We start from the raw sequence: 71,343 nt of genomic DNA, 5'->3' as shown, positions 1-71,343 counted from the left end.
GTTCATATCATTGCAGTTTAGTGAGGGACAATTCATTCTTCCAACACATCCACTTGGTATTTACAGATTTTTACTATCCGCCTGTCATTAGTTATTATCCTCTTTTATTTAGTGTCCACTTTCTTAACTGTAATATTTTCTTCCTTAACTACTTCGTGTGCATACGATTGCTAATACTGAAACCCGGACACTCTATCCTTTGGGTAAAAATTCCAAGCTGTTCAAATGTGTAACTTTTCGGCAACGAAAAGTGTTAAAATATGCAGGCAATTTTAATTGTAATAATCTAACTCACTCTGCGTACTGTAATTTACGTAGAAATACGTATACAGGGTAGGATACCGTAATGAAGTTTGGTTGATATTTAATCAACAACGTACGTGAAAATAGGAAAAAACTCTTCTGGTCTTCCTATAATTCCGCAGTCTATTCAGTGATGTTTTAATTATATCCATACCGACACCTGCTCCTGCATGGGTAGACTCTGAATATGAAGTATGGTCGATATATATTCAGCCGTTTACCCGTGATGATGAGACAAACAGACAAACAGACACGTAATATAAAAACTAATGATACGATACTGAGTTGACCTAATACGGATAGATATGTGAAATATGTCGAATTAACTGTCATTATAGACAGTGGACCCCTACAACTGTATTTGTAAGATTATTTATGCCTGTACAAGTGGTGGGATAAGGCTCTTGGCCGTCTCTTACATGTAACAACATTATTTGTTAATTGCTAATTAGATCATGCTAAAGTAATGATTAAGTCAATGATGATGATGATAATTGGAGAGGAGCTTTTAACTTGTAAACTGCAATGAAATTGGGAAATATGATAACATATTGATTAAATTTTCTATGGAATTAGACGGCTGTAGGTAATGATAATGATTCTAACAAGCTTTCTAAAATAAATGAGTTCTTTTGAAAGAGGCTACTGTCGTCCAGTTTTTCACTCCCAATGGAAGAGAATCCCATAGCCTAGCACTAGACACAAGGAATGTACTGTTACGAACTGATGTACGATTTATGGGTAAAGTAGGAGTGGAGTTGGTTGGAGTGTAAAGTTGATGAGTGGCGGAGACGTAACTAAGATCTGAGGTAACATACTTCGGGGTTGCCTCATTCAAAGTAGGAAAATAAGTCTAGAAGTTGTAAATATCTCATTTGTTTAAGCTTTAAATATCTCATTATGCTGGGCGTTTCGTAATATGGGGTGACGTAAGTTGAGTACATTAGCGTAAAGATAAAACGAATGGAAGAGTTCATTGCCTTATGCAGTTTCCTTGTTTTCTCCTCTAGCATCATCTACTACAATCTCATAGTATACTTTCCTTCATTGCATCTTAAGGTTTATTTTATAATGATTCAATGACTTCTGAATTTGAACGTTAAAATTATATTTTGTATTGTGCCCTGACAGCAGTCCCTGTGACCATGCTGTAAATTTTAATTCGGTATCTCAGTGTTGGGTTAAGCCGCGGCGAAGCAATGCAGTCGGAGATCCATGAAGGCTCCACTCAAGGGACGTGCAAGTCCGACGAGTTGGGACACAGGTTAATTAAGTGGACTGTTATCATCGTGGCTTTTAACGTAGACTGTAACCATCATTTCTGCCTAAATTACGTGAATATTCCACCATAGAGTATTAAATGACCGAGGATATTGGCATATTCGACGAGATACATTGACCAACATTTAATCTTATCTTAAATTAATTAACTATCCTAATGTTCCTACGCTACTTTAAATGAAAACTCCGTAAAAATGTTTTATTTTATGGAAGGATCTCCCGTTTAATGACTTTAAAATAACTTTAACTGTATCAATTACATTAAGAACAAATTATTGGCAACACAAACGGATATGAAAGGAAAATATTATGTTAAATTGAAAACAAGTACCTAACTTCAAGCTCTTGTTACAAATAAATACAACATCATCAATCGAAACAAAAGAGACAAAGTGTCCCTCTGCTGAAGGCTTACATGGAAAGATCAGTTATCAGTCTCGCATTTTTCAAAATAAATCACTGGGAATTATGGAATCATCCACTTCAGAATGCTATTTCCTACCCAAATATCTCATAATATTCCGTCATTTCTTTTAAAAATCACCGCATATATGTCGGTATCTGTCTATCTAGCAACTTGAAAATTACCGTTATTCTAACTTCATAAAATCACCATAAATGCAACAGAAATGCTTGAAAGACACAGGATCATAACATAATGTAACATCCATCAAAATCATGCATTTAAAAGACAGACTCGATCTTCTCGTACATTCATCGGTGACCGCACCTAGATAAAAAAAAACATCAAGTGACATTGCAACGTCTACGATAATCTTGTCTAACTACGTTGATTCTGCGCCTCCGGATACCACTGCGTCGTTTGACCTGGAATACTACATTAGCACTAGGCGTCAACTCAAATGATCTACAAAATCCAACTAGCAAAGAAATGGTTTACTTACCATAGAAGATCATATTTCCTTTACGACATGACCTCAATATCTTTACGTTACCGATTATCTTGCGAAGATCCTAAACATCCCTTTAAAATCGTGCGCTCTGGTTAATCTTGTATTTAAATAGGACAAATGTGACGACCAACTACTAGTGTTCGTGAGTGCTACATCCTATAATATTATTCTAAAATACGGCCTCGTACCTAAATAAATTATTCATCACGACAACATCAAAATTCACGCATGACCAACATAGTTCCTACCGTCAATACCATCATCAGGACCTTCACATAACATCATCATAAAATTCGCAATCCCAATGACACGTCTATAATCATCACATCTCTCTATCCACGTAAATATTTTCAAAGATCCTACCGCAACTAACACCTTATTACATCGCACAACTCGTCATGCACAGCGAATTCACAATACTAAAGAACAATCTATTCAGGCAATTACGTAAAATTACTAAATACGTTGCCGCATTAATTCCATATCACCACAATAGTATCACACTTCTATTATCAAACACTGTATTTCCACACAAGCACATAACATTTTGAAGACCACAGAATCGCACATCGCAAAATACCGAGCTCCTCCGAGGTATTCTGAGCTACAAGTTAAATTAGCGTTCAATACCATAACATCATTACGGTACCAATAACCTCCATGTCGAAAATCATTCCGTAAGACCTTGCTAGCAAACATTAAGGAAATCTTACACAACCATCGCATATTATCACAACGTAGTCTGGCTCACCACACTAGACGTAACGATCATAAATATTACAACGCAATGTCCAACAAATAACGGTCGCTTTCAAGTTAAAATTGTTCATGTCAAAATTGACAACAAAATAAATACTACTCTACAACTACAATAAGCAATTACGTGGCGGAATATGTATAAGATATTCAAGTACTCATCCTGGGTTGTTGCTCCACGACGGTGTCACCTTCCGAGTTCAGCTCTCACTCAATAACATTATCAAGTATTGTCCATCACATTTCAGATCAGATCCTTTGAGGTCCCTCTATTTTAGTTGTTCATGTTGATACGTGCACACACAGCATCTGAATAATTATCTGATGACGTTTCCATATTACCTGAAACTTAGAGATATCAATTAGAACAAGGTCATACACCTTAATACAATTTTAACAGTTCAAGCGATACACTTGCCTTTTCATTCAATAACAAGATATCTTGTTTTACAATATTGTATGTTTATAATATGCCAATATCTCTTTAGTAACTCCTTTCAATACAATCTTTTCCCTATGAATTCTTGCTTCCGATCTTTTTGAGATGCAGATTGAGAGTATATCAACTTCTTCAGAGACAAAACAGATTCTACTACAACATAATAATTGGAGACGGTTTGCTTTTCAGAATTCTTCTCAGCTTCTAGCTCCCATATGTTTCTGACAATTGGAAACATTTGACACGTAATGTAAGACGATCTCGTACAAATCAGCTGTATTAGTAAAGGAACTTATTTAATAATTGCCGCCTCGTATTTAGGTTAGTAATCGACAGTTTCCTTTCTTCATCTCGATCGCCGGATCGTGCGAGACTAGATGTACAAGGTATGGCCCTCTCATATAAACTTATTATTACATATTTCATGGCCCTCAGTAACATTCTGTCATAGATATTCTGCCGTTCATGCATTTCGGAAACTTTACTAGAGGAATGCGTATTATTCATATAATCCTGCCCTATGTTTTACGATGTTTAACTTTCTGCTAATATTTCCGAGATACCACGGGGTTTAGAGCTGGTTATCAATCTGCTGATTTCTTCAATTCGGCGATGCCGTTCACGTAATTAGACAAATCAACTGCCCTCTAATTCATCTGGAGGTGTGATAACCGGATATAAGATTTCATTGACATCATTTCTCGACATAAGCTTCCAATGTGTCCACCAATCTCATCCTGACATACATTGGAAGGTTATATTCCTCCTCTACTCAAAAATGAAATTTCGTATGAAAGGAGAAATTTCATATTCATGCCAGATCTTATCATAATTATCTTCTTCAATGAAATCTTCTTTTATCACGTCTGAAATGAACGAAAATAACTCTGGTCTTGGGATACCTTATACCATATCCTGTCTTCCAATCCTGTCTGGACTTCATCATTCGTCATCTGATCCGTCGGTCAGCGAATAAACATCCCAAGCATCTCCGTTTCTTTCGTATTCCACGATGATATTGACTTCCTCCTCTTCAACGATCGGGAAATTGTACTGTTTAAGACTTGAAGCATTGAAAATAGCAATGTTGTTGGACTCTAAACTCTGTATTTTATATGCGTTATTGCCCAGTGCTTCAATAACCTTGAACGGCCCGATGTACAAATGTGCAAACTTGGAATAGAATTTTTCCGTAGGACAAGATACGGCTGGTTTTCTTACAAGCATTGCTATACCTTTTCAGCAGATTCTCAATTATCCCTTGCTGTTCAGGATTTCCTCCTATTCCACTGTCGATTGTCTGTCCACATACAGCGTCTTCTGTGTCGTATCTTTCCATTATCTTCTCGGCAACATGTGCAGCTTCATTTATTGAAATGTTCATGGTTTTCTGTAGTTCGCTCGTTTCCTTGTTTTCTATTCTAGCTGTAATGTCCTGTCCTCTTTCACCGTCACATCTGATCCTTATTTCTTCTTTCTTTAAATCAATTACTATGTTGTTTTCTCTGATAAAATCTGATCCAATAATTAAGTTATATTGGATTTTGTCCATGACTACAAATGGATGTTCCATTAAATTACCTCCGATTTCTATTGGCAAATAAGTTTGTATCTTGCATTTCGTGACCTTGTCTGGAATTATGCCCTTGATTTTCATGTTGGCAATCGGAATTACAGGCAAGTGTGCTTTGTCTTGTAGCTCTGAGAATAGTAGTTTGGAGATGATACTTATACTTGCTCCAGTATCCAATAATGACAATACTCGAATACCCAATATTGTGACGTAAATAACGGGTAGTCCTCTCTTTAATCTTGTTCTTTCAGGTAGACCATCTTCGTGCAACAATTCCGCGGGTTCAAATTCCCACGATTCGATTCCTGCTATGACCCATTCGTGTTGCCTATAATTTGGGTTTAATTTACTAATTCTATTATTTGTTACTGATTCCAAAACGAAGTTTTTTTTTTCACCCCGTCATTGCCTTGATTATTCTCGTCAAATGGTGTGGCTGCGGGATTTAACGTTTTATCAGCGCTTTCTTTCCTTTGTTCTTGCTGATACAACAGACTAGTCGCGCCCACGCAATCAGCGTTCATATCTTGATTCAATATCGCTCGTTCCCATTGCTTGCACTCCTGCTGCTTTCTTAATTCGCCAAGGTACCTTTCTCTTTCCTTGTTTATCTCCTCGTCCTGTCGAATATCTGATTGTCTTGAATTTTCCCGATACCTATTTCTGCGGTACGGCCATTTATCTCTGTTCCGACTCCACCTTGTATTTCTGTAATACCTAGGATATCTCCGCTCTTCGTTCCGAAACGGTGTCCACTTCTGGCGCGCCTTGTCACTCTTCTCATCCCTATGTTCCACTCTTCTGTAGCCTTCATTTGTCCTAGGTCTGTCTCTTTGACCATGACTGTTGTATCCCTGATTTCTTTCTACACCTTCATCTCCTGCTGGTGTTACAACATTTACCGTCGGATCGACGTGTCTTACTATGCGGCTATTAGTATGTGTTGTCGTGTTATCAATTTGCCGAAGTATCGACTCTGCTTGCACGGCTGATTGAATGTTTGCCGCCGTCAATAATCTCTGTATATCCGCAGGGAACTGTTTGATTATTGCTCGTACCATTTCCGTCTCTGTAGGTGGAGAATCAAGCTCCTTCAGTCGATGAAATTGCATCGTGAAGTATTCGGCAAACCTACTCGGTCCTGTTAAAGAATATTTCTTCGAGTATAGATCGAGTCTGATTCCTTGCTGTACGTCGATCCCCCAGAATTTATCCAAGAAAGCTTGTTTAAAGCCTGCATAATCCTCAAAAACGTAGCGAAAAGCTTTAAACCAAATGAGTGGTGCACCTTCTAAGTGTTTCCCCACTGTCTTTAACTGGCGCTCTGTAGATACCTTTGTCTCCCTAAAGTATTCCTCAATCTCTCTTAGAAAACCACGAGGAGTCATACTGGATCCTATATTTCCGTTAAATTTCTTAGGCCTATCTTCATAAGTGCGTATAATGTTAACAATCTGGGTTCCACTTCCTGTATGAATTGTTCCGTTGTCATTAATATCAACGCAAAGCTGAGGTATCTCAAATTGACTGTTTACTTCAGTCTTCCTTCCATCCTCAATTATCGTCTGCCGGTCGTTCAACGATGATACCAAATTCCTATTTGTTTCGTTTTCAATCCTCAGGTTCTGTACGTCCTTTTGAATAGCATTTAAATCGTCTTTTAAACCTTTTATTTGCTGATTCATCAAAGCTTTATTCTCTTCAGATTCTTCCGTTATCAAATTGAATCTGTCATTGATCTGTTCTCTTGCTTGGGTTATCTCTTTCCGTATATTCTCATTGGTGATAATGACTTCATCCGATACCTTCTTGAGTTTTTCATCCCAACCATTATCAGTCTCTTTTATCTTCTCCTGCATCACATCCACTTCTTCCTTGAGCTCTTTTAGGTCATGATCGACTTGAACTCGCAACTCTTGGATGCTTGACTTAAAATCATCCTTCAATTCTTCGAATTTTTCTTGAAAATTCCTCTTATTCTCGTTCATCGCCGCATTCACTTCTTCTTTTAAATTTAATACTTCTCCTTGTACTTCAGCGACTTTCGATCCTAACGATACAATCTCTTCTTGCATCACCTTCATATTTTCTTGCACCATATCGGTGATTCTGTCGAAAGTTCCTTGCATTTTTTCGTGTGATTCGTGAATTTCTGCTCTAGTAGTCCTCTGTGATTCCTGTATTTTCTTCTCGGTATTTTCTTGCGACTCTCGTACTTCCTGAATCCTCTTCTCGGTACTTTCTTGTGACTCACGTACTTCTTGAATCCTTTTCTCAGTACTTTCTTGTGCCTCCTGAATTTTCTTTTCTGTATTTTCTTGCGCTTCCTGAATTCTCTTTTCTGTACTTTCTTGCGATTCTCGTACCTCTTGAATCCTTTTCTCAGTATTTTCTTGTGCCTCCTGAATTTTCTTTTCTGTATTTTCTTGTGCTTCTTGAATTCTCTTTTCTGTACTTTCTTGCGATTCCTGCATTTTATTCATTTTTCCAGCGAGCTCCTCCAATAACAGTTTTACTTGAGCAAGAGACGCCATCGTAATTTCCTATATCGTACCTTAACAAGAATATATCGCTCTCAATCTCACTCTACAGTCTTTGTCCAGTGTTTCAACAACACCTATACCTGCCTAGCACCTCACAAATTAGATTCAATAAATGAACGTATGGGTCTCTCCGGATCTGACCCGAAATATGACGGACATCCAATAATAAGTGACACGGAACAACCTATCGCTCTATCCGAATTAAATGACTCATTATCCCGGTTAACAAGAGCTGAAACTTTACGGAAAATCCTTCCATAATGTCATAAAATGAAACTAAGTAAAAATCGTAGTACTGATTAACGGTCAAATCCTTCCAATATTACTCATAACATATATGATTAAATAAATATTTCAAACATTCTTCACCAACAATGTTGTAGATTCAATGTTCTCTGATTACCAATGTCTTTTCGAGTTTTCCTTTCTTTAAGTCCACTGCCACGCGATAAGTAATTGGAGTCTAGTCGTTCGGTAATAAAATAATTCAACTCTGGCCCCACAGTTGGGTGTCAAGTAAAATTATAATAACCTATATGTGCCCTGACAGCAGTCCCTGTGACCATGCTGTAAATTTTAATTCGGTATCTCAGTGTTGGGTTAAGCCGCGGCGAAGCAATGCAGTCGGAGATCCATGAAGGCTCCACTCAAGGGACGTGCAAGTCCGACGAGTTGGGACACAGGTTAATTAAGTGGACTGTTATCATCGTGGCTTTTAACGTAGACTGTAACCATCATTTCTGCCTAAATTACGTGAATATTCCACCATAGAGTATTAAATGACCGAGGATATTGGCATATTCGACGAGATACATTGACCAACATTTAATCTTATCTTAAATTAATTAACTATCCTAATGTTCCTACGCTACTTTAAATGAAAACTCCGTAAAAATGTTTTATTTTATGGAAGGATCTCCCGTTTAATGACTTTAAAATAACTTTAACTGTATCAATTACATTAAGAACAAATTATTGGCAACACAAACGGATATGAAAGGAAAATATTATGTTAAATTGAAAACAAGTACCTAACTTCAAGCTCTTGTTACAAATAAATACAACATCATCAATCGAAACAAAAGAGACAAAGTGTCCCTCTGCTGAAGGCTTACATGGAAAGATCAGTTATCAGTCTCGCATTTTTCAAAATAAATCACTGGGAATTATGGAATCATCCACTTCAGAATGCTATTTCCTACCCAAATATCTCATAATATTCCGTCATTTCTTTTAAAAATCACCGCATATATGTCGGTATCTGTCTATCTAGCAACTTGAAAATTACCGTTATTCTAACTTCATAAAATCACCATAAATGCAACAGAAATGCTTGAAAGACACAGGATCATAACATAATGTAACATCCATCAAAATCATGCATTTAAAAGACAGACTCGATCTTCTCGTACATTCATCGGTGACCGCACCTAGATAAAAAAAACATCAAGTGACATTGCAACGTCTACGATAATCTTGTCTAACTACGTTGATTCTGCGCCTCCGGATACCACTGCGTCGTTTGACCTGGAATACTACATTAGCACTAGGCGTCAACTCAAATGATCTACAAAATCCAACTAGCAAAGAAATGGTTTACTTACCATAGAAGATCATATTTCCTTTACGACATGACCTCAATATCTTTACGTTACCGATTATCTTGCGAAGATCCTAAACATCCCTTTAAAATCGTGCGCTCTGGTTAATCTTGTATTTAAATAGGACAAATGTGACGACCAACTACTAGTGTTCGTGAGTGCTACATCCTATAATATTATTCTAAAATACGGCCTCGTACCTAAATAAATTATTCATCACGACAACATCAAAATTCACGCATGACCAACATAGTTCCTACCGTCAATACCATCATCAGGACCTTCACATAACATCATCATAAAATTCGCAATCCCAATGACACGTCTATAATCATCACATCTCTCTATCCACGTAAATATTTTCAAAGATCCTACCGCAACTAACACCTTATTACATCGCACAACTCGTCATGCACAGCGAATTCACAATACTAAAGAACAATCTATTCAGGCAATTACGTAAAATTACTAAATACGTTGCCGCATTAATTCCATATCACCACAATAGTATCACACTTCTATTATCAAACACTGTATTTCCACACAAGCACATAACATTTTGAAGACCACAGAATCGCACATCGCAAAATACCGAGCTCCTCCGAGGTATTCTGAGCTACAAGTTAAATTAGCGTTCAATACCATAACATCATTACGGTACCAATAACCTCCATGTCGAAAATCATTCCGTAAGACCTTGCTAGCAAACATTAAGGAAATCTTACACAACCATCGCATATTATCACAACGTAGTCTGGCTCACCACACTAGACGTAACGATCATAAATATTACAACGCAATGTCCAACAAATAACGGTCGCTTTCAAGTTAAAATTGTTCATGTCAAAATTGACAACAAAATAAATACTACTCTACAACTACAATAAGCAATTACGTGGCGGAATATGTATAAGATATTCAAGTACTCATCCTGGGTTGTTGCTCCACGACGGTGTCACCTTCCGAGTTCAGCTCTCACTCAATAACATTATCAAGTATTGTCCATCACATTTCAGATCAGATCCTTTGAGGTCCCTCTATTTTAGTTGTTCATGTTGATACGTGCACACACAGCATCTGAATAATTATCTGATGACGTTTCCATATTACCTGAAACTTAGAGATATCAATTAGAACAAGGTCATACACCTTAATACAATTTTAACAGTTCAAGCGATACACTTGCCTTTTCATTCAATAACAAGATATCTTGTTTTACAATATTGTATGTTTATAATATGCCAATATCTCTTTAGTAACTCCTTTCAATACAATCTTTTCCCTATGAATTCTTGCTTCCGATCTTTTTGAGATGCAGATTGAGAGTATATCAACTTCTTCAGAGACAAAACAGATTCTACTACAACATAATAATTGGAGACGGTTTGCTTTTCAGAATTCTTCTCAGCTTCTAGCTCCCATATGTTTCTGACAATTGGAAACATTTGACACGTAATGTAAGACGATCTCGTACAAATCAGCTGTATTAGTAAAGGAACTTATTTAATAATTGCCGCCTCGTATTTAGGTTAGTAATCGACAGTTTCCTTTCTTCATCTCGATCGCCGGATCGTGCGAGACTAGATGTACAAGGTATGGCCCTCTCATATAAACTTATTATTACATATTTCATGGCCCTCAGTAACATTCTGTCATAGATATTCTGCCGTTCATGCATTTCGGAAACTTTACTAGAGGAATGCGTATTATTCATATAATCCTGCCCTATGTTTTACGATGTTTAACTTTCTGCTAATATTTCCGAGATACCACGGGGTTTAGAGCTGGTTATCAATCTGCTGATTTCTTCAATTCGGCGATGCCGTTCACGTAATTAGACAAATCAACTGCCCTCTAATTCATCTGGAGGTGTGATAACCGGATATAAGATTTCATTGACATCATTTCTCGACATAAGCTTCCAATGTGTCCACCAATCTCATCCTGACATACATTGGAAGGTTATAGTATACATATTACAATCCCCGTTCTGGGTGGCTCATACGGTTGAGGCGCTGACCTGACACCAACTTGGCCGGTTCGACCGTGGCTCAGTCCGGTAGTATTTGAACGTGTTCAAATACGTCAGCCTCAGATTTACTAACACGCGAAGGAACTCCTGCGGGACTAAATTTCGGCACCGCAATGTAACCGAATACCATAAATTGAAGTTAGTTGAACGTAAAGCTAATAACATTATTGTTATTACTTAGGTATTGCCTTTTATAATAATCGGTTTTAATGAGCAATGCATGGAAAGAGGACGTTCTGTTACAGAAAGCTGCTGATACGCCTATTAATGCAGTCCGTAGTGGCAATTTAATCGGCTCTCAAACACGTGAGAGCCTGTGTACATTATGTAACGTTAGCGATACGGAAGGCAGAGTAATTTTCAGATTGCAGTAGAAACAGACTGACAACAGTGTGCTGTTGATGGCATACATGATGAAAGGGAACACAGAAATGAATTTTGATTATTTTAATTTTAAATTTTATACTCGTTGAACGTCGCACTAACACATCAAAAGTTTTCGGCGGCGGAAAGATGGGAAACGGCTAGGACTGGAAAGGTAGCTGCCGTAGCAGCGCCATCATTTACTTGGTGTGAAAATGGGAAACCACAGAAAACCATCTTCAGGGCTGCCAACGGTGAGATACGAACCCAATATCTCCCGAGTGCAAGCTCACAACTGCACGACCCTAGCTCGGAATAACGTTTAGGAGGGAGCACCAAAATGTGAATTAACCAGTAAAAACTGCTTGCGTCCACCTCTGTGGTGTGGTGGTTAGTCTGATTAGCTGCCGCCCGCGGAAGCCAGGGTCCGATTCCCGGGTCTGCTAAGAAATTTCGAAAGTGGTACGAAGGCTGGAACGAGGTCCACTCAGCCACTGACTACATGTGGGTTCGATTCCCACATCAGCCATCCTCGAAGTGGTTTTCCGTGGTTTCCTACTTCTCCTCCTGGGATGGTACCTTACTTAAGGCCACGGCCGCTTTTTTCCCTCTTCCTCGTCCATCCCTTTCAATCTACCCAACCCCCACAAGGCCACTGTTCAGCTTAGCAGGAGAGGCCACACGGGTGAGGTACTGGTCCTTCTCCAGAGGTGCAACTCTCCGATCCAAAGTCTCACGCTCCAGGACATTGCCCGTGAGGTAGAAGAGTCCGAGGGAAAAACCAACCCTGGACGATAAACGGATTGAGATTGTCATTCTTGAGCTCTTGGACGTCTACTCTGTAACTCAGTAGTTGGATTTATTAAGATTTCGCTCAGTTAATTTGAGACAACAAAAACATCGGTGGTTGAGAATGATGCTACTAAAAGCTATGGGTCAATGGAGTTCATATTCGGTGAACGATTCTATTTGTAAGTTGTTTTTATGTCAGATAATAACTTTTTTAGCCTTATCAAACTTTCCGTTTGGGGCCGTGATTAATTCAGTGGCCTAGCTGCTGTCCTCCCACCCGCAACACTGAATTTCGAATCCCGGGCGATACTCGTTTGAAACTTTTAGGTAAAATGTCGAATTGCGTCAGAAAGAGCATCTACTCGTAAAATCAAGCCAAAACCAAAATGAGCCTGAATGGATCCAGCGACCGCAGGAACATCTGGGATAACCCGAAGAAAGAACGAAAAAAACTTATTTTCCTCTTGACTAGGTTAAGGCCGAGACTTAGCGCTAGGTGTAATAATAATATGGTTACACATTCTCTGTGCAGGCATTCTGATATGACACATTTTAGGCTGTCTACAAGGCAATGTCGAAGTTATGTTTTATTCCACTAGGTGGTAGAGGAAGTGAAATTCTATCTGGTGACATGCTACTGAGCTTAAAATATATATATATTTGAATATCGAATGTTTCAGCGGAGTTTTAATATATTCCAACTTCGTACGAAAATCGAGAGCCAGATGAACTGTCCACTTCCCTCTAAATTCTGGAGGCTTCTTCGGGGTTCGAGTCAGTGATCTTGGAAACGGAGGCCGACACTCTACCACTGATCCTGAGAATCGGCTACCAGCAAGTGTAATTGAAATCATCGGGTTAACGGATTATCCTAACATTCAATATTCTTTACAAGTTAGTTTACGGTTATGTTTGTTAGTTTGAATTTTGTGAAAACCCAAACAAACTACAAGTAACCGCTATTTACGAAGCTGTATATAACATTATCAAGACTCGTGCTTGTCAAAATGTGGGCTAGGCTAAACGGACTGAAAATGTACCCCATGAAATCCGAAGCTATAATGATAGGTACATACATGATCCATTATCACTTAACGAACGTAGATATACCCCTAATAACGTTGAATGGAATCATTATCCTTTTAGAAGCAAAGTTAAAGATTTAGGATTAACACTGAACAAAAAATTGACTGGACAGAACACTTAACAGCTGTAGGCCAACGAGTATGAGTCTCTCTTCTCTCTCTTAAAGGAATGAAAGATTTACTTCCTTTCAAGATCAGAAAGATGTTGCTTCTACAGCTAATATAGCCGCTATTTGACTACTGGGACGTCGTATACAGAAGTCTAAGTGGCGGCCTCAGAATGCTTGCGTCCGCTTTATATTGAATATTCCAAAATTTCATATTATGACTTCTGCATGTCATAATGTCTATTGGCTTAAATGAAATCTGCGTCGCAGCTATCATTCGTTGCTTCTACTCCACAAAATAATATACAAGCAAACACCCTCTTACCTAAGAGATTCTTTCCAGTTGCTCCCAACCATTTAAAACATCCCGAACGTAGCTGCAGGTAACGTAACCCACAAAATACTAAATCACAGATCCACCCTCTACAATAATTATTTTGTTATCAGTACAATTCGAACATCGAATTCGTTGACCTAAGAGACACCTATTCCGAACCGGTATTTAAAAAGGAATTTCGTAGCGGTAATCTGTTTTCCTGTTTAGTTACTTCATTCCGTCTGTCACTAAGTTTTACTAATTTGTTTCTATTGATGCACTGGCAAATGTACCCGTGATTCGCTACTGTATTCTCCATTGTATTTGGATTTCTACGTAAATTACTGTACACGCAGTGAGTAAGATTATATAAAATTGTATGTCTCTTATTGTTATCCGAGGAACACCATGGGGAGGACCCCATGAGTTGTTTCATAAGTAAGGTACGCGTTGGGAAGTTTTTATGATACATTCACAGTTGAATATGGGAGTTTCTACTACAACGGAAGGCTCACTCGCCTATTGCCATTCACAATGGATATGGGGAGTTTTCATTATAGATAAAGGCCCCTTTTCCCAATGCCAGTCACAATCGAATTGGGGAGATTTTATTATAATCGAGAAATGCAGCTCTATCTAACATATAAGGGATAGAGGTCCGTTGAAAGGTCAGAGGGCCAAAGTTATAGATCTCTCCAAATTGAGCGGCGATTATGCTATCTTTTTTGTGATACGACTTACAGTTCAGCCATCAGTTACCCAGAAATGAGGGTCTGCGCCGTCATTAAAATTGCCTCCATATTTGGATATTTTTCGGGGCCGAAAAGTTACACAATTGAACATATTGGTATTTTCCCTCAAACAAAAGAGAGTCCAGTTTTTGGGATTAGCACTCGCGTACATGCAGAGAAATATGGAACAGTCTTGTGGAAGGAGTACATAATAAAAAATGAATAAATAAATCCCAAATAACAGTAATGGAGTGCAGTCGATCGAAGTTAGGTGATGTAAGAAATTCTTGACGGAAGTAGATTATTGTTACCTGGGTAGTAGAAAAACTAACGATTGAAGTAGTAAAGAGTACATAAAATACAGAGTAGAATAAGCAAGGAAGGCTTTTTTAAAAAGATAAATAAAACATTTACCGGGCTGAGTGGTTCAGACGGTTGAGGCACTGGCCTTCTGACCCCAGCTTGGCAGGTTCGATCCTGGCTCAGTCCGGTGGTATTTGAAGGTGCTCAAATACGTCAGCCTCGTGTCGGTAGATTTACTGGCAGGTAAAAGTACTCCTGCGGGACTAAATTCCGGCATCGCGGCATCTCCAAAAACCGTAAAAGTAGTTAGTGGGACGTAAAGCAAGTAACATTATTATTATTATTATTATTATTATTATTATTATTATTATTATTATTAAAATTTACTCTATTCCGACATTGATATACGGAGTAGAAAGATGTTTTTGACTATTCTTTTCTGGAATGTGGCATTGAATGAATGTAATACATAGACGATAACCAGTTCAGAAAAGTAGAGAAGGTTTCGAAATGTGGTGTAACACAAGAATGACAATACAGTATTTAAACTTCTACATTTTGCTTTACGTCCCACCGACACATGCAGTTCTAATGTGACGATGGGATAAGAAAGGGCTAGTTGAGAACGAAGAAGCCTTGGCCTTAATCAAGGTACATCCCCGTATTTGCCTTGTTTGAAAATATGAAACCGCGGATGGTTACCTTCAGGGCTACCAACAGTGGAGTTCGAACTCACTTCCTGCCAAATTCTTCTATTATTTACTCTCTTCGTTGGCCAAATGTAACCATGGCCTTAAGATTGTTAATATTGTATTACAAGTAACGTCGCATAATAGTTACAAGGTAATCACATACAAATTCACTGACAAATTCAGTATTTCCAATGTGCCGCAACACAATGATTAAAAGCAGAGTAAGGGACAAACTTACATACTTGCAGCTTGTTGTTGTTGTTGTTGTTGTTGTTTGGTTTATCAATCCATAGACTAGTTTAATCCAACTCTCCATGCCACCCTACACTGTGCTAACGTTTGCATTTCTATGTAACTACTTCGTCCCACATCTAGCCTAATATGTTCTTCATATTGAAATCTTCGTCTAGCCCTACCGTTATTACCGCCTACAATTCCCTCAAAAAATAACTGAACATGTCCTCGGTGTCTTAAGATGTGTCCTGTTGTTATTCCTCTTCTTCTGGTCAAATTTTGCCACTGTTCTCCTGCTACCAACTCGATTAGTATGTCTTCATTCGTGATTATATCTACCCATCTCGCGTTCATCACTTTTCTTTGACCGTGAGCGTTGGCCGTGCGGTTAGGGATGCGCAGCTGTGAGTTTGCATAGGGAGATAGTGGGTTCGAACCCAACTGTCGGCAGCTCTGAAGAAGGATTTCCGAGGTTTCCCATTTTCTATCCAGGCAAATGATGGGGCAGTACCTTAATTAAGGCCATGACTGCTTCCTTCACACTCCTTGGCTCTTTCGTATCACATCATCGCCATAAGACTTGGCAGTTTTCCTTCTACTGAGAAATATAAAATTATGTTATGTTTAGGGTATAATTTTATTTTCTATAAACTTCGCATTAATTCGTACGTTACACTACTCACAAGTGATGTTTAGTGGTAACGATTTCTTGTTTTATTGCCTTGTATTATTTATTTGTTTATTTATTTATTTATTCCTCAACAGGCGTTTCTGCCCACTTGCAGAACTTTTCCATTTCTTATGTCTAATGTTATAAATAATATGCAATGAAAATTAAAATATTAAAGCTAATACTATTCTTATGAACTATGGATAGTGGTAAGTGTGTGTTTAAACTTAATATTTTAATTTATTCTGAAATATACATTGTTAATCTAAATTAATCTAAGGACTAAACTATTCATGGTACACAATATGGTATTCTATTCCATCTCTGTGTGATTTCCTTCTGGCTGATCTTAAGTAGACATTCTCTCCGTGAAATATGTCCGAGTTTAGCATTGTATTAATTGACCCACGTACTCTGTTTAATGTTGAATTCATATGGTGATTTGTGTTTGACTGTTTAATAGAGAAAGTAAAATTATTTCTGTTACTTCCAAACGGTTTATACAGGTTTATTTGGTGGAGTACTCTCGATTATCTGCTTTACCTTCAAGAATTCTATGTAGATATTTTACACTCGTTAATGTTCTCCTAGCATGCAACGTATCTACCCCAAAATCTGTTATTAAGTCATTTCATTCCACATATTTTGCCCTAGATTTTTGAGATATAGAAATACATTTAGGCCTATCTTATATCTCAACATTCCTTCCCTTCAAGCAATGTCTTGTAAATGTTGGTGTATTTTTGTTACTTTTATGTAATTCAATCTTCTTCTTCGTGGACATTTCCTAATGTATTACTGTTGGATTTGGCCCTGCTTTTCTTTTGCCGGATGGTTACTCTATGTTCACTATTACATCCCTTTGTGATGGTTGGTAGTATGTGTGTTGTATATGGGCGATGAGAGTATTGAGACGAATACAAAGAACCCAGTCCACAAGTCAGAGAAATTGACCATACGTAGATAAAATACTAGAATCGGGTGGAAATCTAATCTGGGGCTCTATGAACGAAATGACAGTAAATTAACTATTCAGCCAATGATGCAGTATCTTACGTAATCTATATACTGAATTTAATTTCATTGTTTGTGTAATTTGCTAATTCTCTGCAAGAGTATCGTGTAACTATTCAGTCCTCTCCCCGCATATAACGTGGTAACGCTGTAATTTGTGCTCCTTTCCATATCTCCGTTTATGTAATCTTATTGTTCAGTTACAAGAAGTCAAGTAGCTACTTGAGGCAGTAATAGGTGGAAAACATGATTTGTTTGAAATATACAATCGTAGTTGCATCAGGCAATGTATTTACTCTATGATTTGATAATCGGTCGTTGATAACAAAACGTACTTGAATGTTTAACGAGATTTCCATATCTCTATATAAGTTGCAACCGACTCTTAATGATTGCAATTTAATGCCTTGTAACGTTATCTCAAGAACTTGTAGACGTAATGTCTGATAACGCTCTGCTAAGAGTTGATATATAACTATTACAGTAACATCTTTTCTTGGTGAAACATTGTTTAACCTAACAATATGTAGGCCTACATCGACTTTTAAAACGAAATTTCAATATTGCGATGGTCCTTACCTCGCCGATTATGGGTTCTTGGTTGGCAGAAGAGAAACACAAGTACAGCTGAAATTCCGGAACTTTGTACCTACTAAAGCTCCCTGTTGCTGTAAGATATGGTGATCATTTCCTTTGTGCTTTTGTCGCTACTTTTTGTGTGATCTCAGTTATTGGACTCACATCTTCGTCGCGGTTTTGGAAAATTATATAGAAATGGTGGACAGTACTGTACGTCACCACATCGGCCAATCAGACGCTTCATCCTCACACCTGTGGTTGTTAATTTGGTACTTCTTCATATTAGACTAGCTAATGTACCCGTGCTTCGCTACGGTATTCTATATTGTAATCGGATAACGAAGTAAAACTGGACATGAAGTGAATAAGATTTTTTAATTGCATGTCTCTTGGCGTTATCCGAGAAACAACATAGGGAGGTCCTAGGACGTGGTTTCCAATGTAAAGTGCGAGTTGCGGAGTTGTGATGATAACGGCAGGTCCACTTGTCTACTGCAATTCACAAAGGAGTTGAGAATTTTCATTTAACGGCAGGCTCCATTGCCTACTGTGCGGCCACAATCGATTTGGGGGGTTTTCGTTACTTTCAGACGGATTACAGTTGAGGAATTTTTATTATAATAGTATGCACCTTCCCTACTTGAAGTCGAAATAGAGTTGTCTTGTTATCATTATAATGACAGTCACATTTTCCTAATACCAGTCAGCTTACTGCTAGTCACACCTAATTGGTGAGTTTCAATTGTAATAGCAGGCCACAGTGCGTAACGTCAGTCACATTTTAGATGGGTAAATTTGTTTATAATGGGGGCGTCCTTGCCTACTGACAAATAGAATCGAGTGAAAGAGTATTTAAAAAATTGCACATTTCCTTTCCTTCTTCTAGTCCAATGCAGAAGTGAATAATTCATTACATTGGTACAGAGGAGTTGGAGGAGGACCCCATTCCTATTGCCAGTCAAGGTCGGCGTGGTGAGTACTGATTACAATAGCAGACGCCCTCCTGCTGACAGTCACTATCAATTTGTAAGTAATAATATTACAATGGCAGACACACCTTCCTAGATCGCTACAAATCGACTTCAATGAATAAATATCGATCGACGTAGGGAAGTATATGCATGTTCTCTTTCATTTACAGAATAACTGCTGCTAAACGGTGAATCATATCGAAAAACGAATTGTATGATAAGACACCTCTGGCCTCATTTATTGATCTAAATGGCTGGTCCTATGATATTTTCTAGTATATAATCTATTTAAAGATAAATTTGTTTTAGAAACGTTGATTAGGGTGAATGTTTGTAAGGTTTTCACACACTGAATTACTTTCCAGATACTAATGTGACAGCCTCAACATAGAATTTGGCTCACATGTGGCTACTGGGTGGACCAATATTGGCGTAGAATTTGATGATCGTATCTGACCAGTACGTGATTCAAATCACCAATTATACGTGTACAAAGTGCAAAATGTAGGTACAATGCAGAAATAGAGCCAAATTTAACGTATAAGGGGATAGTGATACGACAAAATGCCATAGGACCAAAGTTGTAGATTACTACAAATAGAACAGAGATTGAGCCACCCGTTTTGTGACAAGACTTACCGTTTAGCCACCAAATACCTCGAAAGGAAGGTCTTCACCGTCATTAAAATTGCCTCCATATTTCGATATTTTTCGGGGTTAAAAATAAAATTTTTAAACATCTCGTAATTTTTCTGTCGGTTACAGTATAAAAGCTATAATTTTGCCAAATTTCAATTTTCTAACTCTTCTGGCAGATTATGCCGCCATCTTGATATGGAGAGGGGGTTAAAACTGAGAACTTTCAGGAAATTTTCAAGCCCATGAAACCTATAGATTATTGTTTAGTTAAATATATCCGACTGCGCGTCTATGAAAATTTGAAAATTCCAGCGTGCCCCCTCAGAGAATTTTGAGAATTTTCGTATTTTCTAGGGATCCTGAAGTCATGGACGATAACTAGCTCAGAAAGGAAGAGAATGGAAGCTTTTGAAATGTGGTGTTACAGAAGAATGCTGAAGTTGACATGGATAGATCGAATCACGAATGAAGAGATACTGAATCGAATTGGTGAGAGGAGATCGATTTGGCTAAATTTGACGAGAAGAAGAGGTAGAATGATAGGACACACCTCAAGACACCCAGGACATGTGCACTTGGTTTTTGAAGGATGTGTAGGTGGTAAGAACGGTAGGGGTAGACCAAGATATGAATATGACAAGCAGATTGGAGCAGATGTAGGATGCAATAGTTACGTACAAATGAAAAGGTTAGCACAGGATAGGGTGGCATGGAGTTCTGCATCAAACCAGTCTATGGACTGATGACTCAAACAGCAACCTGAAGTCATCAGCTTGTCTGGTACCAAGTTTTAAGTTTCTAAGATGCCTGGAAGTGTCTCATTAATTCACGCCTGTTTTCATTTTTATACCGTAATTTATAAATATATACTGTATATAGATCGCTCCAAACTGACTTCCATTTATTAACATGGATCATATTTTACTCCCTTCCCTAGTGGTTCTAGGGACGTCTTACTCCCACAGTATATTTTGCAAGTAGTTAGTCATACTTGTAACAATTTTGGTTGATAGCCACGCTGGAACATACATACGTCCATTATCTCGGTCATTTTGGACAATTCACTATCTCACCCTTTCTCACCCATTACGCCAAAAGGGGCTGAACTTGGACTTTAAAAAATACGAAATGTTACTATTCATCTCAGCGACCCAGAAAACGATGGATTCAACACTATTTGGGATTATGTTTATATCTCAATCCCCCCCTCGCTCCCCACCCAAAAAGGTGCTGAACTTTGACTATTAAAAATTCGGGAGTGTCAGTATTCATCTCAGTGACCCCGAAAACTGTATATTCGACACTATTTTCGATTATTTTAATAGTTAAACCACCTGACCCCCCACCCAAGGGTGCTACGGATGGCCTACCCCACAGTGCTCGTCTCCAGATAGTAAGTCATAAGTGTACCAAGTTTGGTTGAAATTGCTCCAGTGGGTTAGGAGGAGATGTGTCATTTACACACACACCCACATACAACAATTTATATATATAGTAAGATATTAGAACTTACTTGTGTCGCATTTACTGCCCTCACTGGTTACATTGTACAACGCCCAACAGACAATAATGTCACTTGCGTTAGAAGACGTGTGTTAAGCATGTGGTAAACGTGAATGGCCCATCTAAGTTCATGTTGAAAAACTAAAAGCTAGGATTTGTATGTAATACCAAGGCGTATTGTATATCGCCACATCTCTTCATTATTACAAAGGATGAGGTTATAAAAGCAGTAAAAGGGAAGCATTAGACAACAAAATAACTTTTATTTTCTGATGATGTTATGCTATGGGGTGACACAGAAGCAGAAGTGCAAGCCAAACTACACCTTTTAAAATTCATTTTCGGATAATGTTAATTTATATTCGGGAAAAACAATTTCAATTTCAGGAAAGGTAAATTTATATTAGGAAACAAGTAACCTCAGTTTCGGAGAAAGAAACGTCACTTTCGGAAAAAGTAATTTCGAAAAAAAATATTTATGAACATTTGTAAAATAAGTTAAAGAATAAGTAAATGTATAGTTGTACACTTGACAGATACAAGAGTCCCTGTGACTCAGATGGTGGCATACCAGTCTCTCACCACTGGGTTTCATGGTTCAAGTCCCGGTCACTCCATATGAGATTTGTGCTGGACAAAGCGTGGGCGTGAGAGATTTTTCTCCAAGTTCGTTTTTAATTCCAGAAACACTCTCCAGTATCATTTCATTTCATCTGTAAGTCATTAATCATTGCCCCAGAGGAGTGCGACAGGCTTCGGTAGCCAGCACAATTCCTATCCTCCTCGCTAGATTGGGGCTTCATTCATTCCATTCCTGACCCGGTCGAGTGCCTGGAAACAGGCTGCGGATTTTCACAGTTGACAGATACAAATAAAGAAATGCCTTCTGTAGTTTACGCAGAAGAATGAAATTCGTAGCTTTATTCTTTTATGTATTTTATTCACTGACCCTTGCAGTATTAAGGAAACAACATGATGTTCTCTTCAAGCGAACTTGAATGTCCTCCATTTCACATAGACATGTCACCTAGACTCATTGTTTCAGGAAAGTATCTCTGCACGTGATTGACTGGGCGGAGATATATCCGGGAGGTGAATACGTGCAATACAGCATAAGCGGTACTCTCCACGAAACAGAGTCGGTATTTCTTGTGGGTCAGTACACCCTCTGGATCACCCATCATCAGCATGTGATCATTCTCATGAATACTTCACTGAATATCTATCTTCACAGTACTCGAGATATGTTCGCTCGGGTTCAACATGTACCTTTAAGGAATCCCCCAATTCTGTTTTTCTTTCGACAGATGTGTGATTGAGGTTTCTCGATAGTTTTCTTTTTTTTATTGACTTTATATCGCTCCGACACAGATAGAATTTCATGGTGAGAATGGGTTAGGAAAGGCCTCGAAGTATGAAGGAAGCTGCCGTGGCCTTAATTAAGGTACAGCCCCAGCATGAAGGAATTCCTATCCTCGCCGCAAGATGGGGGCTTCATTCATTCCATCCCTGACCCGGTCCATGAATGGAAAACAGGTTGTAGGTTTCCTTTTCTTTCCGTATCTAGCTCAGGATTTCTACTTTAATAAATACAAGAACAAGAACTTGTACTCGATACGGAAAGAGTACAATGTTATTCAAATGGAAGGAACAGATTTCAAACGTTTATTTTTTCCAAACTACAAAAGATAGAAAAACTATTCCAACGTTCCTGTAAGGTTTCAATATGAGCATCATGTGTTACAGGCCAATTATCAAAACGGTGTCTCATTTCTTGCCACACACGAATCACGTGGTCTTTAGTTATCGAATTCACAGCTTCAACAATACGATGTCGCAAGCTTTCGAGTGTGTCAGGCATAGAGGGGATAAGGACACGATAATTACGTAACCCAGCAGATAAAACTCAAGAGGAGTGTGGTCTGGAGACCTGGGAGGCCACAGGCGCCTCCTCTTTCAATCCAACGTGCTGAGAGAAGTGAGGCGGCTCACCATCTTGTATGAAGATGAAGTCAACGGAATCATCTTCCATTTGAGGAAATAACCAGTATTGAAACATGTCTAGATAGGTTAGTCCTGACATAGTTTTCTCCATGAAGAAGAAAGGTACATAAACTTTCATTATAGATATGGCACAGAAGACGTTCACCTTCGGTGAACCTGTTTCACGTTCAATAACTGCCGTAGGATTTACACTTGCCCAAATTCTAACGTTATGCTGATTTTTACAGGAAAGATGAAAAGTGCATTCATCTGAAAATATTAGTCGTTCAGAAAAAAAATTTCTTGTTCCTTATCATCTAGCTTGCTAATGAAAAAGTCGTACCTTTTGTTGTAGTCGTCTGGATGCAATTTCTGCAATAATTGCAGTTTGCACGCCTTCAGGTGCAGACCGTGTTTCAGAACTCGTCATACCGTTGGTTGAGTAATTTTAGGTTCCTTGCTTCCTCGTGTTGTGGATTTGTTTGGACCCTTTCTTAAACTGCACGAATACGCTCGACATTATCATTCGATATGCGTGAATGTCCCGTGCTTTTCCCTTTGCAGATGCAAAGTGTAGTAGGACGAACTTTCGATGCCACTAGGAAATCTGCTTATGTCGGGGCGGTTGTTTATTAAACTGACGGAGAAAAGCACGTTGAACTCCAATAATTGACTCTAGTTTTGCTAACTGAAGCACACAAAAAGCTTTTTCCTGTTATGTCGCCATTTGCTTACATTCCAACTGACAAGCACCAGCGTACCGCGCACAATGCGGCCGGGATTGGAACTTGCAACAGCGGCGCTTCTATATGGACCGTTCAAATTTTGTCTCGCCAGGGACGTTGGAATTATGGTTCTACCTTTTGTGGTTTGGAAAAAAAAATTATGATTGAAATCAGTTCCTTCTCTTCGAATATCCCTGTATTTTAAAACTCGAGATTGTTGAAAATATTTGTATACGATTTTTCGTAATAGCCTGGATGATCTCCCGAATGACGATTTTGTGCATAGAGCATTAATATGCGATGAAATGAAATCGAACACTATCGATTTCTGGGATAGAACTCGAAGTATATACTCCAGGCGGCAAATGTTTCGGCTTACACTTCCGAAACCAATAAAAGATATCAACAAACTACATGAGTAAAATTGTAACATGTAACATTCTTTAAAACGTTCCCACTACAACAGTTTTCATGTTTGTTAACAGTAGAAGAGCATTCGCGAGGTTCGGCTCAATCATCCTGTCGCAGATTTTATAACTTCAGGACCGCCGGAGTGATTTTTATGGGGAATTTGCTGCTGACTAGAGGAATGGGATTAGTAAGCGTTTGAGCGAAACCACTCGAACTGGTTGACGGTATAAGAATATTTGCTTGGCATGGCTGCCTAGAGAGCGAAAAATAACAACAAATTATATGTAGAAATATTTTAGTGCATAAAATGCATTAAAATGTCAGTAGGACGGTATTACCATATTTGAAATGCCCTCATGTTCCCATGTCTTCACCTGTCTGAACCAAATTAGTTTAAAAATCTCTGCGTTTGAGCAATTTTAGAGGAAGAATAATTATTCCCATTAAAGTGGAGACGAGGGTAGGATATAGGCCTAATGTTCATAAACTGAAGGTAATGCCATTTCAATATTTGTATTTTCGGAAATGTAGTCATTCATTTATTTATGAACGTAAAATAGCATACTCGCTGGTTTGCCGCATCATCTTTGTTAGCAAATCGTAAATGTGTGCGCTGTGTGAAGTCATACTTTCCTATTACAGTCTACCGGGTGGTTCACCAGCCCGTTGCGATCCGGTTTTTTGTATCCATTCATATTTACTACAATTCTGAAAGACTTCGGTCCCTCTCCCTAAATCGGGATAATATAACGTAATGTGTTTTTTACGGGGTAGAAGGCAAGCAGGAATCGTGAGCTCCATTACGGGTACCTCGAATGAACCCGTAAAACAAGTACGGATACGCAGAACACGTACGTTAAAACAAGAGGTGGACGCACAGAGCGTGAGCACGGTACTGTATAGGCGACACTTGACCTACGTCGCCCACTTCCCAACCTATAGTGGCCACAGACCATCATCTCCACATCCTCGTCCAATCCAGAACCATTCCCAATACAACGATACATACGGTCTTTCACAGCGTCAGATAAACAAATCGGTCCTTGGAAGCTATCGAGTATGCAACCTTACCACATCCCATGCAACTGGCTTAAAAAATATTGCATGGGACTTAAACCTTCTGACGTCCACTATCACACACCTCCCCACCCGCTTGCCATGTCAGCTACTGCGACTCTTGACTTACGGCACCCACTCCCCAGCCTTTACAGTACCGTTCTCCTGGTCTGTGCGTCCGCCTCCTGTTTCAAAGTACGAGGTTTGTCCGGAAAATACGTATAAAAGTTGAATAATAACTTTATTTGACAATTATTCAGGTATTACAATATGGTCTCCTTCATAGTACTCTCCCTGAGACAAGATGCACTTCTGCCAACGCCGTTTCCACTGTTGATAACATTGTTGAAAGTCTTCAGTTGTGATGCTGTTCAGTTGCCGTGTCGTTTCTCCCTTGATGGCTTCCACATCACCCGAGTGCCGCCCCCGAAGCACCATTTTGCATTTCGGGAACAGGAAGAAGTCACAAGGGGCTAAATCGGGTGAATAAGGCGGGTGGTCTGTCACGGTGATTGAGCTTCCGGCCAAAAATTCACTCACAACGAGCGCCGTGTGAGCGGGCGCATTGTCGTGATGAAGGATCCACCTGCCCCCTTGTGCCAAATCCGGTCGAACTCGGGCCACACGAACTCTGAGACTTGATGTTGATGCGCTGTTCCTCAATCAGAGAGAGCTCCATACCGACGGCAGGTGAAAACGGGTAACTTTCAACAAGCAGCCGCACACTGCTACTGACACGCAGAGCTCTCCGACTCGAACTGAGCGTTGAGAAGATTGGCGACAACAGCAGTGCCACCTGGCGGCGCCTCCACGATACGTGATACGTCACCCCGACGGATTTATACGTATTTTCCGGACAAACCTCGTAGGTGTTCTGCGTATATGTACTCGTTCTACGGGTTCATTCGAGGTACCCATTATGAATTAATAGTGTCGCTCTCGATACCTGCTGTCTTCTAACCGGTAAACACATCTCGTTATATTACCCTGGTTTAGGGAGACGAACCGATGTCTTTCAGAACTGTAACAAATGTAAAGGGATGCATAAAACTGGATCGCAAGTGGACCGCCCGGTATAGTTAAACTAAACAAAATATGAGAATTGTGATGTCTACCACTCAAGATGTTAGCCAACGGGAGTCGAGTTCAATTTAACATAAGGTACTGTTGAGAGGGGCGGATATATAATATCACACTGAAACTGGCGGTTTTGCTCTCCTGAATAGTTGAAAATATTCACATTCATTAGTCCAAGATAGTGCCGACTATATCAAAGGTAATTCACATCATTACTCGATTCCACATTTGTTGCTTAACATTTCAGTACATGTCGGGGATTTCGAACGCAAAAAATCTCAACTGTTTTCCAACTCCGAACTGAGTACCACTACTTGTGATCTTGTAACATTCACATTGATTTAAAACTTCAATGGTACTGAAATATGGTCGTTGCTACACGCATGTGAATGAAAATGGCTTCATAATAACGCAGAAATACATGCCTTACAAATAGAAGCTAAAAGACAATTGTTATAATAGTAAACTTATGAAGCCGAATTTGCCAAAAAGTTATTTTGAAAAGAAGAGCAAACATTGATGAAAATGAAGGCATGTAATGCGCATATTTTCCATAAAATATCCGGTTCTTTTGTCATATATGCCTTTCCACGAACCGTTGACAGCAGCTACTTGTTCTTTGTCCTGTTCGATCCGGAGTGTGGACCAAATTTTAGCCTACATCTCGAAGTTTCGGTCTAGATGATTAGGGTGTATATTCACACGACACATAGAGGTGACGGCCTCCTTATGCAAATAAAGGACTTTATTCTTCAAGGCAGTGCGTTAGTGTGATAGTACTGCTAAAATATTTTCATTCCTCCCCTGAAGGGGGGAGGCGAGCCTCTCAGAGGATGACGCCGTTTCTCAGGCCAGGAGATTTGTTACGGTGAAGGAGATACTCGGAGAAAATGAGGAGGTTGGTGGTCATGGCCTATTCGAGGAACTGTTTTGAGATTCGCCTTAGTGCACGAGAATGGGAATTTACGGAAAACCATTCCCAGGACAGCCGACGGTTGGGGCCATGGCGTGAGGTCCAGCCCTGTCCCGTCTTCCGAATGCAGAGGCGTAGAGCCACGGTAGCGCCGTGGCCACCCCTCCTCTGCTCGGTTGGCCGGTCAGAGTGCAGAGCTGTTGGACCAGGGACCAGCCGTGGCCACTTATCGGCCGATACCCACTCTGCATCTACCGACCCTTAGTGTGATCATATCAAAGTCATTGTTTTAAACGTGTATCGCTTTCCATTAAAGAGTGATAAAGAGTCAGATGTAGAGATCTATTAGACGTACAAAAGTAATGCACAGGGGGTGATGGCTGTGAGTGGAGCTGAATACCCCACTCGACTTACTACCAGGCAGAGGGTACAAGAATTTGGCACCTCCAAGTCGTGCACCAGTAATTATTTTTACCTTGTGAACTGTCTGATGTACATGTCGCCGTTTGTTACAGGCGATTTTGGTAATTTAAGTTATTGTTTTGGGGGAGATATTTTATCTTCACGTCGTGCACTAGAACTTATGCTTACCTTATGAAAATCTGATGTAAATATCACTATTTATTACATTTCGATACCTTCAAGTCTGCACCAGAAATTATGTTTACCTTATAAATAGCCTGATGTAAATTTCGTCATTTTACATTATATACTTCCGAATACGCATTATATTTGCGGCGTAGTTAGTGCCACCTAGTCTAATACATTTCATGTTACAACTGGAGGAAGTCCATTGTTTGAAGTTAATTAACTGAGTGAAATTCTATCGTGTAGTAGAAGGTTTAAATTACAAAAAAGAAGCGTTCATCGCTTGAGTGGTAAAGGATGATCGGCTCTGTTTCAAATATTGCACCAGCTTTAACTAACCATAAAACTGACCACTATACATCCAATATGCCATGTTAGTAACACAAGAATAGATGATACCGGTCGCGTTATGGCAGGTGAATTGTCAGTTGTATTTCTGTACTGATCAATGACGTTCTCTCCAGCACATCAAAAAATTACAGGGTTGTCCGAACGGTATAAAGACCTGAGTACATTTCTGACCAAACCGCATAAAGATAAAGCCCAATGAAATGCTACAAATACTAATTGAAGTAATAATTTTGCGTGCCTTTCTGTTGCCAGGGGCAGCCCTCATAAGTCATACACTCCGGCGAGGGTGGACAGCGTCTGCCGCGTATAGAAAACTGCGTGTTATTGTTCCGGAGGGTAGTGTTGCGTGCTGTGCACGATGTATGAGTTGCGGATATGTTGGGTATATCACATACAACCATACACCAAAGGCAATTAACCACGTAAGGTTAAAATCTCCCACCCTGTCAGGACTCGAACCCGGGGCCCTCTGAACAGAGGATGACAACACTAACCCTTCAGGAACTTACCCAAACTGAAGAATACTTCAAATTATTATGACATTTTTATTTGCAATACACTTTCTGGATAAAGTGATCTGCTGGAAATTCGTATGCCCCAAAGTACAGGCACAACCAAAAGGAAGAAGCTGATGATCTGTATTAATATAACAAGACCTCCAGACATTCATTTGAGATAATCTGGGGTTCAAGGCGCATTTATTTTGACTATTTGGAGAATAAATACAAAATAAGTTCTCCCCTTTCATGTAGTGCTTAATGTGATTATCTGCTCGGTGGCCTGGGTTCGATTCCTGGCTCTGCTAAAATAAATAGAAAAGTGGTACTCGGGTTGGAACGGAGTCCACTCAGCCTCGGGAGGTCAACTGAATAGAGGTCCTCGTCCGCCTCAGCCAACCTCGAAGTGGTTTTCCGTGGTAATGTAATGTTCGCCATACACTTGTTGATTGATGGATTTCAGTCTGTTATATATAGCACTGGTGATGCATTCATGAATACGGAAGTCAGCGTTGTGTGGTATCTTCTTGTATTCCTGCAGCGGATCAAGCTGCCTTCTGAGGTCGAAACGTGGAAGGTGACTTAGCTGTGGGAATCAGAAAGTAGTTGTGAATTTGATTCTAGCTCTAATAGTGCGCATGGTCACATTCTGTTGGACGTAGGCTTGTTGGCCACATAGGAGCACAGTATTTTGCTATAAATAAGACCTAAAGCATAGCAGTGAAGATTTGCAGCTGTTCATCCCAAGTAAATTTACACAATGTATGATGAATGCTGTCCTGGTATAGTTTCTAGCCGTGGGCCCATTGATCCAAGGATTCTTTGAGAGTACCTAGTACCTTTGGGTGGAATTCATTTAAGCCTCTTGCCAATGAAACATACTTCAATTGACGGTTGGGAAGCTACTTATTTAGATAACATGAGCATTCCGGTTTTCCTGAGCTGAGTTTGAGTCGCCATTTCTTGTAGTATTTAGTAAGGTTTTTAAAGTCGCCTGTCGTCAGTATTCTCTTTGTTTCATCCAAAAGGTAAGATCGCTTAAATACGCAAATTCCTACTGGTGGTTTCTTATTCTTATTATTTTTTCTCACTTTGCTTTACGTCGCTCCGACACAGATAGGTTTATATGGCGGCGATGGGATAAGAAAGGAAACGGTGTGGGGAGGAAGTGACCGTGGTCTTAACCATGATACAGCCCCAGCATTTGCCTGGTGTGAAAATGAGAAACCACGGAAAACCATATTCAGGAATGCCAAGAGAAGGGTTGGAACCCACTATCTCCCGAATGCAGGCCGGCAGTTTCGTGACCCAGTCCGTGGAGCCATTCCCTCGGTAGGTACTTTCTGAAATACCGGTTATCTAAGGATCAAACAATGTGGTAGAAGAAATGGAACCTTGAGGTAAACCATACTCATTTAGTGGTATGAAGGGAGGCGTGCACCATTCAGTTATTAACGGAAACTGAGGAAGGCCAAACAGACGGTCTGACTGGGAATAGCGTACCAAACGTAGGAATGATGCGCACAAAGTGTGAGGGTGCTTCGTTATCGGCGGCGTCTTCGGAAGAGGGTTCACTTACCGGTAACACTTCTCTGCAGCGTCCACGATTATCATCCACAGTCGGTTGCTACAAACTAGGCAACGATCTAAAACTTGCAACATCGCTCCACCACCTCTGCAGTCCACAAAAAATACTCCTTCCTACTAGGTAATCTGCTTCCTCCAACCCAGTTCCAGAACACAGGTGTTGGTTGGAAGAGAAAATTACAGAGAGCTGATATTGATATTCTTTTATATGACAGAATATTATAATTAATAATAAAAAATTTAATTAGGAAATCAAACATAATTTTATGGGTGTGAAATGTAGCTTTTCCTGAGCAATAGGACATTTTCCAGACTTAAGGATGCATTCTCTAACTATTAGGTAAGTCTCCTGGATTGCATGACAACATTTACCTTAACAAATATGATCCGTGAAAAATATCAAAAGGAGGACACCAATGTATTTTTTCTTCTTTCAGGTAAGTTGAATGCCACGGATGGATATAGTGCTGAGATTGCTCGTAGTTTGGTAAGTGATTCGCCATGTTCTCTAGTTACTTGTATATTGTCAGAAACGTCCAGTTTTCACCTTTTGATGCATGTCATGCATTGCAAATTGATGTTAATACAGAGTCGGAATCGTTACGATCAAATTCTTCGTTATTCTGAAGAGATTTCAAAAACGATACATGAAGAAAACAAAATCACGGCTCAGAGAAATACTATCGTAACTAGCATTTTTCAAATGCTACATTAAAACAAACTAAAGTTCCCGTATATGCCAGAAATTATCAGGGCGATTAAAGGCTACCACACACAGAAAGCTAAGATAAGCTATGTTATGCTACGCCATACTCAGCAATGCGTAGCTACTGTATGTTGTGCAATTTCACGAATAAAGCTAAGCTAAACTACGTTAGACAGCAGTTTAAAGATGGTCTATTAATTGAAAAGGACACTTTTGTTTATTGACCGCTGCCCTGGAAGACGAAGAAAGAGAAAGAAAAGAAGACTCTGTATACGCAAAACTGGAGGGAGTATAATTCATGGTGATTTCCATCATTTGAGTCAAGCATTGTGGAAATAATGAAGAATTAAAAAATCACTTTCGCCTAACTCAGGAACAGCTTCATGAACGTATTTCTATTGAGTATGATATTAAGAAAAATTGAACATTAAGTACTCAAACTATAGAATGCGGGATAGATATGTATGTAAAAGCAATAAATGATACGTGCAGTCAATTTCCAGAGTTTCATTGATTTGTTGTCAACAGTTGCCTTTCAAGATTTTATCTCATTAATAATTTGACAGACAAGTCTATTTTTGGATCTCTTCAATCAGTCAATCTTCCTCTCGTTTGCCTTCCTTGATACTTGACAAACACACAAGCAGTTAAGTAATATACTATAGCAGCTGCTGTAAAGAAAGTAATTAACGAAAATCTCACACATAAAACGACTGTTTGCTAGACGCCGGGTAAAAAGAAGTTTGAGTGCATGCACAGCTAGAAACATCGAGCTTCAATGCTGGTAAACGATGTGAAAGGTCAGGCTGTAAATTTTAGCAGCGGAAAAGTCCCCTCACTTTCGATTGCAGTGTAGATGGAGTGCTTGTACCTCATGGAAGCTGCCGTAAGTGCTGTTAATATCAGGAAATATCTTCGTAGGTGTAATCAAATAAACGGAATTGTAACCAACAGGTATATAATTCTTCATTAGTAATGAAATGGGCGTACCAAAAATGACGTGTTGACAAACAAAAGGTAGTAAGTAAAATTTTATTTTCTCATACCAATGACATGTGAAAGGTAAAAAGACAAGTGGTAGAGTAGATTTTATTTTACGATTGATTTAAGATGTTAAGCCCACGATGTTTGGCATGGAGAAGGTAGTAAGTCAGCGCGGGGCTCTGGTGGAATCTTACTATATATAAAAATGAATGTATGTGTGTATGTGTGTAAATGACACATCTCCTCCTAAACCACTCGAGCAATTTCAACCAAATTTGGTACACTTATGATTTACTATCCGGAAACGAGGACTGTGGGGTAAGCCACCCGTAGCTCCCATAGGAGTGGGGGGTCAGGGGGGCAAGGTGTAAAAAAATTGAAAAAGGTGTCGAATCCACAGTTTGCGGGGTCTCAGAGATAAATAGTGACATTCCCGATTTTTTAAAAGTCAAAGTTCAGCTCCCTTTTGGGTAGGGGGCGAGGGGGGATGATATATAAAATTAAACGAAAATAGTGTCGAATACATAGTTTTCGGGGTCGCCGAGGTTGAATTGTACACTCCGAATTTTTAGTGTCAGGAGACATACCACGTGGGGATAAGACAGCCCAGGAACCCTTACGGGTGAGGGGGGCGAGGGGGGTGAGGGGGTCAGATATACAAATTAACGAAAATAGTGTCGAATCTATACTTTTCGGGGTCGCTCAGATGAATAGTGACACTCCGGATTTTTTTTAAAGTCCATGTTCATCCCCCTCTGGGGTGGGGAGCGAGGGGGGAGTGGTATATAAAATTAAACGAAAATAGTGTCGAATACATATTTTCCGGGGTCGCCGAGGTTGAATTGTACATGCGGGATTTTTAGTATCAGGAGACAAACCACGTGGAGGTAAGACAGCCCAGGAACCCTTACGGGTGGGGGGGGGCGAGGGGGTCAGATATTACAAATTAACGAAAATAGTGTCGAATCCATACTTTTCGGAGTCGCCGAGATGAATAGTGACACTCCGGATTTTTTAAAGTCCATGTTCAGCCCCCTCTGGGGTGGAGAGTGAGGGGCGATTGATATATATAATTAAACGAAAATAGTGTCAAATACATAGCTTTGGGGACGCCGAGGTGAATTGTACTGTACACTCCGAATTTTTAGTATCACGAGACAAACCACGAGGGGGTAAGACAGCCTAGGAACCCTTAGGGGCAGCGGGGCGAGGGGGTGAGATATTAAAATCATCGAAAGTAGTGTCGAATTCATACTTTTCGAGCTCGCTGAAATAAATAGTGACACTCCGGAATTTTTTAATTTCCAAGTTCAGCCCCCTTCGGGGTGGGGGCGATGGAGGGTAATATATAAAAATAATAGAAAATAGTGTCGAATCCATACTTTTCTGGCTCGCAGACATGAATAGTTACACTCCGAAATTTTTTAACGTCCAAGTTCAGCCCCCTTCGGGGTGGGGGCGATTTGGGGTAATATATAAAAATAATAGAAAACAGTGTCGAATCCATAGTTTTCGGGGTCACTGCCATGAATAGTGACACAACCGATTTTTAGTATCAGGAGACAAACCACGTGGGGGTAATACACCCCAGGAAGCCTTAGAGTCAGGGGGCGAGGAGGCTGATATATAAAAATAATCGAAAGTAGTGTCGAATCCATACTTTTCGGGCTCGCAGACATGAATAGTGACACTTTTTTAACGTCCAAGTTCAGCCCCCTTCAGGGTGGGGGCGATGGGGCTAATATATAACAATAATAGAAAATAGTGTCGAGTCCATAGTTTTCTGGGTCGCTGCGATGAATAGTGACACAACAGATTTTTAGTACCAGGAGACAAACCACGTGGGTGTAATACACCCCAGGAACACTTAGGATCAGGCGGGGCGAGGAGGCTGAGATATAAAATTCATCGAAAGTAGTGTCGAATCCATACTTTTCGGGGTCGCTGAGATGAATAGTGACACTCTGGAATTTTTTTAAATCTCAGATCAGCTCCCTTCGTGGTGGGGGGTTTGATGGGAGAGTGATACATAAAAATAATCAAAAATAATTTTGAATCCATAGTTGTCGGCGTCGCTGAGATGAATATTGATAAACCGGATATTTTATAAGTCCAAGTTCATCCCCATTTGGGGTGGAGGGTGAGGGGAGAGTGATATATAAAATGAATCGAAAATAGTGTCGAATACATAGTTTTAGGAATCGCCGAGGTGAATTGTACACTTCGGATTTTTAGTACGAGGAGACAAACCACTTGGGGTAGGACACCCCAGGAACGCTTAAGGGCGGGGGTCTAGGGGATATACTGTAAAAATCACCGAATGTAGTGTCGAATGCACACTTTCCGTGGTCGCTGAGACGAATAGCGGCACTCCGGAATTTTTTATAAAGTCCGAGTTCAGCCCTCTTCGTGATGGGAGGACGATGGGAGAGTGGTATATAAAAATAATCAAAAATAGTGTCGACTCCATAGTTGTCGGGGTCTCTGAGATGAATAATGAGACTCCGGATATTTTATAAGTCCAAGTTCATCCCCCTTTGTGGTGGGGGCGAGGGGATTGAACTTAAAAATAATCGAAAATAGTGTCGCCGAGATGAATACTAACACACCCGATTTTTTTTCTAGTTGCTTTATGTCGCACCGACACAGACAGGTCTTATGGCGACGAGTGCGCGATTTTTTAAAAATCAATGTTTAGCCCCATTTAGGGTGGGGGAGGGGGGAAGTGTGATATAGAAATAATCGAATATACTGCCGAGTCCATAGTTTTCCGGGTCGTTGAGATGAATAGTAACATTCCGGATTTTTAAAGTCCAACTTCAGCCCCCTTCGGCATAGGGGTGAGAAGGCTAGAAAATAAATTGTCAAAAATGACCGAGATAGTGGACGTGTGTACGTTCCAGTGTGACTTTCAAGTATGACTTACTACCTGGAAAACATACTTTGGGAGTAAGACGCCCCTAGAACCACTAGAGAAGCGGGTGAAATATAATCTGTATTAATGAATGGAAGTCAGTTTGAAGCGATCTATATATACTGTACTACATATATATAAATTAAGACATTAAAACGAAAACAGACGTGATTTAATGAGACCATTCAAGGCATCTTAGAAACTTAAAACTTGGTACCAGACAAGCTGATGACTTCGGGATCCCTAGAAAAATCTAAAATTCTCATAATTCTCTGAGGGGGGCACGCTGGGAGTTTCAAATCTGCTTAAGAACACAGTCGGTTATATTTATCCAGAACAAAAACTTATAGGTTTCATGGGCTTAAAAGTTTCCTGAAAGTCCTCATTTTTAACCCCCTCCTCCATATGAAGATGGCGGCACAATCTCCCAGACAAGTTAGAAAATTGAAATTTGGCAAAATTATAGCTTTTTTGTACGTTAAATTTGGCTGTATTTCTGGATTTACCTAAATTCACTTTGTACACGTGTAATTGATGGTTTGATTCACTTATAAGAAAGACGGGATCATCAACTACACGAATATTGGCCCACCCAGTAGCCATATGTGAGCCAAATTCTATGTTTGAAGCTGTATGAAAAGTAATTCAGTGTGTGAAAATCTTACACATATTTCACCCTATTCAAGGTTTATGCTCAATCATACCTTTAAATAGATGAGATACGAGGAAATATGAGGCCAGAGGTGTCTTACCGTACAATCCGCTTTAGGATATCATGCACCGTTTAGCAGCAGATATTCTGTAAATATAGGTGAACATGCATACACTTCCGTATGTCGATCTACGTTTATTCATTGAAGTCGATTTGTAACGATCTAGAAGAGGGTGTGTCTGACATTGTAATTAATACTTTACAAATCAATAGTGAATATCAGCTGGAGGGCGTCTGCTGTTGTAATCAGTTCTCCTCACATCGACTTTAACTGGCAGTAGGAATGGGGACCTCCTCCAACGCCTGTGTACAATTGTATTGTATAATTCCCTTCTCGATTTGACTAGCAGGCAGCAAGGGAGCGTGCATTTTTCAAAACTCTTTTAGCTGATTCTCTTTATCGTTAGGAATAGGTGCCCCCTTCCAAGGGTGCCACCGATTATAAAAAAAATACCCATCAAAATGTGACTGATGTTACGGATAGTGAATTGCGGTAGACAAGTGGACCTGTCATTATCATCACAACTCCTCAACTCGCACTTTACATTGGAAACAACGTCTGCTTACCTTCCTATGCTGTTTCTCGGATAACGCCAAGAGACATGCAGTTTAAAAATAATTATTCTCTTCATGTACAGTAATTTACTTCGATATCCGTATACAACGTAGAATACCGTAGCGAAGCACGGGTACATTTGCTAGTTAGGTATGAATTTTGCCATTTGTTGACAGTCAACTGTTTGTAAACTTTATTTACAACTGATATAGTTCTTCATAGTTATATTTGGTTGCCAGAATGCCTCCGAAACGTATTCCACTCAAAATGGTATGTCGTTATTGCCAGCATCTTGAAATGACTTCCATACGAGATTCTTATGTTTATAAATGGGTGTTACGTGTGTCCAATAATGGTCCCGGAAGAATTTGTGGAAATGATCATGCTAACCATTTTCAACCACTTCATGTAATAATGATGACACATAGGGAATGTTGTGACCGCCATGGAAGGTAAGAGGTATTGAAATGATCAGCACATTAAGATTAGAACTGTGAACTAGATAAGGATTTTCAGGGCTGAGTTTCTATCAATGTAGATAAGGTAATAATTCATAGTTAGAACCGTGGAAGGAGCACAATATCCTCAAATGAGGGCGGTCCTATCACGCGATCCTTACAACCACTTGGAAGGAAACCAACCGCCAGCATACCGAAATAAAACGACTTATTGGCCATGCTGGATTTCTTGGATGAGAAATATCATGCGTTTCATCGTGATTTTGTGCTTGAATCATACACGTAAATTGACAAACCGCTTATGCAGTGATTTTTCGCATAATTTGTGCCTGAAACGTGATTATCATAACTTGGTGTGTTAAACTGATAAATGGGTAACTCCTTTATTTTATGTGCAATTTCTTCAATGTCAACTTCTTTACAATGCTTACATGACTATTTTTCTTCTCCTGTAAAATTCATTTTTTATGGCTTATTACCTTTCCCGTGTCAATGCCTCTCAAATCATGTTCTCATGAGAGGAATGTAAATCAATTACAAGCTTGTGATAACACATTGTATTTATTTTTATAAAATTTGCACTCATATTGAACTTATATTTACAATTCCATATGCTTCTACACAAGAACGTTTGGTGGGGATCAGTGACATATCATCGTTGCGTCTGCAAAAACCGATATGTGACGCCTATTATGCTGGAACAATACTGATCTGCAATGCATACTTCATTAAGAACGAAAACTATTTGAACATCGTCGCACAATATTGAACCTTAGACGGCGACAGAGCAACCAAAGTTCTAAGCAGGACACATAGCGTTTTTCGCAGGTGGAACGGCGATATGAGACTATGATCTCTCTTCAAGTTTGTAGTTCAGTTTATTTGCAATGTAAGACAAACCCTGCACTTCTTCCTTCAAATCTTCGTCATGGTCCACACGGAAATTTCGAAAAATCTGAAATACAACAATCATGATAAGTGATTATGTGAGGGCGGCCGTATTGGCACAGAATCTGTATTATTGTGATCAGGTATTACATGTTCAACCCTTTACACTGCAAAGGACTAGCACGGGAGTTGTAGCATCCAACAAGTAATTTTTATTTTATTACTGTTCAAATTATTCACACAAAATGTTCGTATTTTCTCTTTCGTGTAGTAGAATGATAATATGGATATTCCTTAGACTTTATTTAAAGTGTTTGTACATTAGCGAAATAATATAGCATTATGTTCATAATATAAATAGGATCTAATATAATTAGATATCAACTGAAAAATATTAAATGGTCTTCCAAAAATTTTACTTAAATAAAAATGAATAACCGTTGGAATAGGCCTGTATTGAGTTTGTTCGTATGTGTATATTGACGTAGCTAATGAATTATATTTTTCGAATATTTTGGCCACTAAGTTCAATATTTCATATCTTTTAATATGGTAATAATATGCTTGTCTCTATTGATAATATTTACTTTTAGGAATTATGGAGATTGTGCTTTTGAATGGATGCCTACATATCTTGAAAACAAAACTCGGATAATTTCAGCAGGTGAAGCTTTAACGACTCGGGGGAGCAGTATGTTTCCTTACATGTCGACGGTGCCCGAGCAATAGCTTGTATTCCGCAATGCTCTTCCTATCCATTATTTTCCTGAAGAATTGTCACGCTTCCCAGCCATACACGGATATGCAGTCCATCAGATAAATATTCATAGCCTTCATTTACCTATGCCAGTAAGTAAAGGAAAATTAAACTTATTGTACTGTAATGTAGAGATCTACTGCGGGAGGAACTATAGAGGATATAGGAAATAGAATAAATAAGGCTAAAGGAGCATTTGCAATACTGACACCAATCTGGTAATCAAGGGAACTTTACACCTATACCAGAAACTTAACACCTATACCAAACTACTCTTCTTCAATACAAATGTCAACCTATTACTGCTCTATGGGTGTGAAATTTGGAAGACTAACAAACAACTGATTAGCAGACTCCAAACAGACTCCAAAAATTTGTGAACAGAATTTTGAGTAATATCCTGAGGATATGGTGGCCACAAGTTATCTCCAATGAAGAGACGTGGAGAAGAACCCATCAAATACCCACTCACATTGAGATGCGTCGTAGGAAATGAAATTGGATTGGACATGTATTGCGACGAGATAGAGACAACATAGCAAGACAAGCCCTAGACTGGAATCCAGAAGGAAGCAGTAGAAGAGGCAGACCAAGGAATACATGGAGGAGGAGTGTAATAGTGAAAGGGATTGAGAAAGGAGGCAAGACGTCGATCGAGTCAGGACTATGGCGCAGAACAGATTCCGGTGGCGGAAATTCATTGTTGCAGTTAGGAGATACAGGAAATAAGTAAGTCAAGGCACTGTAGGAATGTTCGTATTCGTGAATTATTTATGCACCCTTGCGGTATAGTGCATTTAAGGTTCATTTTCCTTTACACATTATCACAGGAAAATGAACGCAGCGAAGATTGTTCTGGGAGGGAGCCGTGACTAGTCTTAAGAGGGATAATAGTTCGGAAAAGTATTGTGGGATACGAGTTATTGCTCGCGCACCGTCGATATATAAATTACATCATCAATGAACTGGAATCACAGATGACAACTTTGGGGAGTGATATTATATTGTATGAGTAATATATAAATTGAAGAATTGTAAGCAATGACAAAAACACCTGGATGAAATTTTTAGACGATCAGTAGACAGCGGAATGCTAATAAACGGAGTGAAAAGTTAGATTGTAAGTTTCACCAAGAGGACGTCCGACTCGTTAGCTGAATGGTCAGAGCACTAGCCTTCGGTTCATAGGTTCCCGGGTTCGATTCCCGGCCAGGTCCGGATTTTAACCTTCATTGGTTAATTCTAATTGCCCGGGGGCTGGGTGTTTGTGCTGTCCCCAACATCCCTGCAACTCACACACCACACATAACACTATCCTCCACCACAATAACACGCAGTTACCTACACATGGCAGATGCCGCCCACCCTCATCGGAGGGTCTGCCTTACAAGGGCTTCACTCGGCTAGAAATAGCCACACGAAATTATTATGCCAAGAGGAAAATTGTCCTCACTTCCAAGTACTGTGGTGATGGGGGGCATGCACATCATGTGGGCTGGCGTAAGTGTTAGGTTTTATGTAAGGAAATAGCGCCGTTGCAGTAATCATATAAACAAGATAGTAAACAAGGGTTAGAGATTTATCCATGTCGTTGTGAGATATTTAGGGGCTCCGGTTGTACAGTACCACATAGGACCACATAAAAAGTAATGGAAGGCCATCTAGAACCTAAAATTGTGCTACTAGATCTCTGTAAATTTTCCTGAGCTACCGCATCTAATATTATATACGTCACCTGATTCCACTGAATTACGCCAAGTATTTTTGAAGTTATACGGTTTTAACTGTTGGAAGGTCACATTAGAGAGTCAAAATTTTTGTAAATATGATGTACTCTATATTCTAACTCGTTACAAGCATGACCACAAAGATTATTTTATAGACTTAGCAATAGGTGGGCGTCATTTTATTATAAATGTGAAAATTCCAACAACAACAAAATATGCGGCACTGATTTCGTGTGTTTATGAGCTATCGGCATAAGAAATGTATTCTTGGATGCCATCTGCGGAGTACAAATGAAACTATCAGGGCGGATAAGTCTTACGCCGATATCTCGCCCCAAGATATTGGGCCATACATGAGAAAGACAAAGAAAAATCAACCATCTTGGCGCTGCTTTGAAAAAATTATACTCATTAAAACGTGACACATATTTTGTAAATTTATATATTTATACTAAAATTAACTATTGCTAAGTCTACAAAAAAATCTTGGTGGTGATACTTGCAACCAATTGGAGGATACAGAACATTATATTACCAAAATTTTTGATTTTTTGATGTGACCTTCCAAGGGATAAAGATTCATAACTTCTACAGTACTTGGACTAACTCAGTGAAATCATGCAACATATCGTCGCTGCCGGGACAAAACCTCCTATGAGAAATATTTTAGCTTAGAACTTTGGCCGGTAAGGTTCTGTCTTCTAAGCTCCAATATTGTGTGAGTTTTGTCAAGGTACTCTCGCTCTTTATAATGTATGTGCTGCGGGTCAGTATATCTCCAAAAATATTATCACATAGGAGGTTTTGTCCCGGCAACGGAGCTGCAAGAGCTCAGAAGAAAAATTGAAGATGTCTAGTGGCACAATTTTAGTTTACAGATTACATTTCGTGATTCCTTCACGTGGTCTTAAACTTTTGACCGGTACTCTAGTAAGGATGTAAAGGAGAGTATACATTTCCAGTAAAAACCCAGTTTGAGTATGGTACCAGATTTTGGGCTCCTCTCGAGTTTTACTTCTTTTGATAACCGGAAGAGATCCAAAAGGAAGCAGCACGATTTGTTTTGTTTGCTTTTCGACAAACGAGTAGCATTACGAAAATGTTACAATCCTTGGGTTGGGAAGACTTGGGAGTATGAAGATGACCTGGTGGCCTAAATGGTATGTTCCTAGCGGTCAGTGGAGAGATGCCATGAAATGATATTCTTAAACAAAAATATCTGAATGAAGTTTTCAAAAGTAGGAAAGACAAAGTTGAAATCAAGAGGAAAAATTAGGATAAATTAAAAAAAAATATTTGATAAAATCCTTTCAACTCATTTAAGGAAAATCTGGGTAAATAATTGATAATAAATCTGTCACCTGGGAAAAGTCGACAAAATGCGGATGAAGGATAAATGAAAATGATGACATAATTTGAGCTCGAGTGACTGTTTTGATAATTCAAGTTCACAAATACTATAAGCAATGTTCTTCTAAATTCTGACATAAAAAATATGGAGGTACTTACGTTTGCGATTAGTGTCTCAATCTCCAGCTCAGCGAACCGCTTTCCAATACACATTCTAGGTCCAAATCCGAAAGGCAATACGACGAATGGATGCGCTTTCTTAAGCTGATCACTATCCTTGAGCCATCTCTCAGGGATGAACTTCTCCGGCTCTGGGAAATTTTCTTCAAGATTGGAGAGTACCCTGTGTCCCATGATGACATCAGTCTGTGAGGCAAAATATATGAAAAACGTTGAGCAATTTTCGGAATCTCTCGTAATGTACACGTATATTTCCTACAGAAGAAATTTTCGGACTCTTCGAGAAAAATGTAAACTATTGAAATAGTTGACAATTTGTTTTTTGCATAAAATAAATTAAAATTCCTAATAAAATGTGTTAATAGTTTTTAAGAACCAAGAATTATGTTTTAAGTTTCTTATCTCCAAATTACCAATAAGTGTCCGTGGCACCGGCGAGAACGCGCCGGCTCTCACAGCTGGGTTCCGTGGTTCAAATGCCGGCCACTTCATGTGAGATTTCGGTTGGACAGACCTGGCATGAGACAGGATTTTGTCCGGGCACTCCGATTTTCTCTGTCATCTTTCGTTCCGGCAACACTCTCCAACATGGTTTCGTTTCATCTGTCAGTCATTAACCATTGCCCCAGAGGTGTGCAATAGGCTGTGGCAGCCGTCACGATTCCTATCCTCGTCGCTAGATAGGAGCTGTACTCATTCCATTCCTGACTCGTTCGACCCGTTCATCTCCAAATGTCCCCTTTTTGACAAGCCTGTGTTGATACCTCTTTATTTTTAAAACTAAGCAATAAAGCATGCTGCGGTTCCTACTACATTAGATTATAGTGAACTGAACTTCTTTCCTTAAGGTGGTAACACCGCCATGGTGTGTCGGACCAGTTTGGCGGATGCAGAGTGTGATTCGGCCTTCGGCTGGCCGCGGCTGGTCCCTGATCCGGCAGCTCTGCACTCTGAATGGCCAACCGAATAGAGTAGGGATGACCACGGCCTTACCGTGGTTGTACGCCGCTGCATTCGGGAGACAGAGAGGGGCTGGCCCCCACCGTCGGCTGTTCTGAGAACAGTTTTCCGTGGCTTTCCATTCTCCTGCACTAAGGTGAATGCCGGGAAAATTCCTAGTGTGGCCGACAACCCTCTCAACTTCTCCGGACATCTCTTTCACTGTAACAAATCTCCTGGCCTGAGAGACATCACCATTTAGGAGGCCCGCCTTCCCCTTCAAGGGAGGAATGAAAACCTTTTAGTAATAGTAATAGTAGTAGGCGACGGAGTCTCCACAGACAGATATCACCATAAAGTGGAATCATCTCGCCCCCACCTTTACAAGCCATCCGTCGAGAGCGCTGACTCATCTTCGATAATCATGCCAACATTTAGTGCACCGTCAAGACCACTCCACACCTAGATATACCAACACGCATCCCCCCATCCGATCCTACCACCGCCATTCCTGTGGAGGCGATCCCGCAGCGTATTCTCGCCGCTGCTGATGCCGCCCTGCACCTCCTCAGAATCAACCGGAATTCATTGCCCCTGTCAGGATCATTCATCCACCACCATAACCTATCCAGTCCCTTTTTTGAATCGCTTTGTCACTATTTCGTTACTAAATATTCACCCTTACAACCCACCCTTAGTTCTAGCTGGCTAACAAGCCGCAGCAAATCATACTTTCAATCCTCACTTTCTAACCACCCATTCTGACCTAAATTCGCACTTCAAATTTACTTTGGGAACTCTTATTTGAACACATTCACAGCCTCCTCTGCTCTAGCAACAGCTTCATAGAATCGCATACTCTCCGATCTTTGCAATCGAGCTGCATCCTATTAAACGTAGGCTTACCGGTAGAGTTAGCCGTGCAGTTAGGGGCGCGCGGCTGTGAGCTTGCATTCGGGAGACAGTGTGTTCGAACCCCACTGTCGGCAGCCCTGAAGATGGGTTTCCGGGGGTTTCCCAATTTCACACCAGGAACATGCTGGGGCTGTACCTTAATTAAGTCCACGGCCGCTTCCTTCCCATTCCTAGACCTTTTCTATCCCATCATCGCCATAAAACCTATCTGTATCGGTGTGACATAAATCAAATTGTACAATACGTCCTGGAAACATGGACCATCAGAATGTCTGAGAAATAGCATTTGAGATGTGATGCTAGCGACGTACAGAAAAAGAAAATGGAATGAAGACTTTTTTAATTTTGAAATTTATAGTGTTGGTACTAGATCCACTATATGGATCTTCCACCAGCCACATTATCTGAGGATATCGTCGGCTTACTTCTAAAACCTCGTATGTTACAATGTTCTTCTTACCCACTATATTCGTTAACAATGGTCACGCCTCCCAGCCACATATTTATATGCAATCCATCAGAACCTTTTTGGTAGAGTTCATTTTCCTATGCTAACGTGTTAAGGAAAATGGACCTCACCATAAAGTATTGTAGGGATGTTGTTTTCAAGGCGAATTTAAGCACTCCTACAGTTTGATGTATTTAAAGTTCATTTTCCTTTACACCTGACCATAGGAAAATGAACACAACGAAAAATGTTCTGATGGATTGTACATCCGTATGTGGCTGGGAGGCGTGACCAGTCTTAAGGAAGAAAATGGATAGGAAGTGCATTGGGAGATACGAGGTTTCAGAAGTAAGCCATCGATATACTGTACTTGGGTGCCTCATGTCAGTATTAACGGTGTCCAACTACATCAACGGTGGTTGTACACGAGGTCTTCATTCATCAACGTAAAGGTGGTATGCACTGTTGGTGGCAGTGTCAGTTGCTTTTCTTACGACATGTACATTCCAATCAAGTCTTCACTCACGTACATTTCTTGTGAACTAGTGCCACCTCGATCCGACATCCTATTGTAGTGCTGCAAACATGGCCACGTAGAGAAATTTCCATTGTCTTGCGTAACGTACTCATTTCCACGGTATGAAAAATATCCAGCTCCTTTCTAGGTGTCCCAACACTTGGTGCTGTCAATTGAAACTAATCTTACCACTATCTCATAAAACTAGGACTTAATACGCATTGAGATTTGTCTTTTCCAAAGGGTATGTATGACCTCCCTCCATCGCATTCTTGTTGTGGTGATTCCTACGTCTGATTCCCTACTCAGATAGATATCGTTACGTAGGAAAGACCCTAGATAACCGGTTGTGTCTCCATTCTTCAAGACAATTCTGTTCTGCCAAAAGTCGGATGTTTGAAAGTAAGCCGAATTCCCGTTAAGGCTAACAGGATCGAGTGGATGAGTCCTAAGAGGAGGTCAATATCCCCCCCCCCTCCGATAGATAGAGGAAATGTTGATAAAATCTCACTGAGCGTGGCAACTGTATTTAAGTAAAATGGGTTTCTCTTCCAAGTAAGGAGATTCAGCAATTTTTTCTGGCGTTAAAAAAATCGCCCGACATTGACTGGGAGATTATAGGGTTGCTTCGTAAAACTTTGGAAAACATGAATCAAGTGACAAATTCAATATTCTCCTACGGCCCAATATATGTGTGTTGCAGTAAGAAGGCTACATTCTATGGGAAGTATGAAATGACTATGTTTTTGAACTTACCCCTTTCGGAATTAGGTAGTTGCCGATGACAATGTCCGCGGGCGTTTCTCTGAAGTGAACTGGCGCTATGGGTGCAATTCTGTAAGATACAATAGTACATCAACATTAGGCATATGTAATAGTAATTCAAGATGAATGCAGAACTATATATTTTTTTACACTAATAGCCTGTTACATTATGCGATATGTGTTATGGCTGTGAATTTATATCATTCAGGTCATTCAAATATTACTAAATGTTAATGTTATATTCTGATGCTCCAACGTTTTTTTTAAGTATCCACATCTATATAACTAAAACCGTAACGACCTTGTGTCTGTACATTGACTATTTTGGCGAAATTTTCATTCAGTTATCCTTTTCAGATGTGATAATGATCATCTGCATATTTTCTAGCTTTGGTGTCTGTCTGTCTGTTTGTTTGTTTGTTTGTTTGTTTCTTTGTCTGTTTGTCTCTTTGTTTATCAGAGCTCTTATAATTTGAAAACTACTAAATAGTTTTCTACCAAACTTCGTATTTAGAATCCACATGTCCTTGGGTAGGTTTGGGGCCAATATTGTATCAATCCCTGAATTGTGAGCGAGTTTATACGAAACCGAAACCGTGATTTTCCACTCCCACAAAATATAAACAACCGATGGATATCAATTTCCAAAACTTTTTTCTCATGTGCATAATTTCGATACGAGGATTAATAAGGGAGATATCATCAACGGACCCTTTTTCAGTACAAGTCCCACCGGACTTAAGAGCGGGTGCGTGCAAAGCTTATTTCTTATAACTTGAAAACTATTCGAGATATTTCGACCAAACTTCATATTTAGCATCCACCTGTCCGAAGGTAGGTTTTAGGTACATACCATGCCAAATTCCCGAAATTGACTGGGGGTTTATAGGGAACGGAAATAGAGATATTACTCTCCCACAATATATACCAGACGTACCTGACTGGAAATAGACCATCCTTGATAAAATTCCATTTCTAAACTTTTTCCTCATGTGAATTTTTTCGATAGGAGGATTAATAAGGGAGATATCATGAAAGGTCGGTTTTGCAGGCTAAGTCCGGCGGACATAGCCGAAAAGGTGTTGTACGTGGAGCAGATTCCGTATCTGTATAAATAAAATCATAACGACCGTGTGTCTGTACATTGAGCCTTATAGCGAAGTTTTCGTCCAGTTATCCGTTTCAGGTGTAATAATAACCATCTGCATATATTTTGTCTTTGATGTCGGTTTGTCTGTTTGTTTATCTGAGATCCTATAACTTGAAAACTACTGGATATATTTATATCGAACGTCATATTGAGAATCCACCTGTCCCTGGGTAGGTTTTAGGACCAATATTGGTTCTAAATTCCTGAACTGACTGGGGGTTTATACGAAACCGGTACCGTTATTTTGCACTCCCACAAAATATACACAACTAAACTTAGTGGAAATCTATCTGCCTTAATGGAAATAAAATTTTAAGTCCTTTTTCTCATTTGCATCATTTCGATACGAGGGTTAATAAGGGAGATATCATTAAGGGATCATTTTTTCGGTCTGTGTGCGAGTGGACTTAGCCTAAAAACGCGTGCGTGTAAAGCATATTTTTATAACTGCAAAACTACTGCAAATATTTCATATTTAGCATACCCCTGTCCAAAGGTAGGGTTTTAGGTCGATAGCATTTCAAAGTCCCGGAGTGGTCTGGGGTTTTATAGGAGACCGAAACAATGACTTTACTCTCCCACAAAATATGCCAAACCAACCTGGTTGGGAATCGACCAACCTTGACGAAAATTCATTTCTAATTTTTTTTTTCTCATGTACACTTTTTCGATAGGATGATTAATAAGGGAGCTAATATTAACGGACGGTTTTACTGGCTAAGTCCAGTGGACATAGTTCAAAAGGTGTATGTGGAGCACATTCCTTATCTTTATAAATAAAATCGTAAAGATCGTGTGTCTTTACATTGACTAAATTGGTGAAATTTTCGTTCAGTCATCCGTATCAGGTGTAATAAAGACCATCTGCATAAGTTTGGGTTTGAGGTCTGTTTGTCTTTTTGTTTGTTTGATTCTTTGTATGAGATCTTATAACTTGAAAACTACTGGATATATTTCTACCAAACTTCGTATTTAGAATCCACCAGTCCTTGGTACGGCTTTAGGTTCCATACTATTTTTAATCCCTGAAGTGAAAGGCGCTTTATACGAAACCTAAGCCGTGATTTTGCACTCCCACAAAATACACACAACCAAACTTAATGGAATTCAACATGCTGCCAAGCCACAAGGAGGTGGGTTACAGGGTTTAGGAAAAAAGCCATTTTACTCTTTTGGATAGAAAGTGAGGGTTTCGTCGACGATTGGTTTCATGTGTGTTCAACCACAGCGCTACTCCCGGTTTCAGATGAACAACAGTATATAACCGAGAAGTATGGAGAATTACGCGAAACTTCAGACCAGGAACTGTATTGTTCATTAAACTCTGCGATCATCCTCATCCTGTCTCCACTTTATTGAGGTTTGTCGTACTTCACGTTAGACTACTTTCACCTGCTTTTGTTGAAAAATATCAGTTTTAACATGCCGTATTAAACGTTTGAATACAGGGATGTAACTTCGCATAAGTTCATGAAGGAAACTATTTCCAATTCCCGTGCGAAGAACGGGTACGTATGTTAATAAATAAGTAAATAAATAAATAAATAAATAAATAAATAAATAAATAAATAAATAAATAAATAAATAAATAAATAAATAAATAGTATATGTATCACGCATTTGTATTTAACTTACACTATTCTAAATTGAAATAACCGTATAATAATAATAATAATAATAATAATAATAATAATAATAATAATAATAATAATAATAATAATAATAATAATAATAATAATAATAATAATAATAATAATAATAATACCTCGATGTTTCCTTAAGACATGCTCTAAGGTACTTCATGTCTTCTAAATTATTCGCCGTGATTTGCTGATCTTTACTCGGCAGTACTCTTTTAAGTTCTTCAAAAAGAATCTCCTGTTTGTCTTGGTGCCTTGACAGAAAATGAACTGTTTTTGCAGTTAAGTGACTTGTCTGAAACAGAAAAGAGTTTACATATTTTTACTATTTACTTTATTGCACACTTTTAGATTCTTTCTCTCCAGTTAAAGTGGCATTATATAAATACTCACTTCCGTATTATAAAACCCGGTGACTGGTATTAATTTCATCCAGAATAATCTGATGTTATGTTACAAAATAATAAAAGACTTCATTTACAGATTACTGAGGATGTGTATTCTTCTAGAGCATGGATGGCAAACCTTATCCGACTAGCATGTCAGTTAAGGTCTTGCTTATTACACTTTACTCTTTAGTGAGCCACAGGTTATTTACCTATAATATCATTATAAAACCCCTCGTCTGACTTCATTTTAGGTATTATATTGCATTACACATAAATACATTAAAATGAATGTTTCATAATTTCATTTCGAAAATATCACTGAAAATTATATTTTTAAAAGCAGGAAAATTTTAAGAATAAGGTGTGTTTTTTGCTTTAACTAATTAAAATAAAAAACTATGCCCATAGAATTCATTTATATATACTTTATTCAAGCGTAATGTTAAAAACGTCAAACTATGGTAGTATGCTGTGCGGTGTGGCAGAGAGGTCGTGTCATAGGTTCGCTATCCCTGTTCTCCTTCAAAATTCGGGAAACCTTTCCTGAAATAAACGATTCCTTTGCATTACTTTCTATTCGTAACCACTTTCCTGTACGGGAGTGATGTCTGGGTTGACTCGGCATATCTTACTCATAGTATGAAAGTAACAGACATGCAGTTAGCGAGAATGATTTCTGGTTCAAGTTGTTGGAACCGATCGCAGGATGACATTCAGAACGAGGAGATAAGGGCTAAGGTAGTAATGAGTTCAAGAGACGAAGATGTGCGTATAAACCGGCTTCGGTGGTGGAGTCATGTGAGCTAGATAGAGGAGGATGGGTTACATAGGAGAATAATAGACTCGACCATGGAGGGTAAGAGAAACAGAAGTAAACCAAGACGACGATGATTAGGCTCAGATTTTAATGACGCAAGGATGAGAGGTGAATTACTAAACGATGCCGCAGAGGACGTTGGAAATAGAGTATCGTAGGCTCGCATAATCCATTAATAAAATCTTGCAGACTGAACACCGAAAGACATAACAGCCTCTGATGAAGATAATAATGCTATTTGCTTTACCTCCCACTAACTATTTTCGCGGTTTTCGAAGACGCCGTAGTGCCAGAATTTAGTCCCGGAGGAGTTCTTTTACCTGCATGTAAATCCACCGACTCGAGGCCGACGTATTTCTGCACCTTCAAATACCACTTGACTGAGCCAGGAAAACTTTTCCTGAATTAAACGATTCCTTTACAATGGGTACTTTACATTCGGAACTAATTTCTTGTACAGGAGTGAAGTCTGGGTTGGTTTAGGATATCTTACTCATAATTTGGAAGTAACAGACATGTAGTTAGCGAGAATGATTTCTGGTGCAAGTAGTTGACACCTGCTTAGTTGGAGTCATGAGGCCATGATTTCTTTTTCTAAGATTTGACTAGTATTTATTCAAGTATAATAGTAAGTCCTGTAGTTCATGCAAATCATTGAGAGTCTTAGCCAGCCTAAGAGACTGCTGTATACTCAGGTATTCTGAATATATTGATTTGTTTCGTGGTCAGTATCCTTAGTCTCGACCGTATGAGCCACTCAGCCCGGTTGCTAACATTTCGAACCCATATTGACAGAAAATTTTATTTATTTTGTTTTTAGTGTCAATGACTGACTGAAGTGTTGTCTGATATAAGAAAATGTGAACCTTGCCGAGTAATAAAACTAAGGATACTGACCACGAAACAAATCAATATATTCAGAATACCTGAGTACACAGCAGTCTCTTAGGCTGGCTAAGGCTCTCAATGATTTGCATGAACTACAGGACTTACTATTATACTTGAATAAATACTAGTCAAATCTTGAAAAAGAAGAAATCATTTGCACAATCCTGTCTTACCGTGTCTACTCCGCCAAGCATCATATCGAGTGCCATAACGCACGCGATCATAGGGTCTTCATTCTTGATGAGAAGAGTCTCCAGCACACTCATATCCTTTTGAGCGTCTGGTGACCTCTGCATTATTCTGTTCTGGGCTTGTTTAATGTACTTTATGGCCACTCTGAAAAGAAGAAGTACAATTGTAAGATTTCTGATTGTAGTCCGAAAGTATCCTTAACTGGGCACAAATGCTGCATAAATTTATTTTTGGTACTGTATCATTGGCATATATTTTGTCACTGGAGGGAAATATGTACATAGGTCTGTATGAATCGATGGATGCATAAGTAACATAAGTTCATTTTTTTGTCAGAGCAGCGTTAAGGGCAATCGAACATTCTCAAATAGTAGATGTATTCCTCAACACAAAAGTAGCATGAGACCTTTTATTTAAAATGGATGCATACATGCGATATATTTATTCTGTCCTTTATTTGTATTACTCCTTGTTAAAACGAGCAAATCTGCGGTCATTTGAGAGAGACGAATACCTAGACACAGCAAAGTATTGGAAAACATCTCTGAAACCGCCGATTCTTGCAAGACAGTCCTTTACCCTGAAAACAGCGTTATTCTTATTCTCCGCAGTTTTCCCATACATAATCTATTTCAACATTTTCTCCATCACTACACCTTCTTGAAGAATGACACAAAAATATACAGGCCAGTGGTACAATAAGGACTGACAGAATCAGCAGGGTCTGACTGGCTGTTAAAAGTAGTACTGATGTTCAATCAATCAATCAATCAATCAATCAATCAATCAATCAATCAATCAATCAATCAATCAATCAATCAATCAATCAATCAATCAATCAATCAATCAATCAATCAATCAATCAATCAATCAATCAATCAATCAATCAATCAATCAATCAATCAATCAATCAATCAATCAATCAATCAATCAATCAATCAATCAATCAATTCTGATCTGCATTTAGGGCAGTCACCGAGGTGGCAGATTCCCTATCTGTTGCTTTCCTAACCTTTTCTTAAATGATATGATGACTGCGACATATTGAAAGGAGTTGACCTTAACATGAAGGCTCGGCGGTATTTTGACTTCAGATCTACCTCTTCATATAGCGTATCAGTAACTACATAGAAATATAACAGTCCAGTTATCGTGGCAAACAACTACGACGCTAACACCACAACCGGTAAAGAGACACGTTATTCACAGGAGCAGGAGAAACGGATACAAATTGACCAACTGAGGTTCATTCACAGTTGTGACAAGCACATGCAGCGTACTGATGGAGTCAATTAGAACTTTTCTTTGCATCGGGTGTCGAACAGAGGAATGAAATGGTACTTTCCCACAATTGCGTCCTGTACTGATGTAGCCGGCGAAATGCTACAGTTATCCTAGAATCAAATCGCCGCTTAATTTCGATGAGAGGAAGGCCATCTAAAATTTCAGGAATTGATTTCAAGCTTGATATGATGGGACATTTTGTAGCAGACCTGCCAACACCTACAGATTCTGTAAAATAGCAGCAGATTCACAGCCATCACAGCAGGAAGATATCCACGATACAGTGAATGGGACGAGAGGTACCCCTTTCTGATTTATGTTTCATTCAGTATCAAACTAAAGCCTTAGTTAGAGCTCATTTATAATTGCAAAATTGCTGTTATTTCTACAAACAATTCAGAGCGTAAGCATACAGCTGACATTCTTCCAGAAACGTCATATCGTTTCCGAAAATCTATGAATAGAAATATTTCATTGTGTTCTTTTATGTGATTAAAATAATTTCTTGAAAAGTAAAATAAGTTTTCACAGGAAAATAATTCAGCCGTATCTGGGTTAGTAGGTAAAATTCACATTGGAGACATTATTCTACCCTTCATCAGGATATTTAAATATTTACTGGCTCTCAAACTTCACAAGGTCGAGCACCATAGCTTTTGAGTATTTGATTCATTGAATAAACCGTTCAAAATCTCTTATATAAATCTCAATATGACATTGCCAATATTCAATCAAGAATACAAATCAAGAAAGAAACAACTCAATTCAGTGACTCATGCATTTGCAAAAGAGCCTTGAGTCCGACTATTGTTTCTTTGCTGAAGGTTACTAAATCTGGCGAAAAGTAGAGCGTACTTCATGAAAATGGGTATTTCTCAGTGGTACTTGTCCGTTATTTTGAGAACATTTTTTATGTAGTGGATGACAGGACGAATTAATAATGACAATTTACGAATCTAGAAAGTAGAGAGGTGAAGGAATGCAACTTACTCGTTAAAGAGGTCCAGGGATTCTACCAGTTGTTTCCAGTACTTCCTCCTCTCGAACGGGAGAAGATAAGGTTGGATGTCGAGTTTGAATAATGCCTTCAATATAACGTGCACAGCGGAGATCATCCTCGCAGTTTCTGAGTCTGGTTTATGATTTGGCTGCAGACAACCCAGTCGGGTATCCAAAGCGATCAGGGATATTGCTGTTAATCATATAGAAATAACTCTGTAAATGTGTAAGGTAAATATACATACAGATTTACACATACGTGTTGAGTCTGTCTTCTATGAAAATTGGTAAGGAGGTGAGGGGGTCGATGAGACGGAGGATAGTATGTCAATATGGTCTAATATACTACAATGGTGTTTTAAATTGCAGTTTATGAAAGATGGAAGAGCACCTGCACCTGCATAGCAACGGAAGTCACTTCGACTACTGCTGTGAGGTTGTTTCTCGCCTGATCCAGTGTAGCACGAGGTGCACTCAGAGTGAACACGAAAAAGTCAATCACACACACATGCGCGTGAGCTATTCACATTTTACCCTTAAACTGTTTAAGTGTTGAGAGTTTCTGAGGACTGTTAGTTGTTCTAGCTGGTTGTATTGCATGAGAGGAATACTTACATTCTAATGCCCATCGAAGTATGTGCTCCAGGAAGTCATCAGGCAGCTGTCCTTTCTTGTCTCGTAGATCCTTCATTCTTTGCACCGGAAAGGAAAATATAATGTAGTTACTAGCAAGTAAAATATGACACACAATCCCTTTTGGAAAAGTGATAAATGTTATTATTTTCTATAAATGATTTTGTTTTCATTCAAAAAACTTCATAATTTTAAATATGTTCAGAGATGTATTTATTAATGACTAGGGACAGGATTGTTGAAAATACATATGCTCAAATGGAAATGCATGTTTTGTGGGTACATTGGATTTATTTCATATTCTAAACATAACAACGTATTTCAGCATATACGTTCAAATTAAGTATATACCGGTAATTTAAAACTTATCAAACAAAATTGGTTTCGCCTGCGTGTTGGACATCCCTTGAAAAAATTTTCTGATTATTATAACATAACGACAGTACTTTACGCAAGCACGATCGCTGGTTATATTTTTTTGCTATTTGTTTTACGCCGCACCGACACAGATAGGTCTTATGGCGACGATGGTACAGGAAAGGCCTGTGAGTTGGAAGGAAGCTTGCCGTGGCCTTCATTAAGGTACAGCCTCAACATTTGCCTGGTGTGAAAATAGGAAACTACGGAATACCATCTTCAGGGCTGCCGACAGTGGGGTTCGAACAGACTATCTCCCGGATGCGAGTCATAGCTCCGCGCTCCTAACTGCACGGTCAACTCGCCCGGTGCTGGTTATTTCAAGAAAGGTTTTTTTTTTTCTTGAGGAGTTTCTTCAGTTAGTGTGTTACATCATTCTTAGTCTGCATATCCTTTACTCAAAATGCCCCAAGAGAAGAGCAGCAGAAAATAATTATTAAATCTGTGAGCGTCAGGTAATAGTGACTATTCAACTGGTGGCGTTGTCACCTATTGTCAAGTATGTCCGAAGGAAGTGAAATGTGACAACGAAATTTCAATTTGAACAACGTGCAAAAATGAATTCACATACAACGGTAAAGTAGGGAAATAAGAACAACACACTATAATTACTTCTTACGCATGTAAAACAGAGGCCTTCACTTAATACAGATTCAGCCGATCTTTGTAAGGTTTTAGTATGCAGCAATATTCCGTGGAATACATTAAACAATCCAGTTCTACAATCATTCCTGAAGAAATAATGTGTAAACCAAAACATTCCATGGCTAATGAAGATACAGACGGTTAAACAGTACTCGAGTAGAATCAGCATGTCTTTGCCAGAAGAATGTTCGGATCCTTCGGTGCCGGTGTATAAATTTTGTCCCATCGATCGATGGTTAAAAACTATGACTAGCATCTGTCATATGTCATACCATTGCTGAAAATGTATTATGCTTCCCAGCATTAACGTGTCCTGGGTACCTTATTGACCCCTTAAGGTCAAAGTGCACTAAGTGTCAAACCACCTACGTTGGTCAAACTGGCAGGAGCTTTTCAATAGAAACGCTGGAGATATGGTATGGGGTTTTTGGACTTATGACCTGTCAAGGAAACAAGGTATTATTCTTTACTTTTTGTAGAAGTGAATAGAAACTAAGAAAAAATGCAACGAAAGAAATCAGAATAGAATGGAACATCATTATTCAACCTCTGGTTTTCCCCACCTGCTTTATTTCCGTTCTTTAGCTCAGTTCCACATTCGTCCTTGATACGTCTATGTCCTCTATGTTACTTGTCATGCACGCACGGTGTGATAGAACATCTTAATAGGAGCTTAATGATGTCGTCAACTCCCACTTGGAGCGCTGTGCCAGCATACAACGAGCCACCTGGTGACGAATGAGCGTACCATTGTAGCTCCAACTGTAATGCATTATTAAATTCAAACGTTCATTATTGTACAGGACTTCCTCGTGATTAGCCGAGATTTTCTTCTGAAGTCGCGGAGCAAAGCTTTCTGCAAAAGGTAAAGAGTTCCACCTTGTTTTCTGGACATGGCATAAGATGTGAAATTATCAGTGATAACAAAAATATTCTGAATAAAGTTGGTGAAAAGTGAACGATTCGATAAAATGTGAGCAGAAGGAGAGCTGGACACTCAAGACTTGTTCAGATTTTTGAGGCAGAAACTAGAGACGGCATGAATGTTCTGGGCAGGCCAATATATCACTATGACGAACATATTAGAGTAGATGTTGGTATTAAACAGTAAAGAGTTTAGATTGTTAGCAAAAAATTAGGGTGACATGGAGGAGAGCAACAAATAAATCCCTGGGCTGATGTAATAAAACTGCAAAACTTATTTCTTACCATAATTCAGTTCCTTATGTATATTTTAGTTATTAATTTGTGAAATACTTCATCTCATGCAGAGGCTGCCTTACGACGAAATATACTTTAATTTATTTTTGGAAGAGAAATAGATATACTAGAGAAATATTGATGGTAACCTATTTGTAACAATGATTTCTTAGAATTATCTTTCTTGCTAGTTGCTTTTACGTCGCACCGACACAGATACGTCCTATGGCGACGATGGGAGAGGAAAGGGCTAGGAGTGGGAAGGAAGCGGCCGTAGCCTTAATTAAGGTACAGCCACAGCATTTGCTTGGTGTGAAAATGGGAAACCACGGAAAACGATTTTCAGGGCTGCCGACAGTGGGGTTCGAACCTACTATCTCCCGAATACTGGATACTGGCCGCACTTAAGCGACTGCAGCTATCGAGCTCGGTCTTAGAATTATCAATGAAACCCTTAAGGTTATGATGGTAATCTTCCCTAACGTTGTAACTGGCAGAGAGATCAGTTTCCAAACATAGGCGGCATAAACGGGAATTTTTCCCCTCGCTCCAATAATCAGATCCACTATTTCGGTTTTCTCTAGCTGGTATTTCTCCCTGTAGTAAGGAGTCGTTGGTAGGTAAATATTACTCTTCTCGAGGTTGACATCCGACATCTTATGGCTCTCAAAGCGGACGGTGGGGTAGATGATATAAGCTCTCTTCTTATTCTTGAAGGCAATGATGTCGACCCTTCTATGGCTTCCATTGTCCGCTAAGCCATACATCTCTTCAAATACCTAGCAACAATGTTCTTTCAGCGTTGTCGCAATTAACGAGCGGTGTTATGATGACGCGTATTCCTTACAAGTTCACCATGAGAACAAGACCCTAGAACATGCGCATCACCCTCAGTCAATGCCGGATGCCTTACAAATATTTATTTAATAAGCCTTGGTAGTATAATTTGTTCCTCTCATATGAAGAACTGAAAATGACAACATTTTCAGCTTACCTCCCAATGAAGTCCTTAGCCACGCTGTCTATTGGTCCAACATATAACTTGGTGTTACGTGGTTGCATCATGGGCTGGTTAACTCTGGTTCTGAAGTCCTGCCAGTCCTTACCTTGGCTGTAACAATTAGGGCATTTCATTTCATGTCCATGAGAGATGACGATGATGATAGTAATAATGAAATGACTATGTCTATTTTACTTCGATGAACTATAGTCCTCAATATTTACATGAAATACAAACCGTTGAAACTGACATTTTAAAGTTCAAATACCGCACATTATTGGCCGGGAATTGAACCACGACTGCCTTTATGAGAAGCCAACGACAATATCACTGTGCACCCTGCTCCTTCATGACTCATTGACACAATATCCATTATCATCATGAAAAGCAGCAGCTTATTGTTATTTAACAGTTCTCATTAAGCACATTCTAACTGGCAGGTGATTCTCTAAAACTACAGACCAATCCTGTCATATTGAATACTTTACTTTTATCTATTGTAATATTTATAAAGTACAGTTTTTTGTGATTGAATGTTGCTGATGATAAATACAAATAACGACTTACGTAGTCAATGTTCCTTCAACTCCTTTAAAGAAATTGCGTCGCAGTTCACGTCGATATGTTCCAATTGATTCGAAGATGGTTCTCCTTGGCCATTGTCCTTCGTTTCTGAAAACCTGTAACAGAACGATTTTTATTATTGCATTTGATAAAGTACGTATTTCGTCTTAGGAACATTATAAAATTCCATTTAACAGTTGAAACTGTATGGCATTTTTTGTGGACAATGATTTCGCATATATAGTCCATAAAATTTAACAGAAATTGAACCTTAATTAGAAGAATAATATGTTGCTTTGAATTAAATATTTTGAATATGCTAACCCCTTGTACTAGAGAACCCGCAGGAGATGAAAAAGCAAGGGAAAAATATGCTTACAATTCTGCGGGACGATTGATCACGTTATCTGGTTGGTCGCGGGTGAGCACTACACACAGTATTGAATGAGGCGGTCTGCAGGTAATTATTTCAAACTACGTCTCTAACAGTGTGTGTTTATTGATTCTTTACATGGTAAAGGGGAGGTTGGTTGGGGATTCAGGGTTCTAGCTCAATAACGGTTGATTCCAAAAATATTTGCTGTTAAGTCTTCTGTCAGTATGTTGAAATCGAGGTGTGCTAAATTTCCAGAAAGACAGAAATACACACAAACTTTCAATGTAAGGGTTATTTGATATGAGAGTGGTGCCCACACCGCGACTAAGCGCGGGTCTAATATTCATCAACAATACACATTCGAAGTAATGTTCCACTTTCAATAGTCTGTATTTCATAGCTGATTTTAAATTATATTAAAGTTATTCCCAAACAGACATTACTTTTGTGTGGGAAATGCTAATTTCCACATCACACTCAATGCACCTATTTTTTTTTTTTTTTTTTTTTTTTGCATTCAACACAGTCTGCTATTAAGACCACGTCATTGTGATCTATGAACAATCACGGTGAAAAATTATATCCTTTTCTAACACTAGCTTGAACCAAATAGAACAAAACATTCTACCACCCATCCTTACTGTAGCAAGATTACAACATAAATGATTTAGATTTACAGAAGTCACATTCCCCTGACTTCATAATTCCGCAGTAAGTACAGCAAATTTTTCTTAGGTACGTTTTTCATCTACCTTCAGTAGATCTACGAATCATATCCATTCTTCAAATATTTCCCACATTAAGGAAATATTGTGTTGACTTCCCTTATGTGGTCTAAAACCTCACTGACTTTTATGCAGTTTACCCTACATTACTGATCACACCCTCTTTCGTAAAATGAATGGACACCTAACCTGGTGTTCTTATTAAAGAAATACTTCGATCGTTGTTGCAACCCTTCTCCTTCCCTTGTTTTAACATCGAACTCGAAAGTAACTCACTCAAATACATTTTTACTTATATTATAAGGAAAATAGGAGCCTCCGTGGCTCAGAGGGCAGCGCGTCGGCCTCTCACCGCTGGATACCGTGGTTCAAATCCCGGTCACTCCATGTGAGATTTGTGCTGGACAAAGCGGAGGCGGGACAGGTTTTTCTCCAGGTACTCCGGTTTTCCCTGTCATCTTTCATTCCAGCAACACTCTCCTTTATCATTTCATAGCATTTATCACTCATTAATAAATCACCTTGGGAGTGGCGACCCCACTGTAATAACAGCCTATATAGGTTTCATTCATCACATCCTTGACCCGGCCAATGACTGGAAAACAGGTTGTAGGTTTTCATTTTCAAATAAGGAAAGTGGATCTGCATTTATCAAATAACTCAGATAAAGATAGTTCAATAACGAGTTTAGGAATACCTGCGAATACTTTAAAATATTGGATCTAGTCCGTTGATGGATACAGGAAATTTGTAGCGAAGATATGCTCGTTCAAGAGAATCCGTGCTCTACAGTAGTAGAGCCATGTTGACAAAATTATCGGAGCTAAGACAGTCCAACCGAATATATTCAATAAAGGTGCAATCGCAAATTTATCGTGTAGGACTGCAATCTTAATTTTTCAAGAATGTCTATTTACCAATTTCAGACATATTGAAAACTCGAAAACACCTTACAAAGAAGCGTCACGTATGTCACATAATAAAACTCACCGTCTCAATATACTGTGGATCGAACAGGTAAACAGCATCTTTGCGACGTCTTATACCAGACAATCTGACAATCTTTCCGTATTTCTTGTAAAGTTCTTTTGTCAGCATGTTGAAATCGAGATGTGCTAAATTTCCTGAAAGACAGAAATATACACAAAAATTCAATGTATGGGTTATTTGATATGAGTAATGTAAAAACGTTCTCTGTGTCAAACAATAGAATGGAACCCAGGTATGCGAATATTTTGAAACATAAGATTCCAAAATCTACCTTAAAGCAGTGTTTCTCAAACAGTTTACCACTGGGTCTGACATGAAGAAATACCCTTCCCTACCTAATTTATTTATAAAAAATATTCTTCAAATCTTTTTCGCTGGCCTTCCGATCTTTATTTGGTGGGTTCGATCCCGGATCAGTTCGGTTTAATTCGAAGGTGCGCAAATGCGCAAGCCTCATATCGGTAGTCCTGACACGTAAAATAACTACTGCGGGGTAAAATTTCCGCCCCTCGGCGTTTCCGAAAAAATTAGTTTGTGAGACATAAAACCAATTATGATCTCCCAATTCATTTCTGTCTACGTTGCTTTTTTTAAATCAATAATTCTTTGTAGGTCAGTAACTCAAGGTACGGTAGAGACTGCAGCAGCCGTCGAAAGGAACCCACTGTCTCTCGAAAATGAACTTTATAAGGTGACGATATTATATTGCTCCAGGCTTTTTTTCTAAATTACCCGGTGTAGCACTAACGTAGATAAAATCCAGCTTTATGATCGCATGATCCATAGGAACTAATTTATGCATATTTAATCCCTGGCCTGGCCGAGAATCGAAACCGCGGCCATCTGAATCTAAGAACAGGGTGGTGACTTTTCAGTCAAGGGGCCGGACTTAGCGTTCGGATGGTCCGACTGGATAAAAATTATTCCAAACCCGGTCATCTTATTACTCTTCATATTTTGTGATTTGGTGGTAGGAATCCGGACGTCCCTACCTATCATTACACTGTACAACAACAATTGTGCTCGGATCATTCGTCTCAGAATTCTAATTTGAAACGTCGGTATTGTCCTTCGTGGCGATTTCGGAATATAGCACCAAGCCTCGCAGATATACAGAAATATACGACTTGTGCATGCTGGGTAAAGTGAAGTGCCCGTTTGATGTTATTCGAGAGAATGTTTTACCTAACTGAGCGGGAGGGGGGGGAGGGGGGCTAATTCCCACGAACCTTTGACAACATTCGTTGACCAATAGCTTCCTTTGACGGGTTGAACTGTTACTGAAAACGGTATTAATTCGGACATTTCTGGCTTTACTCGCAAAATATTTTTTATACGATTTGTTTTACGTCGCACCGAGATGGATAGGCCTTATGGCGTCAATGGGATAGGAAAAGCCGAGGAGTAGGAAGGAAGAGGCCGTGGTCTTAATGAAGGTATAGCCCCAGCAATCGCCTGGTGTGAAAATGGAATACCACGAGAAATTTTTTTTGGGCTGCCGACAGTGGGGCTTGAACCCACTATCTCCCGGATGTAAGCTCACAACTGCACGCCCCTAATCACACGGCCAAATCGCCCGGAAGGTCAAAGAAATACAATCAGCATTCACATCAAGAATATTAGGCAGAGATAACATTTAGCTCACGGATACGTGAATATACTCACCAATTCCTGGGACGAACCTCCAATTGTTCCCAAACAACGGTAGTGGCTTGGGTCCTGGTATCTCATGGAAGGGCCTCACTTCTTTAAGATCATGTTGTACTGCAGATGCGCTGGTATATCTGTTAAGGGCTAGCACGCATGTCTCAGGATGTAGGCTCCCAATTTTCAAGATACCTTGGCGTATCATTTTATCTGAAAAGGTCAAGATGATCGATATTCAGTTTCTGATACTCTCAGTTGCTCAGTGGATGTGAGATATACTGTATGACGGACCCCACAGTTTGTTATGAAATTTCCACAGACCAGCTAGAAGGCACTGGTAGGATAAAGATGCTGATCTATGAACCGACCATAACTTATTGACGATGATGATATTCGTTGTTTAAAGGGACGTAAAGATAGGTCATTGGCATCTAGTGGTACGAGTTGCAACGAAAAGACACGAAAATTAAAACGTCAAATTGTTTCCACTGACTAAAATATAAAACGAATGATGATGATAGTCCGCCTCTGTGGTGTAGTGGTTAGTGTGATTAGCTGCCACCCCCAGAGGCCCGGGTTCGATTCCCGGCTCTGCCACGAAAATTTGAAAAGTGGTATGAGGGCTGGAACGGGGTCCACTCAGCCTCGGGAGGTCAACTGAGTAGAGGTGGGTTCGATTCCCACCTCAGCCATCCTGGAAGTGGTTTTCCGTGGTTTCCCACTTCTCCTCCAGGCGAATGCCGGGATGGTACTTAACGTAAGGCCACGGCCGCTTCCTTCCCTCTTCCTTGCCTATCCCTTCCAATCTTCCCATCCCTCCACAAGGCCCCTGTTCAGCATAGCAGGTGAGGCCGCCTGGGCGAGGTACTGGTCATACTGCCCAGTTGTATCCCCCGAGCAAGAGTCTGAAGCTCCAGGACACTGCCCTTGAGGCGGTAGAGGTGGGATCCCTCGCTCAGTCCGAGGGAAAAACCGAACCTGGAGGGTAAACAGATGATGATGATGATGATGATGATGATGATAAAGTTGCTATGAATTCAAAACAGTGAGTGGATCAGCTGCCTCTGTGGATCCGTGGTAGAGTGTCGGCTTCGGGATCCCAAGATAGCGGGTTCAAACCCGGCAGAGGTAGTCGGATTTTTGAAGGGTGGAAAAAAGTCCATTCGATACTCCATGTCGTACGATGTCGGCATGTAAAAGATCTCTGGTGATACATTTGGTGTTTACCCGACAAAATTCATTAAATCTCAGCCATAGACGTCCAAGAGAGATCCGGTTTACTCGGTCTGCCATCTAGTGGGCCTAGAGTAAAACGGAGCGTCGAAATTGACGAGCAGACAGCCAGATGGCGTCAAATCGAAATGTCTGCATACGGTAGCTGAGGCCATACGATTATTATTATTATTATTATTATTATTATTATTATTATTATAGTCAGTGGATCTAATTCACAATTCCTTATTTTCAGAGATGATGCTTGATGACAAAAGGCGTCCAAAATCCAGGTCACCGACCCCTCATAATAGTCATCACTGGTAAACCAGAACCATGGTGCTCCTCCTATAGTGGTACTAATCACAGGTAACGATGACTCATGGTGTGCCTCGCATGGCGGTACTAACTACATACAGTATAATGTAGGCCCATGGTATGTCAGGAAACCACTCATAGGTAACACAAACCCATGGTGTTTCGCCCATACGGGTACTATTCACAAGTAAGGCAGACCCATGGTGTTCCTCACATAATGTTACTACTCTCAGGTAACGTAGACCCGTTGTTTTCTTCACATAGTGGTACTACATCGTAATCACGGGCGACAGTCTAACCCGTGGTGTTTCTCGCATAGTGGTACTACTCTCAGGTAACGTAGACCCATTTTCTTCACATAGTGGTACTAATCACGGGCGACGGCCTAACCCGTGGTGTTTCTCACATGGTGGTACTAATCACAGGCAACGTACACCTATCGTGTTTCTCATAAAGTGGAATCGACAGGTGTAATGCACACGATGACACTTATGACAAGCAACGCCCAGACCTGTTGTGTTCCATGCAAATGCTACTGTTCCTTTGTACTGTAGACCCATGGTTTTCCTCGCAAGTAACATCGACCCATGATGTTCTGCACGTAATGGTGCTTATAACAAGTAGTCTCATGGTTCTAATATCATTATCCCTTAGGCGCCTCTTACGAATGGCAGGGTGTTCCGTGGTTGTATTCTTCGTCTGCAACTCCACCCATAGGGGGCCCTTAACTTATTATAAAGGTACATTTGGACTGGAGGGCTTCAAAGTTATAAGATGAATGGTAGGAGCCTGAGGGACTATTCCTCAATCATCGTAGATTTTTGGAAGTAGTTTCATTTAGACGTGCCAGAACTGTAAACTATTTCTTTATTAGCTTTACGAGGTCCCATTTCATTCCTCAGAAATCATTGCTAGATGCTGTAATTCTTTTAATTTAACGACTACATGAGAATAATCTAATCAACCAAATTATCGTTGTAATCCGAAATTATAGATTTCATTGTTGTTATGCTTTGTTTATCGTGGCAACCTTCAACTGAGGGAAGTTTTGCAATATTGTTTTAGTGGTGTAATCTCAATCAACAATGATAGGGTGTTAGGCGACGATGCGATAGGGAAGCGCCCGTGGCCATAATTATCTAATTGGTGTGAAAATGGGTAACCACAGAAAATCATTTCCATGGTTGTCGATGGTGGGGTCGAACTCACCATTTCCGGAATCCAGGCTCACAGATATACAGCAAAACATGAGCAGTTAACCAAACATCAATGATCCCTCGTGAGTAATAGGCCTACTATCGGATGGATAACTGGAAAAGGAAGTTGAACGGTGGGGTAAAATTGAACTTCTACCATTGAACACTTAAGGAGGTAGGGTGAGCATGTGACAATTCGAAAGATAAATTACTATATTTACTAAATATAAAACCAAACCCCATGGCGCAACAGTCCTGATGGGCCATTGACTACCTAGTGACTGATGCTCAAGCACAAGGCTTGCAGATTACGAGATGCAGTGTGGTCAGCACGACGAATCCTGTCGGCCTTAACTCTCGGCTTTCTGAACTGGGGACGCCAGTTCATCATCAGAGGGTTCCTCAATTCTAATCACGTAGGCTGAGTGGACCTCGAACCAACCCTCAGATCCAGGTATAAATCCCTGACCTAGCCGGGAAACGAATCCTGGGACTCCGGGTAAGAGGCAGTCACGTTACCACTACACTGCGGGGCCGGTTTGCTAATTATTAGCTGAAAGAAGTGCATGATGCGGCCGTTTCAAAACTCGTCTTATCATCCATAAGAGAAGCGGCCGTGGCCTACATTAAGGTACAGCCCTAGCATTTTCCTTGTGTGAAAACGGGAAACCGTATTCATGGCTACCGCCATTGGGGTTTGAAACCACTATCTCCAGAATGCAATCTCAGAGTTACGCATTGCCAATTGTCTCGGTTAATTGAGGAATTATAAATATGATTAGTAGAAGGCCAATAAATTACTAAGAAGTCAATGCTCCCTCCAAGCCATTTTTTTAATGGATAAGAGGTGGTTTGGTACAGACCGCCTCATATCTTCATCTTTATTCTACTATGCAGAATGCGGCGAAACATGGGCGTGGTCAATGTACGCTACGGACTTGCTTTCCTATTTCCTTTTCTTCTTAATCTGTTTGCCCTCCAGGTTTGGTTTTTTCCTCGGACTCAGCGAGGGATCCCACCTCTACCGCCTCAAGTTCATTATTCTGGAGGGCGAGGCTTTGGATCGAGGGATACAACTGGGGAGAATGATAAGTACCACGCCCAGGCGGCCTCACCTGTTATGCTAACAGGGGCCTTATCGGAGGATGGGAGGATTGTAAGGGATAGACGAAGAATAGGGAAGGAAGCGGCCGTGGCCTAAAGTTAGGTACCATCAGGGCATTTGACTGGAGGAGAAGTGTGAAAACACAGAAAACCACTTCGAGGATGGTTGAGAAAAAACCCCCTTCTACTCAGTTGACCTCCCGAGGCTGAGTGGACCCCGTTCCAGCCCTCGTACCACTTTTCAAATTTCGTGGCAGAGCCAGGAATCGAACCCGGGCCTCCGGGGGTGGCAGCTAATCACACTAACCACTACACCACAGAGACGGTCTACTTTCCTACTACAGAATGAAAAATACAGTTCTGTCAACTCACTTTGTTAGCTTCTCTACGGGCCCCTTCGATTTCTGTCACTACTATTAATTTTGTATAGACCAGAACAAAATCACGAATTGCTCAATTATTTCCAGTTAATATTCCTCACTTGGCTTTCAGTTTCGGGGTCTTCTGAAAATGAAAATCCACAGCCTATTTCCAGTCATTCGACCGGATCAGGAATGGCATGAATGAAGCCCCCATCTAGCGGCGACGATACGAAATGTGCCGGCTGCCGAAGCCTGTCTCACTCCTCTGGGGCAATGATAAATGACTGACAGATGATATGAAATGTTAATGGAGAGTGTTGCTGGAACGAAAGACGACAGGGAAAACCGGAGTACCTGGAGAAAAACCAGGGGCTGCCTGGCCGAGGTGGTAAAGGCGTGCTCGGTTCGCCCGGAAGGACGTGGGTTCGAATCCCCGTCAGGAAGTCGTAAAATTTAAGGAACGAGATTTCCACTTGCGGAGGTGCATATGGCCCTGAGGTGCACTCAGCCTACACCAAAAATGAGTACCAGGTTAATTCCTGTGGGCAAAGGCGGCCGGGCGTAGAGCTAACCACTCTACCCCATCACGTGCGGTGGTTAACAGTGGTGGAAGCCTTTACCTTCCACTCCTCCAAGGACCTTCATGGCCTGTACGGAGGCGACTTTGTCTTTGTCTGGAGAAAAACCTGTCTTGCCTCCGCTTTGTCCAGCACAAATCTCACATGGAGTGACAGGGATTTGAACCGCGGTGTCCAGCGGCGAGAGGCCGGCGCGCTGCCACCTGAGCCACGGAGGATTACTCGTGGTCTTCTACCAGATACAATGTACGGCTCCGTGGCTAAATGGTTAGCGTGCTGGCCTTTGGCCACAGGGGTCCCGGGTTCGATTCCCATCAGGGACAGGAATTTTAACCATAATTGTTTACTTTCGCTGGCACGAGGGCTGGGTGTATGTGTCGCCTTCATCATCATTTAGTCCTCATCACGACGCGCAAGTCGCCTACTGGCGTCAGATCAACAGACCTGCATCTGCCGAACCGAACATTTCCTCATACGCCATTTCATTGCATACAAGCCTTAAATTCTCTTAAAACAATAAACACTGGTTTCATGCTACTCTGTCCAAACATATGACATAGTTATTATTCTTTTAAGTGAAATGAACTAAACCAATTAATCGATATACTACAATCCGATTGAATGTGGAAAAATTATACTACAACTTATTATCAATGGAATCGATTTAAAGATGGTAACCTTACCTCAAACTTCTATTTCAGTTCAAATTACAATCGTTCTGAGACTGAACGGTACCTATGACTTGCACTGACTGATGTTGAAACTTGTCTGCGGCTAGCCTGAAATATTACACAGTAGTGCCGCGCTTATCAGCAGAGTGCAGCTCGTCAACAGATGACGTGAGGCAATCGAAATCTGCTGTAAGGTCACGAAAGTTCCAACTTTGTTTTGAGTGAATATCAGTTCCTCAGTATCTTCAGACATCTTGCACGTGCAGAGCTGACTTTGACTAGTCCACTCTACAAAATACATTGTTCAGTAAATACTCAAGATTACCCTTCTACTTCTCCTTGTTAGCATTGTATTACTCACAACCAAACCATTGTAATATGAGTAAATCGTACACGTAGGTCCGCAGGATGGGACTGGCATTGAAAACTGAGCCAAAGACGGTTTCATAGGCAACTCTTCTAAAACCCACATAACACAGTGAATGGTGGGAACAGGAGAATTACAGAATTTTAGAATCTAATTAGTCCAAACTAAATGAGAAAAATCATGATGAATATAAGGGAAAATGTCAGTTTACTTATGATTTATTCGTTCATTTTTAAGAGATAATCTCTATATATTTATGTTGTTTACCACTTGGCATTCCAGCTCCTTGCTTGAATTGTCAGCGTATTAGCCTCCGGTTCGGAGGGGTCCCGGGTTGGTTTCCTGGTTGGGTCTGGATATTACTCTCATGTGGCTTGTTCGCAACATGGCCAAATTACATTACTATTACAATATAGTCTGCATATAGATAACATGAGTTACGTCGCGCATTCCTATCTACAAAATGTCACTGTAAAACTTATCACAAATGGAACATAATAATTGCTGTTACTCAAATCAAGTGAAATATCTGCGGTAAAATAAGAAATACCGTCGTTATTAGGGAAATATGAATACATACTTAAGGCCTGTAGACAGGACTCCTTTATGTCGTATTCCGCTGCTGGTGCCGTCTTTTTTCTTAATTTCTTGAGGTCCAGAGGAATGGGAGTGCTATGTCTGTGGATTCCTATTATCTTTGTCCACAGGACTAGAGCGGCCAGTTCAAACAGCAGAATGGAGGTCAACAGCATTCACAATGTTATTTCGTTCTTCAATGAGGCAAATGACCATGTTATAGTGATGTGGCTGGAACTCTACGGAAAAGCAACTAAGGACGCATTCAATAACTTGTTGCTGCATATTACAGAGAAATATCGTAAGTACCACACAAATGATTTTTGTTGAAAGATAAATAGCATGATCCATGGACCAATAAATCACTAGTCCACAGAATTCTTCTTATGTGCACTGGTCATAGCTTTTTGTCGCCTATCAAATCTTGCATATCGCGATACAATTCAGGAAATGATGTCATTGACAACTGAAGCAATGAAATGAAAGCAAAGAACTTCAGTAAACACAGACATCACACACGAAATGGTTGAAAGCGTAAGACAAACAAAAGACATACGTGTGTTACTGTGAGCGTAGCATCAAAAGTACTTGTAAAGTAGGTCTACATAATATTCTCCAAAAATAAAATATTTCTTAATTTACCGCAGATTTTAGACTTCAGCTGTGTAAAACCAATTATTGTGTTCCATTTGTGACAAATTTTACAGTGACATTCCGTAGATAGGAATGCGCGACGTACCCGATAACATGATATCGAATTTTGTTGTACAATTTCCGTGATGTCTGCCGTTGCCAATATGAATATGAGTGGACCAATCGGACCACCTTGTAACACGCCGTTTGTTTCAACAATGACTTGTGATGACCTTATACCATTTGTAATTTTAACATAATTGTTTTGGAGAAGATTTTTTATTGAGGCTGTTATCGGGTTCTCATTTCCTATCATGTTTTCCAAATCTGACATTATGATTGAACTACGTAGTAAATGAAGTGCCTTTGTAAAATCTATGAACATTTCATAGAATTTTCTACATGGGTGTTTTATAGTGTCATGTATATTTTTCCTTAAAGGGTGGAAAATGTAATGTTCCTCTTCCTTTTACAAAACAAAATTTTGTTTCGGGAAACATAATTTCTGTTAAATTGGAGAGTCTCGTTGTTAAGATTTTGGAGTAAATTTTGTATATGTTGTTCCCTAAAGATATACCCCGATGCGAATTTAAATCTTCAATATCAACTTTGCCTTTATGTAACAAAATTATCTCCGAGTTCCTGCAAGATTCCGGAATTTTACAATTTTGAGACATTTATTGAATATCACTGTCCATATTAAAAGGAGAGATTCCACAGTGTCTTTAAGGTTTCCATTAAACACTTCGTCAGGGTCGGCTGCTTTGTTGTTCTTCGATGTTAAAATGCCATTTAACACTTTGTTTGTGGTTATTGGATTAGGTTTTGTAACAATGATCTCTCTGTCCGAGTACGCTTTTCCTGACTTATTTCTGTTTAAGATCTTGTTGAACTGATTTTCCCAGTTTGACGTAGGAATTTCACCCACAATCCTTTTCGCTTTATTTCCTTAATGCTACAAAAAGGGTTTAAGAGCTTCTTCGGCTTGTTTTGTAGCTTCTGCTTGTATGAATATTGTTTTCTTAAGTAGGATAAGCGTATTTCTCTATACAGTATCTCTTTTTGTATTCCTTCTTCTTGCAACATTTAAATATTATATAATCTCTTTCGTGATTGGTAACATTCTACATCGAACCATGGTTCTGAAAATCTTGAGATCCTCTTTACCTGGGCGTTCTTTATGTACCCTAGGGACATGTTCAGAGCCAGTTCTAAATTTCCCTCTTCAAAGAGTCTGGGGATGCTTTCCAAGGTCCATAATTCTGAGTTAAGGATACTAGTGTTTAATTTCCTTGAAATATTGTGTGTGTGTGATTTCTTCTTGGGTGCAGTCCAATTTGGTATACGAATTTCCGTATAAACAGGTAAATACTTCCGTAGTGGAGCTAATTTTGGTGAATATAGTATCTTGTGATCATGGGCTGTTATGTTCCGTCCTTCAAGGAAAATTAAGTCTATTGTACTTGAGCCGTTGGCTGCTATATACATTTTATCCTCTGATTTGTTGATTAAAATAAAACTCTCATCCTGCAATAAATCTAGAATCAGTTCCGTTTTATGATCAGGTTTGTCCAGTCTACAGTTAAGGTCACCTGTGAGAATCACATTTTCATCCTCTCTTGTCCAAGAAATGGTCCTTACTACTTGTTCGACTACGTCATCTGGTTTCTGTGCGTCACTTGTATACAATCGTATAATGGTGTTTAACGATTCTTAATATAATCGTGTTTTAAACATAACTTTCTTTAATTTGGCCTAATGTATCTTTAAACATACATGTTGGACCACCTACTGGTCTTTCACGTTTGTTTATTTTTATCTTTGCCAATGCGTGCTTACAGTAAAGACCAGGCATTCCGATTGATTCCGTGAGAAAAGATTCATTTGCGATTATTATATCGAATTTTGTCCAGAAATGATCAGGAACTGTTATTAGAAGGGTCCTTAAACCTTCTAAGTTCCAAAGTAAAATTTTAAATTTATTGTAAGGTTTGAACCCATCCGAGACGGACTCCTTCCTGAGCAATTTTTCGAAAGCGCAAACGGCGTATTATTACACCCTTAGGCTATGAGTGTGCTGAGTGTATAGCTTCTAAGTTATCAAAAAGGCACACTAATTTTGAAGGATTTGATGATGATGATGATGCTTGTTGTTTTAAGGGGCCTAACATCGAAGGTCATTGGCCCGTTTGAAGGATTTATTTACCCCTTTTCTTTGTAGCGCATTACAATACACTCTACCGGTGAAACCATTTTTTCTAACCGGTGTCTTTTTACATCCGAAGTTTCTGTGGTACCGTGTAGTTTGCCAGTGTAGATCCAAGAGGTTTTGCACTCCCCCCTCTAAGCTTGCATGACCTCTCAGGCCTTGTTCCAATGGACGGCCTTCCTTGTCTGCGTTGAGTTCTCCATTGGTTGGATTCGTCTCCATCAATTTTGGTCGTTTTATCATGACCACTTACATTATTTAGGTCACGTTAGTGTTCATTTTCTGTAGAAATTCGCGGCCTCAAAATTTGTTTATTTACAGTAACTTGTCTGTTTTCGTTCATGTCTTTCGTATGAACTTTCTCTTTCTTCTGGTTTGTAGTAGGCGCTCTCACAGAATCTTGGACGGGAAATATTGGTAGATAGACATTTTTCTGCTTTAGATCTATAGCTTTATTTCAGAGAAAACGTTTCAATTTTGTAATATCCGCAGAAGTAGTATGAATTTTTTTTGTAATGCCTTGCCGAATGTGGCATTTACTTCTTCACAAATATGGCCTTGTAATTTATATTCTATGTAGTACATCATTTCAGAAACCTTTGTTGTCAATATTTCAAGTTTAGTGACATCATTTGATTTTATTCTTTGTAAAGCTTTTGGTTTGCGTTCCATGCAAAGCCGCGTTAGTTTAGAATTACATCGTTTTATAATAATTTATTTAACGCGCACAATGTGCAAAGAATTACTATATAAAACATTAGTCTTCGTTGCAAAATTTCACCAGTGATTCTAATCGCTGTTTACAATTTAAAACATGGTACCTAGTACAGTGTGCACCATATCTTAAACATACACAGTTCAAACCTGGTTCATGATAACGCTTTATATTACACAGTTTATAATGGAACCCATGAACGGAGAACCTTGTCAGCACGTGTCGCAGTTCATATCCACCTTGAACCCACTCGCGATTTAGCATGGCATCGGTAGAGTAGAAATCTTCCCAGATGTCAGCTTTCTTCGGTCGTAGGTCTCGAAGCATATGTATATAGGGTGTTGTTGCTGGAAGTAACAACTGTAACCTTAGCTCTTCCACATAAAATCCATCTCTGGATA

General features: G+C 39.7%; 1 protein-coding gene across 1 annotated transcript; it reads right to left on the bottom strand.

The window, feature by feature from the left end:
• Positions 1–37,501: 37,501 nt before the first annotated feature.
• LOC136872028 (probable cytochrome P450 49a1) lies at positions 37,502–66,577 on the bottom strand. Its single transcript, XM_068227302.1, has 12 exons — positions 66,455–66,577; positions 61,020–61,211; positions 59,355–59,488; positions 57,267–57,379; positions 56,694–56,810; positions 53,420–53,496; positions 52,796–52,997; positions 50,503–50,665; positions 48,361–48,530; positions 45,437–45,515; positions 41,841–42,047; positions 37,502–37,914 (listed from the first exon to the last, which is right to left on the bottom strand). The coding sequence occupies exons 2-12, from the start codon at positions 61,204–61,206 to the stop codon at positions 37,807–37,809; spliced, it is 1,557 nt and encodes a 518-aa protein (XP_068083403.1). The 5' UTR covers positions 61,207–61,211; positions 66,455–66,577; the 3' UTR covers positions 37,502–37,806.
• Positions 66,578–71,343: the final 4,766 nt, after the last annotated feature.

This window comes from Anabrus simplex, chromosome 4 (genome assembly GCF_040414725.1).
Source record: "Anabrus simplex isolate iqAnaSimp1 chromosome 4, ASM4041472v1, whole genome shotgun sequence".
In the NCBI taxonomy this organism is placed as follows: domain Eukaryota; kingdom Metazoa; phylum Arthropoda; class Insecta; order Orthoptera; family Tettigoniidae; genus Anabrus; species Anabrus simplex.
Note: the sequence above shows the minus strand (reverse complement) of the source record. Positions and strands in the feature narration are given on the sequence as shown.

Bases quoted from the DNA above. Each gene is read 5' to 3' on its own strand.
- LOC136872028 (XM_068227302.1), bottom strand. From the start codon at position 61,206: ATGATACGCCAAGGTATCTTGAAAATTGGGAGCCTACATCCTGAGACA. The intron at 59,489-61,019 runs GTGAGTATATTC...TCTGTCTTTCAG, and splicing joins GAGGTTCGTCCCAGGAATTG to GAAATTTAGCACATCTCGAT. The intron at 37,915-41,840 runs GTAAGTACCTCC...GTTGTATTTCAG, and splicing joins TTGAGACACTAATCGCAAAC to ATTTTTCGAAATTTCCGTGT.